The sequence below is a fragment of the Astatotilapia calliptera genome, chromosome 7, assembly GCF_900246225.1.
Source record: "Astatotilapia calliptera chromosome 7, fAstCal1.2, whole genome shotgun sequence".
Taxonomy (NCBI): domain Eukaryota; kingdom Metazoa; phylum Chordata; class Actinopteri; order Cichliformes; family Cichlidae; genus Astatotilapia; species Astatotilapia calliptera.
The window spans coordinates 36,844,106-36,908,201 of NC_039308.1; the positions used below are offsets into that span (position 1 = coordinate 36,844,106).

Here is a 64,096-nt window from a genome sequence, read left to right on the forward strand (position 1 = left end):
CATTCAGCCCACTATAACTGCAGCCCTTGAGTCATAATGTAATAAGCAGCAACACATACAACCGACTTTGAATTCATTCTCAACGATAACATAACATCTTCAAAACCCTGCTCGTCCTCGGGTCATTAAAACCCTCAAATTCACCAAAACAATACAGAGGCCATGGCCTCGGTCTCTTCAGCGGCGGCCCTGCTGCCCTGAAGATGTCTTTGCAGATCAGCTGCACTTATCTCTGGTGGGTCTTTAACATTTCACATTCCAACATCCAACATGACATTTCCCTGACTTGACGATGAAAGATAGATATATAGCCCACATTATCATACTCATGCCAAGGTTATTTATAAGTTCAGTGTCGTAGGCGTTTTACATGATACCAAACCATCCTGGATTAGGCTTGTTGTAATTATTGACCTTTCTTCATTGGAGAATTCTTTCAGTTACACGATGTTTTAGGGTTTTCTTCCAATCAAATCCCCCCTCAGTGGTTTAGTGGCCCGGTTTTGACCTCCAGGGCTGAAAAATGAGGTCAGTTCTTTTAATGTCCATTTGAGGCCCGCTCCAAACATGAGTCAATCCCCTAAGACTTCCATGGCATAATGTCCAACTTTACAGCAGAAATAAACATGTGCGTAGCCTAATAAAAAAATGTTTTTTTTGTTTGTTTGTTTGTTTTTTTTAGCTGACCTGTTTAAGGCGTCAGTCATGGCTCAGTGACCCTCTCATAACCAGCGGTGACTAGTAGGGTCGCTTTGGAAAACAGTGTATTCCATAACCGCTAGCAGGATGCCATGGTCGCCAGTGAAACTGTGTAAAACATCAAAAAGTACAATGAAAACCAGAAGCAAAGACGGTTTGCTTTCAAAATAAAAGTGGCACCTTTTGAAACGTGTTGGTTGCAGTGGTAAGGAGCAGCTTTTACTCCTTTTTTAGTCCCTTGAAAAGAGTAAACGGCAAGTGACAAGTTGGCGCCCTCCACGCAAACTACAGGTGACCTCAGTAATCTGAACATTTACAGGCTTAGTTTGACCTTCTCTGTGGGCGATTGTGGCTCAAGAGTTGGGAGTTCGCCTTGTAATCGGAAGGTTGCTGGTTCGAGCCCCGGCTTGGACAGTCTCGGTCGTTGTGTCCTTGGGCAAGATACTTCACCCATTGCCTACTGGTGGTGGTCAGAGGGCCCGGTGGCACCAGTGTCCGGCAGCCTCGCCTCTGTCAGTGCGCCCCAGGGTGACTGTGGCTACAATGTAGCTGCCATCACCAGTGTGTGAATGTGTGTGTGAATGGGTGGATAACTGAATGTGTAAAGTGCTTTGGGGTCTGTAGGGACTAGTAAAGCGCTATATAAATATAGGATATTTACCATTTCTCTGTTCCTCTTTCTCAAAGGCCTGGTCTTTGCCCGAGCACTCATCATCAAATATTTCTTTTTTCTGGCACAGTCTCCTATTTATTGTTGCTCAAGGTGCTGAATTTACTGGAGCAGCCAGTCTTAAATAAATAAATAAATTGGTAACCATGCTACATCACTTGTAGATGATTTCACATGAAGTGGAATGATTGATTTCAAGTGGTCTAAATATACTTTTATTAGCCCGTTACTTACTTACTTAGCACTGTTTGGCAGGTATCTCTGTCTGTGTGGTGCACTAATACAGTCTGTGCACGCAGCTTCATCACTCCTCTCATCCTCATTTGGTCACTTCTGACTCCAAGAAAACCAACATGGTGTTGACCAAAACATTGATGCTGAGGCTTCAAAACGAGTCCAAAACCGGTGGGTAACATCAGTGATGGTGATTTAGAACATGAGCACATGGCTTCACACTGAAAAAAGAAGCAATTTAACTCATAACTGGCAGCTCAGCCGAGTCTGACTGCTGGGTCTCTTTCAAATTTATGACATGCATCCAGACTTTGTTCAATTCCTCTTGGTTCAGTCTTGATATGGATATGATGGACCCATCAGGCAGTGAGAAATAGGGTGATTTTTGGCCACTTTAAAGCTCCTAAAGGGAAAACAATGAGTGGAAATTGTCAGCTGTGAACGACGCAGAGAAGGAAAAACGTAAACTTCAGAGTGGAATGGACTGCTTTTCAGAAAAAGCAGTGATGAATCCTCTCTTTGTCTTTTTCATGTAAGAGTATCAGTAACTGCTGTTTGTGTGCAGAGTACGTGTTTCCTGAGCAAACAGTATGTTGTACATACAAACATGTGTCATATCCTCACAGAGCATCCCAGTTTTCTCATGATTGTTTGATATGTGCTGTCCCTGCAGGTTTACTGAGGTTTGCTGTGTGTTCAGTGCAGGAATGAACAGCTCTTCAGCACTGAATCCTCAAACGATGACAAAAATGAACTCTCACTCTCGCTCTCTCTCTCTCTCCCTCTCTCTCTCTCTCTCTCTCCCTCTCTCTCTCTCTCTCTCTCTCTCTCTCTCTCTCTCGTTTTCTTTTGCACTGGAGCTCCTCTCACTGGTGACCGCAGGAACTGACTGTGTGTCGCTTGAAAGCAGCAGCGGAGTGGATGTGACTGAAACACGGGATTATTTTCACGACGGTTTTAAATATTTCAGAGAGGAAGCCTTTCTCTGGAGGTATAAAACAGAAATAATCAGTTATATTTTTAATGAGTGCACATGTGCAGGAATGTGGCTGGTTGTATCTGCGCAGTGTAAGCGCTGAGGACTGGATGCAGATGGAGACTGGCTCTGCAGACTGAACTTTCCAAATCATCACAGTGAAGTTCTCCCCACCTTTTCCTTTTTTCCCATTTAGCTCTATACTGTACTGCCCTCCTGTGGTTCAATGAAAACACTGCAGCTCCACCATGAAACTGCACCTCTTTGTAATGTAAGCAGCTGGGGTGGATTATTGTTTCTGATTTCTTTTCTCACACATCTTGTATGAAGAAGTGAAATAGTTAAGCATGGTCCTGTGCATGTAGTGAAGGACTGTTGTAATGATCGTTGGCTCTGCTGCAAAGATTGCCCAGCAAGCTCTGCTCTGAAGAAATTTAAACACTATATTGCTGAAACTGTCTGTTCACTTTCTAGCATGAGCTGTACTTCGTATACAAACTGAACTCGGGAAATGGGATTTAAGTAACCTGCTGCCCAAACAACAAATGTGAACTACAGTCTTTGATTTAAAGGAAGGTTATATTTATATTTCTGCAGTTTCATTTGTCACATCTATTATGTGATGTGTTGTGTTTGTATGCTTTGAAAGTGTATATATGCCTTTTGTACACGGGTCAGTCTGTAAAAAGAGATCTCACTTTATATGATAGGACTCTTACTCTAACTCCATCGGCTTACTGTGAGATTTATTCCTTTGCTGTTAAAATTCCACCTAAGCTTTAGAATTAGAAGGACAGTGGTGCTGTTTTTATGTTACAAAAATGAAACAACGAAAAAAGAAAAATGAGGATTTATCCATCCATCCATCCCCACCTCTTCCAGCTGTTCCAGAGAGAAAATAAGGTGTTTGCAGACCACTCATCTAGGAGGTGTCCAGGAAGAAGCCTGAACCACCTCAGCTGGTTTTGTTCAGTGTGGAGGAGGCTTTAATGACCACCTTATTAATGCCTCACCCCATCTCTAAGGCTGAGCTCAGACACCCTCTAGAAAAATTTCTTCAACCTTAATACAGTAATACTACTATTATTACTACTACTACTACTACATCTATTGCTACTACTACTACAGCGGAGTAGAGCTGCTGCTCATGCGTGTTGAAAAAAGATGAGGTTGTTCAGATATCTGGTTAGGACGCCACCTAAAGCAGACCCAGAACCCCCTGGATAAATTCCATATCTCGTCTGGCCTGGGAACACCTTTGGATTCCAAGGAGGAAGTGGAAAGTATAGTTGATGTGAAGAACATCTGGAATACAGACTTCAGGCAAATGCAAGATAATAATAATAATAATAATGATAATAATAATAATAATAATAATAATAATAATAATAATAATGAGTAGTAGTAGTAGCTTTATTATTTAATTTTTAACATGCAGAGATGACTGGAACCACTGAAAAGTGAACAGGGATTTTTAAGGTGAGGCAGATGGGTGTGGACCTTTTTGTTTTATACTCGGCTTTTTTTCTCCTTGTCCTGCCACAGTTCTTATAGAAAGTCATAATAAGTAACCCTGACAGGAAGCAGAGATGATCCTGAGCTGTGTTTTTTATGTTTCATCCTGGGTCTGAAATGACCTGGTCCAAAAGCACAGGTGAAAGAAGTGGGTCTACGAAGGGCAGCAGGGGGCGCTGTGGCCGCTTCTTCTCCCAGGAAACCAAAAGAGGAAGTAACGTACCGTGTGTGACGGTCCCAAATAGAAAAGTGAAGCACAGCAGACACCGGGAGTGGGTTCAACAGGGGCCGAGGAGGGAGTGGGACCAGGCGTTGACTCCAGACCAGGTCGGTGTGATCACGGAGAGTGAATCTATCGGGCTGATATCCGGCAGAGGCGGGTATTTAACAGCGGAAACAGCGTAACGACGGCGGCTAGGTGCAAGTTAGCACGTGCAGAGCGTCAGACGAAGGAGAGGGAGAGTACGTAAAAAGTGACAGAGAGCGACAGGTGGGAAGTTTCTGATTAAAAACGACAGAAACAGGCAGTTATTTGTTGTAGTGAGCAGGTGTGGGAGGCAGATATAGGTGCAGCTGTCACTTTAAGAGGACTTTGTAAACTTTATTAACTGCTCGGTTAAATCAGAAATCATAAACAGTCATTTACTTCCACTTATAACACAGTTACTCAGATTTGGGGAAAATATTGGCTGTAAAAAGCGAGTATTTCGTTCTGTAACTGTAAATCAGATACAAGAAGGAAAAATATAACAGAAAACTGTCCTAAAGCCTGGCAGTGATTACGTCCACAGCCCCAGTGTGAAGTATTATTAATAATGATAATAATAATAAATAGCAGGTTTATGGTTTCATGTAGCTGCTTCTTTCTGTAGTCAGGCTGTTCGTGTGTGAAACACACAAAACTCTGCACATTTAAACCATCCACTCTGTCCTGCTCACAAGACAGGCGCTGACAGCTGAACTGCAGCCACATGATGCCACATTTGGTGTGTGTGTGTGTGTGTGTACGCACGCGCGCGCGCGTTCCCCTTTCATGATGAACAGGTGATAGACCTCATGTCCCACTGTCCGGTGCCAGAGAGTGAGGTTTGTTGCTCAGAAACAGGACCTAGCCTGTTTATTTCTGCGCAGGTGTCTTTATTTATTTTTAGTGTGGCTCGGTCTTCTGTCCAGAATGGAGACAATAAAAAGCATTTTGCTGTCATCATAACAATAAAAGCAGCACAACTCTCAGGCTCCTTTAGGCAGGTATTTAAATTTTTCCCACAGGAATGTGAGTCAGTCTGACCATGAGCTGAAGCTCGAAACAGTTGCGTGACCTCATGGACGCCACAGCAGAAATCTTTCTGGATCTTTTTAGAGCCACTAAAGTGCAGACACCTCCAAACAAAAATCCAACTATTTCACCCACCAAAACTGGAGCTCAGACTTCTTGGATGGCCTGTTATACAATTAACCGCACAGCGGCCACATCATTGGTCAGATGATGGAATTATAAACACTAAAAAGACACCAACAGCACAGATGTGGTCCAGAAGTCCTGTCCATGGAGCACCACGCCGCTAATAATTCAGTCTTTCAGTGTAAACAAGCAGATATACTCTATATGGAAGAAGCAGCTGGTTAGCATCAACTGAACTTTCAAAATAAGAGTGGTCAGTGATATTGCAAATTTAACCTCCTTCAAAAATCATTGAATCTCTTTTGATGTTGACTGAAGCTTTTTTTTTTTTTTTCATGATTCAGCCATTGATTGATTTTCACATTTTTGTGCATTTTCCTTTCAGGATGGGGGACATAGTCGAGGACGAGGTGAGTTTCTACTCCAACGCTCAGGACTACTGGAAGGATATCCCACCCACGGTGGACGGCATGCTGGGAGGCTATGGCAGCATCTCCAGCATCGACATTAACGGGTCCAAGGCCTTCCTGCAGAAATTCCTTGGCGTAAGAACCTCTAAAAAGATTGTAGCATGTTTGAGTTAGCACTCTGTGTACAGGGAATTCATGGTTTTCAAACATTGTTTTCAGACATTGGTTGTTAAAATATAAAATTAATAATGAAATGAAAAACCGGAGAACAAGACCTTTCACGTGCCAAGCAGCCACTAATCCGACATGCTGATCTGACCCTTGTAGGGTTCTCCAGTGAATTATTATCATTATGCTTTGGATTATATGTAGGAAAAGCTTATTATTTTGTAATCTGTGGATAAAAATGGGTGATAACAGCTGTATGACCTTCAAAGGGAGCGAGTGCTGCTGTTTCCTTGTTTGTGATGCAGTTGAATTGTGCTTTACTTGGGTCTTTGTGTAAACCCTAGTCATCTTTTTTTCTCTTTCCTCTGCAGGATGGCGAGGGGAAGACTGGCTCAGGCTGCGCTCTGGACTGCGGCGCAGGCATCGGTAGGATCACAAAGCGCCTGCTGCTGCCGCTGTTCAAGACTGTTGACCTGGTGGACGTGACACAGGAGTTCCTGGACAAAGCCAAGACGTACCTGGGAGACGACAGCAAGAGGGTGGGCAACTATTTCTGCTGCGGCCTGCAGGACTTTGTGCCGGAGAGCGGGCGCTATGATGTCATCTGGATCCAGTGGGTCATTGGTGAGTCTGAGTCGGAAAGCAAATGAAAAATGGTGCGCGATTAGATGACCTAAACTTCCATCCATCCATCCATTTTCTTCCGCTTATCCGGGGCCGGGTCGCGGGGGCAGCCGCCCAAGCAGAGAAGTCCAGACCTCCCTCTCCCCAGCCACCTCCACCAGCTTGTCCAGGGGAACACAGCGTGCGCATCGCTGCAGCCGCTGCACCGATCCGTCTGTCGATCTCCGGCTCCCTTCTCCCGTCACTCGCGAACAAGACCCCGAGATACTTAAACTCCTCCACTTGGGGCAGGAACTCATCCCTGACCCGGAGTGGGACCTAAACTTTCCTCATTCTAATTCATTTTTTTGTTCTTTCCACCCTTAGGTCACCTGACAGACGACCACCTAATAGACTTCCTGCGCCGCTGTCAGAAGGCGCTGCGGCCCAACGGTCTCATTGTCATCAAGGACAACGTGTCATACGAGGGCGTGATCCCTGATGAGGAGGACAGCAGCGTGTGCCGCGATCTGAACATAGTGTGCAGCCTGGTTAGCAAAGCCGGCCTCCGCATCGTCCATCAGGAGCAACAAAAGAATTTCCCGAAGGAGCTCTACCAGGTCCACACGCTGGCCATCAGATAGAGGACAAGCGGCGAAGGGGGTGGGGCTTTTTAATAGTCTGTTTTCTATCATGGGTCGCTCTCTAACTGTGGGCTTTGTCTATTCTGGGGTCACTGCAGCGTGGGGTAATGATCAAAATGTTTCTGCATCATCCACAAACGCCACTTCCTGTGCTGGACTTTCTCAGGATGTCCGCCAGATGCAGCTGTGTCGCTGTCTCCTGAACAGTTATCTAACGGACGGTTTCTCTGTGAGGATTTGCTGCTTTTATATCGCCTAGTATTTTTAAAAAGCTCACTTTAAGGAAAATGTGACAGAGATTTTTGTTACTTCTGGACATTTTATAGGAAAAATACACCAAACTGCAGATTAACGATCAATAAAAATGATGTATTTATTGCAGCAGTCGATTTTTGATCTGTGAGGCTGGACGTTCTCCTTAAGGTGTTTTTATACGTGTGAACGGTTAGCTAACTGAGTGGTTGTATCCGGGTTACCAGGTTTGTACTACAATTCCTGAAAGCCTGCCTAATGATGCACGGGAGAAAAGAGCACCACATGCATCTGGTGGACGGTGACACCGCATTGGATGCTGGGAGTTGTAGTGTAGTGGGATTGTATGAAGGGGCGGAGTCAGTGCTGAGAGTCATTTACCTCAGGGAAGCTGGAAGATAAAAATAAGGAAATGGAGTCAGTGTCGTGTTTCTTTGCTCTCTGTTCACAGCACACAACCAAGCATCTTTATTTACTTTTAGAAACCTGTGGAGCTGTGTTACAATTGGCTGTGCAGTTTCACATCAAAATGAACCGATGCAATGCCCACATCAGGTGTTCAAGCACTACATGAACAAGAATTCTCTTAATGTGGGATTTATACATTAGATCCAGTCACAAACCCTAATGAAAGCCTTCACCTTAATCTGCCGTGCGCCTCCTTATAAACAACTGCATGTCGTGTTTTCACGGCTGATGATGACTGTGATTGGCCTGTTCAGTTCCATTGTTTCTTGTTACAGATGTCAAACCCACCGTCAGCCAGCTGTGGGGGCTACAGCGTAGACTTGTCTTTGCTTGGCATGTCGGCATAGTAACAGCGAATAACCCCGGAGCTTTAAAATTTAGGTTGAGCTAGCCGCTCGTTGCTTTGGCTGATTACTCACAATGATCAACGTCTGCTGTTTTCATAACATTGAGTGGTCAGCAGCAGTGCTGTGGCGTTTGCATGATTTGATTGGCTCATTCCTGTAATGATCAGTAGCTTAGTCACTGGAGTGTTCATAGTCGGCTAATTTCAGATGCAGCCTGATGGTGGATGTATCTTGTATGAATTATTAATTTTCAGGAAGAAACCAGAAACAAAAACACTCTGGAGGAGTTTTCAGATCCAGATAGTTTATTGTGACGTATTTTACTGAATGCTTATAGCTTCATTTAAGAGTTTAGGACCTCACTGACGTACTTTAAGGCAACACTGTTTACTTGGTTTTACTTTCTGGTCAACACACTTAATAAAGCTCAAGAAAGGCAATAAATACTTCACAGATTACCATTATAACTCCTGTTCAGGAGGAATGAACATGCCCTTTATCTGCAGTGCATACAGTTCTCAAAGGGTTTATCTGACTAAAAGTTCACGCCAAATGATTTCATACAGGTTAGATGCAATCAGGCAAACTGATGTGATGAAATATTGTGATCACCACCTGCTGAGATTCTCCTGATGTCACAGACGATCAGAAATGGAGGCAGGAAGGAGGAGAAGAGCGACTTGTTCCTTAAACTGTTTCTGTAACTTGATTCCAGTTGTGAGATGCAATCCTCTCTGTCCCTGTTATTGGGTAATATTCAGTGATGCTGTACACCAGAGACTGTGTGGTGACTACAGTACTCTTCCACAGAAAAAGCTAAAAACTATTGGGTACGTCGTTCACGGATCAGGGTTTAGATCTTCTACTGCTTGACTTTAAAATGATTCATATGTTGGGGGATCAGTGAGGTTTTTCATCATGACCTCCAGAGACTTCTCATGAATGAAAGTGTAGGAAGCACCAGATTTGGTTTGGGTTTCCACAGCAGGCCAACGCAGTAGAAAGAATTAAGGAAACTGGTCCAATGATCTACTGCAGCACATCTCTGCGGCTGCGTCACAATAACAGTCGACTTAGCTCAAAGCAAAGCAGCCTGTTCAGGTTTTTAAAGTAGTGTGTAGAAAATATGCAGATGAAGCTAAAGCCCAACCCTAAAAGCATCCAAACCCACAAACAGAGCCAAAGTGTGAACTTTCTGTGGGGTGAAATGATCTCGTTCTATGAAGAGAGCGTCAAACAGAGACTTTTGGTTATTCTTTCATTTGTTGGAATAAGTTGATTCTGACAGCTGGACGGATCCCAGTGTAGTCAAAAGGTTGTTGGGGCCGAGCGATCACGACCAGGTCTCGCTCTGAAACCGACCCGTCTTCTCCATGGTCGCCAGCATCTGCTCGGCTTCTTCAGCGGACACACCTCCCGCCTGCTGGAACGCCTCTTTGAGGGCGTCGCACACACTGGCTGGCATCTGTTTAGCGTTGCTGCACGGAAACACAAAGAAGACCTGAAGTTTAGTTAAAGAAGAATCAAAACTAGCTTCCAGATGTGATCCTTAGACAATAAAAGACCAGGGTTTTTGTTTTGTCCCAGAATTGTATTTTAAACTCTACAACCTGAGTTTCAGTGGGGGAGGTTATCAGCGGCAGCTTCGAGGCCTCAGACTCACCCAGCGATGTAAAAACAGGCGTTTTTATTGGCGATCAGGTCCCACAGGAGCTCACCATTGTCCCTCACACGGTGCTGCACATACACCTTTGCCTCCTGAACAAACACAATAATGCTTGAAGGTCAAAACCTACCGAACTCCTGGACACTGGAAGTTTGATCATCTCCCATTTGCTGTTGTTCATATTGGTGATTATTTACAGGGTTAACAGGAGCGTGTTTCTGACCTGGTCTCGAGAGAAGGCCGTGAAGAGGGTGAGGAATCCAGCCTCCATCATCTCCTCCCACTCTGTCCTGAAGTAGAAGTCTTTGGACTTGGAGCGGCAGCCGAAGAAGAGGACGTTAGCTGCCGTGCAGGAAGAGGATGAAGAGGCGTGTCGTCACGTGAGCTCTGAGAGACTGTGGAGCGACTGGGAAATGTAATCAGATATCTCACCAGTTCTCCCCTCAGCGGTCCTCTCCTGTAACACCGATCTGAAGGGGGCCACTCCTGTTCCAGGTCCCACCATGATCACCGGGGTCTCCTTGTCTGAGGGGAACTTCAGACTTCCCTTCTTCACCCACAAAGGCACATACACATCGCCTGGGACACAGATTAGGAAAACATTTAAATTCTTTAATTAGACTGACTTATTAATCCGATCTAATTATTTAAAGTTCTTCAGGATTTCAGCTGAACTTTATTTAATGAAGACTATCCTATACCACAAGTAGTTTCAGGGTTACATTGCATGAGGTTTGTTCAAAATTAGAGCTTTGTATCCAAAATGAATTTTAAAAAGAGTCGTCATTTGATGCCAGTTCACTGCTGGAATTTGATTAATCAGCCCTAATCTAATCATCAGTGTATGTAGGTGGCTGCTAACAGTTACGGTGAGCATATGCTACAGATAAGGTGGAGTACCTTGTGCAGGATCCAGAGAGGCTAACCAGGAGGAGCAGAGGCCTTTTCGAGGTTTATACAGTTTGGTTTTGTAGCAAACAACAGCAACCAGGACCTGAATCCTGTTTGGGTGGGCCTGCAGGCAGACCACATCTTTACAGTGACGGCTATAACGCTAAAATATAAATACTTTTTAAATCTAATAAAGAAGGATGATCTACCCGCAGAGAGGAGGCGATGGAGAAGGAGCGAGGCTGGATCTCAGGGAAAAGGTCCAGGAGATAGTCCACTTTGAGTTCTGCTGTGGTGTGAGGGAAATCTGCCAGGACCTGCAGCAACAAGGAGCAGATCGGAGGTAAAACGCAGATGAAAACAGATTTATTTATTACACAGGTCTGAATCCTGTTTGGGTTTAATAATTGCAAAATTGCTTCTAAGCTCCACCTCTTCGACCGTTACCTCCAGCATGGTGCGTCGGGGTCGGTTGCAGTAGTTATGCAGCTCATCCTGGCCCGCCGCTGAGCTGAACTCGGCCAGCTTCTCCTGCTCCAGCTCGTTGGTGGCGAAGGTGGACAGCAGCTCGAAGAAGGAGCGGCGAGGCACAGCGGCGATATCCAGGTAACTCTCCACCAGGTGGCGCACCGTGCAGGGCTGAGGAAGCCTGGCTGGGACTGAAAGATAGACTCAGACTGATCAGTGATTGTCTTAAAATTATTTCCAAGCTGCTTTTAAATGAAAACAGTGAGGTCACTGTAGCTACCTCGATCTTTTATATACAGATTATAGATCTGACTAAGAGTCATTAAAACATTCAGAGGTCAGATTTATTCAAAGGAAAGGAAGTGCATTGATAGGAAGGGATATTTATGAAACAGGGACTGACCTGCAGTGTTGTCTGTGGGGCTGAGAGTGAACCGGGTCTCTGGGTCCAATTTCAGCAGCTGGCAGAACTGCTGCACATCCTCAGGGGCGTTACATGGGCGCATCATCACCACGTCACCGGCAGCAAACCTGGAGGACAGCAACACAGCTGGAGATGGCGGCAGACCAACGAGGCTTACTGCTTTTACTTAAATACTGAAACTCAGGGTCGTATTCAGAGCAGATTCTGCTCCAAACAAGGCGTTTCAGGACAAAAAAACCATGCAGGTTTGAAAAGTAATCTTCAGGGGATCAAGGTTACGTACTCAATGTTGGACCCAGTGACGTCTAACTCAATGTGCCTGACGTCCTGGAAGTGCGACGGCTCCGTCACCCTCCTGTTGAACACCATTCTGGCAGGAAATGGGTGAGACTGGGAGGGGACAGTTTGATCCATGGGAATCCTCAGCTGGACCTCCTCCTTCTCTTGCATGTCGTCCAGGAAGTGGAACGTGTAGGTTGGAGGAAGTCTGTCGCAAAAAAGACAGAACAAACCTATAAATTAAACGTACGCTTTCTGAGAGAGGGACACGTGGAGCAGATACTCACGGCTCGTCTTCCCTCAGCGGCATCATGCCGGACAGAGTCGGGTAAAGAGTTGACACTTTCCCCCAAAACGAAGCAAACCAGGGGTCGATCACAGCGTCCGCTCTGCGTCAAACACACCGTCAGCTCAGCACACGCGCAACAAACCCTCCGCCATGTTCATGTTTACACTTGTCTCTTACCCGAGGTCATGCTGGTCATCAGCCAGCCCCACGGGCAGCAGCACGCAGGCACCGAGCTGCAGGAGGCGCTTATGAAGCTTCTTGGCCACAAAGTTGAACCTGCGGTGCACACAACGTGCACAGGCTTTAACAAAAACCAGACGAGTCACTGTAGGCTAATGGTGAGAACAGCGAGCATAAATCCTGGACTGACTTTGGATACGAGGAGTCTCCCAGGCCCAGGATGGCGCAGTCGAGCTGACTCAGAGAGCCGGCAGGTAAAGACTTCTTAAAGAGGAACCGCCAGAAATTCTTAAAACAAAGAACACATGGACGTCTCAGACACAGGTAAAGGTTTTCAAAATATAATTGGCTGTGCATGAAATCTTTTATCATTCTTCAGAAAAACCACAGAGGTTCTCACTGACCCTCAGAATTAGCTTCTTTCTTTAATATAACTTCACTACATTTAATGAAGCCATACAACACTTTACCTTCATATTGATAAGTCCAGGAGAAATCCACCTGTTATGTCCGACGCTACTGACGCTACTGATAGTGTACAACAGTTTTAAAAAAGCTTTAATGTCTCTCTCAGCCGAGAATGTGTTTCATGTGTTTCGCGTGAATCTGATCTGATTTTAATCTGAGGATTCGAATCTAATTCACTCTGAAGCTTTGACCATGACTGACTGACTCAAAAACCTTATGGACAGACCTCAAAGATCCTTACATTTAGCAGGACGAAGAGGGGAAACACTCTAAACTTTGAAAAGGAAAACTCTTGGTTAATTTCAAACTGGAAAGACTTGAAGTAAAAAGGTAATTGTGCTTAAAAATAATATTTCCTTTTTGGAAGGTCACCTTTCACTCTTCCAGTTTTCATTTTTCTTACCTTCATGTTGTCGGGAGGATCTCCCTGACCAGTAGTGGAGCAAACAAAGACGACCAGAGACTCGGTGATCAGGTTGGCCTGTTTGATGGGAGGAAAAAGGCACGCTGTGAGGTTGAGGAGGAGTACTCAGGAGCAGCTCTGGGACTAAAGTTGGGTATAAACATGTGAAACACCGACTGTGACCCCACAGTTATTCCACATTTATCGAGTCACAGCTCTGAAAACTTTAACACCCCCCCCTTATTTTTGAATAAGGTCTTACGCACCACATTGTAGTCGTCCAGCGGCATCACTCGGACCCGCAGCCGCCGTCTCTGTGCCTGCCGGGCAAGCCTCTGTGCCGTGTCCTGAGCTGTCCCGGTCTGACTCCCGTACAGTACGAGCAGGGCAGGATTTGACATGACTGCTGACAGAAACACAAGAACAGAAACTCATCATGTTTTGGATACAAAAAAGCCTCAGGGACTAAATTAAACATGGAGCAAAGAGTTTGATTCTCTCTGAGCCACTCAGCATGCAGTCCCACAGCAGGAGTTAGGACACGTGTGGCTCATTCAGGCTAAGACCCTGGTAAACTCGCTCCTGGCTCATGTGACACAGCCACTTATTTTCCTCTTAACTGGCCCCAGATGGGGACTCAGGTTCAGTTTTCCTTGGGTGACCCAGGCAGTGGCGAAGTTCCCAGATGTGACAGTGATAGAGTTTCACTGTCATGGTTAATAACCCAGAGTTTATTGGACAGGAAGCTGCATTTGTTCAGCTGCCTGCTGTGTACATGTAAACAGATGAAGTTCTGAATGAATGTTTTGGTGAAACAAAGATGATGCTCGACTCTGGCGCAGAATAAAGTTTTATCTATTCTATAATAGATACTAGACGAAAACAGTGCCCATAAACAGAAGACTCGAAACCAATAAACGTAAAGCAGAGCTCTGCTGTTAGTTTTCAGTAAAAACAATCAATTAAACAATACAAACCATAACGTGACTTTAATTCTAATCATCTGACTTTCATCCTTATAAGCATGAGACTGTCTTCGCACATGTACACATGTCTGTGTGATAAATACATGCTGACTCGTCAAACAGGAAACGTTGGCTCTGAACACATTGATTAGCAATACTTTCATTTTTCACTCAGAAATATATGTTCCGCATTTCTTTATTTGGGCCACAACAAACCATTTTCCGTGACCAGCAGGTATCTCGGTTACTTTTTACAGTAGATATAATGAAATGAATAATATATAACAGTTAAACAGTTAAATTAGCAGATGTTCACCTTCACTCAGGACTACATAACTGAGCTGCATGCTAACGTGCTAGAATACTAGCTAACCGACTGATAAAAATCTGATCCGCTATTTTACTTATTTATTTTTTTTCGTCTATAATTCACATTTATGACCACAAGCAAACAAATCCACTCACCGTCGCTGTCTTCGTCGACAATTACCTAGAAACTTATACAAATGAACAAAATTAACTGGTCATGATGACCCTCAACGCCACACTTTACGGCAGGCACGCTGTGATTAGCTCACAGGCCGATGCTGCGTTCAGAGCCCCGGAGGAAAATCAGAAATAACAAAGTTTACGTAAAAAATTCTTTCACAAGCAACTTCTGCTGTTTATTCTTTATTCTTTCATTTTTGTTAACATTATACTTGATGAAGACATAATTTTCGTTTAAGTATTAATTAATAACAGCTACAAAGTGACTTATTTTTATTGATTTGTCTTAAATTTGAGCCTAAAACATCTTAAAAAAACATATTTTTTTAATTTAATTTCCTGATTCATCCACTATGTAGCTTCATTATGTCTCATTTAAAAATTATATTAGCCTACAGTGCTTAATGTTGTCTTATGTCAAATATCAAACAGTGACTGCTCTGTGTTTGTCTCCACCTCGTGGTCAAGTAAATTTCCTGCAAACCTCCTCACTCCTTCACCTTGAACCACAACAGATGAATGTTCTGGAAAAAGTCAGAGACTTTCTTTTTCTTTTTTAAAAATTTCTTTATAGATTATTAATCATTTGATACAGTCTCTGGTATTATGATAAATGGACTGGTTAAAGCACTTCATATGCTGTCACAGGGACTGTCATCTATGGAATAAGAGCACTTTTGTGATTGATCTGATGGTCACTAAACCACTGAAGAAATACAAAATACTCTTTCATAGTCCGAGAAGCAGATTTTGTGCCGAGTTACAGGAAACAAGATTCACACTGAACAAACTGTGAGAACTTTAGATTTTTAATTTCAGTGTCACTCTGTGGAAGAGCCTAGCACACTATGTCCAACATATTATAATCATTTCAATGTATAGTATAGTGAATAAGTTTAGAAAAGGTGCTGTCACTGAGTGAAAATCCAGAATATTTCAAGGCTGGGCTTAGATCCAGGTAACATCTCTGATCACACTGCTCCAGCCTTCCAACTTCATCAATAGCTCGATAAAATGGAACTCAGGATTTAATCAAATCCAAATGTTATACCCTCAAATCGACGTTAAAGGTCACAGTAAAGGTAGAAAAAGCTCAGAAATGAGTGTGTAGTTGTTTTATAGCTCATGTTTATATACATACACTGTGTTGAGATATCTGCCTGTGTAGTTATAATCAATAAAAAAAACACCCACTCTGACCACAGGAAATAACACGTATGGATTTTATATTCATACAGTCTGACGATATCATCACATTGACACTGAGGTGGAATCTCTGACACTGAACAAACTCATGTGGAGTTTTTAAAGGAGAGACTTTACTGAAGCATGCGAGAGGTTAAGAGCACTTGGTAAAATACACCAGCATTAGTGATGCTACACACAGACAGGTGACATTTGTTACATGGTACAGGTGAAACAGATGGACGAAAGGAAAAGCAGCAGTAAGAGGCCGAATCAGAGATGGAAACGATGAGCAATGAGGACAGAAATCTTTAAGGATCACCAGATTATACTGAGTTATTTAAACGTTAAGCTTTGGTTACTACACTAGAATTTTAAAAAAAAATAAAAAAATAAGTCATAGAAAAAGGCACGCATCAGTCATGAAGGCAGTGAACAGTCAGTGAGTGGTGTCATCCACTCGGCTCTTTATATATCACATAAAATAAAAATTACACAACTTAAACAGAACAGACACAAATAAATCCACCAGAGACGACTGGAAACACGTTAAAAAGATCTGAGAATGTCCTTCACAGAATACAGTTTGGTGATTACAGGAAAAGTGGCTCAGCGCTTTAAAAACCCACTAAAAGCTTCTCGACACGACACAGCAGCAGCTTCATCGTCATGCATAAATAGCTGAAAGTGACAGTTGTGAGGGAAGAGGGTCTAGTTGTGGTAGAGGCGTATGCGCTGGGATATGTTGGCCCGGCACAGAGGGCAGTTCTGCAGGGCATCGCTACACACCTGACAGCAGCACACATGACCACACGGCAGGAAGATCACCTGAGACTGCAGAGACAGGAGAGACAGTGAGTAATCTGAACTTTGAAGCCATCTTTCAGGCTGTCCTGGTTCTCACCATCTTGAATGAGCCATCAGCACTTCCTGTTTCCTCTGCACCCATGCAGGTGGAGACTGTTATTACCAAAATACTTAACAGTGGAAAAAACGTAAAAACTAACACCTCTCATGCCAAAAACTGCAGTTCCTCTAGTGGCCACACAAGGCTCCAAAAGCGTGTCAGTCCCATTGGATCTTATCTGAAGAACAGTTTGCATTAATAGGGGCGTGGCCTCTTTGACAGACAGGTGGATGGCCACACAGGCAGTGTAGCTGCTTGGCTTCACCTCAGCTAACTGGAGTCCCTGAACTGGACCTCAGGACCATGTTTGTGCTGTTGGAGCCTTTTCAGTGCAGTTAGCCAATAATAGGGCTGCTGTGAGGATGCTGTACCAACAGACTGACCGAGAAGCCTGAGCTCCAGTTTTGGTGAATAAAACTTGTTAAGTTTTACTGCCATTTAAGATCAGATCAGAAATGAGGGGAAAAAAAATCAGAAAATCCAGGTTTCAGAGCACAATGGTTCAGCGTTCATCCTGATAACACCTCCTCCTCATTTCTAATGCATTAATGCTCCCAGCAGCAACACTTGTACTAAACCTCAGTAAATCATGTTTGTATAACTGAGATCATGCCTGTCAGTCAAACTTGTCACTTTGCCCCTTTATTAAAACCCCAAACAGTTTTTTATGCTAAAAACGTGTTTTCTGCTCTCAAATCTGACATCTGATCTTATAATCTCATTGAGACTAAACTCATGACCATTTTAGCATTTCTTACCCCGGTCTCCATGCAGACCACACAGTCTGAGCTTCCCGGCCCTTCCACAGGGCTAGGTGCTGACGGGGTGACGGGGGTCCCCGGGGTCCCCGGGGTGAGTGGTGGGCTGGGCATTTGGATGTTTGAGGTGCTGGGAAAGAACGGAGGCGGGGAAGGAGATGGCGCAGAGGGGGTGACTTCCACTTCCGCCTCCTGCTTGGTGACTTTACAAGGTCCTGTAGAGGAGGAAACGGATCACGTCACTTTCCACATGCTAAACACTGAAAATCTAACATCTCTGTCCCATTAAACAGTTGCAGTGTGTCAGTGTTACAATGTGACTAACGCTCAGCTGTGGTGTGATGTGTGGACTGTACCTTGAGGCTGGCGTTCCCGGGCCCAGTTCAGAAGAGCTTTCTGGATTCCTGCTTCACTGATGCCCAACTGAAAACAAAGAATTCCATAAAGCTGATGATTTCATAAACCTGGATGTGACATGGCACCATGGATCCAAAAAAACAAAGCTTTAAAAGTTACACTGAGATGATCTTTAAATGCAACATGATCCAGTTGGAGAATAGAAACCTGCAGATGGCTATGTCAGCTACTCAGTGACGAAGGTGAATCAAGACACCATTCACCTTCAGAGTAGAGACCATCAAAACAGCACCTCCCTGTTTTTCTAATTTTACCCGATTTATGAAAATAACAACATCAAATGTATAGTTTAGTCTGATCTGTCAAAAGTAAGAATCTGTCCAAAACACTGCTGGATCCAGAGCCAGGCTGAGCCCTGTCTCTGGTAACAATCTCATCTTTAATATTCAATAAGGCAGAAGTAGTAACTAAATAATGGAGTGAAATAAACCAATGTTCTGTTTCATTACGCTGGAGATTGATTATTTGATGTTGATGTTCATACAGATGCTGGTGCAGAAACTAGACCTGGGCCAATCAAATGGCTTCCAGTTAATATGACAGATAATCAAGATAAACATTTTAAAAAATAAAAACAAAAAACAAATCGAGCAGCCCAGACAGAAACTTGCGCTGCAGACGCACCTTCTTGAGGTCGGAGGAGCTCATGTGGTGAAGCGCCTCGGTCGTCACTCGATGATGAGCCAGGATGGGCAGGTAGTGCTGAGCGGACAGTTTGCACAGCAAGTTCACCAGCTCCTTCTCCACACCCGCTTCCTGCAGAGAGATTACAGCTTTAGGTGGGATGCCACACTCTGTTTCCAGATGTTGCAGATGTTCATCTGTGCTATGTAACCTGCATGCGGAGTGACAGCGGCTTAGCGTCCAGCAGCCTCTGGTACTGGATCATCCAGTAGTTCTGCTGGTTGGACTCAGACTTCAGCTCCATCTCAGCCTGAAAAACACAACATGGGTTTTTGTTTATCCTCAGAACAGGAAACACAAACTCTACAAACAGGTATAAAGTTTATTTATAAAGTAGTTTTCATAGACATCTGGTCACAAAGCCATCATAACAACAAAAGGAATAAAAACATTAAAATATAATAGAAAATTAAAATGCATTTAATTGCAATACAAAATGTAAAAGTTAAAACTGAATAAAAGAAAAGAAACCAGAAATGTATTTGAAAGAAACAGGATTGTGAAACTGATTTTTCATGAGAGTTGAAGCTCGAAGAAGAATCAAATATAATGAAAAGATCACGAACGCTGGACTTGTGAGAAGGTAGAAAGAGTTTGACTGACATTTATATAGTTCAGGAGGATCAATAATCACACAATACCCAATCAAGATCATTGATGGAGAGATAGTGCGAGATAAACGGTTATCTGTTCATCCGCTAAGGCTTAAAAGACGCACACAGCAGAATGTCATCAGTATAGAAATGATTAAAAAAAATGTCAGAAAATGACTGAATGACACCACATAAAGGAAGGATGTACAAAGCAAATTCTATTGGATTCAGCACTGAGAGTTGTGGAACTTCTTCATCTTATACTGGGACTTGCAAGACCTGCAGCCTTCATCATCTCTCTGAAACAACCTGTTTGAGCTCCTCCCCCTTTAGGCCAACTTTCTTCTGACTGGCTGCCTCTCACAAACAGAGGGTACAAGTTGACTATGCTGAGCCCATTCTGTTTCAGGTCACTATATGAAACGGAGTACTAAGAGTAGACCAAAGCCTTGCTGTATGGAAGCTGACCTCATTATTTGAACCTTAATGTTTAATATGAACACCCACCACAGGAAGTGGAGAAACATGACAGGAAATTAGGAGAAGAAGAACAAAACCGCCACGAGATAATTCCTCACCAGAACCTGCAGCAGCTCCTGCTCTCGCTGGTCTCTCTGCTTCAGCAGCTGCTGCAACATGTCGCTGAGCGCCGTGCGCTGCTCCACCAGAACTTCCTGCACACAAACACACACAAATGGAGTGACGTTACACACACATCATTATCAGCTGTGGGCAGTCAATGTTTGTTAGTACTAAGGTTTATTTATTCAACATTACAAAAACTTAAATTTAAATATTACACAAAAAAAATTGGATATCAAATTCAAAAGGCCATGCAGGACTCGAGTGCAATGTTATAATAAAATACCATAGAAAAAATGCAGTGTGACTCCATCGTTAAAAATAAGTAAATAAAAAAGAACTAATATGAATGAGTTAATATGAATCTTTTCCTCCGCACCAAAGCAGACAGCAGTACAACCAACAGCAGTCGCATAAAGTAGCAGCACACACGTGACTATACACAGCAAAAATACACAACATGAAACAGTTTCATCAGTTTACTTTTGTCAGCATAAATCACACCGTTTGAGCTGTACTGTATTAAAAGCTGTCTGCTGCTGACAGAGAGGTGGTCCTGAGGAGGTGCAGAGCAGTTCATCACCATGTCATCAGCATAAAATCCAAGTTTGTACTTGTCTTATATGACTGAAATTATTTACATATAAAATAAATAGCAGTGGTCCCAGAACTGAACCTTGGGGAACACCTTTTTAGTCTTGCGTTTGTTTGTTTTTTGATAACCCTGCATTGACAGTTCTTTGCATTTTTATTGATCGCAGCTCGATCAGTTAAAAGGACTGTCTAATGTTGGCTGCCGTTTTGCTTTTAAGCTTTCTTCCTGAAACCTCACTGGTAGCCAGTTAAAACCTTAACAGTTTGTTTACTGTAGTTGCCTCTGTCACTCGTTTTAAGTCGCACATTTAAAGCTGCTGATCGTTTTCTTGAAATTTTGAACTGCTGCCATGAAGCGATGACATGGAAGTGAAAATAAACATGGGAGGGCAAACAAAGAAGGCGGTGACACCCACCTGCAGGTTCTCAGCATCCAGATTGCGTCTTTTAATCTCCAGTTTAGTCAGCTGCATTAACTCACCCTCTATGAGATGGATCTGAGGGACAGTGGAGAAGCAGACATGAGGCAAGCAAGGAGAGGGGACATGCTGCCGAGGCTATAATAATCTATGAGAAGCAACTTAAACTGGACATCTTCATTACTGTTAGGATGAGTAAGATGAATCTGATTATGAGCAGATTGTGGGAAAAAGTAAAATGACGTTAATGCCCAGTGTCTTTTCATTTTCAGCTATTTTTTTTTCCTTAGACTTGAATTAACTGAGTTTTTTGGACCTCTGGCAGAAACGAGCTGTAAAAACAAAACAAAGCAAAATAAAAAAACAAATAAAAAAACAATGATGCATCGTCACCGACCTGGTTACGGATGTACCCATGAACGGCGTCTTTTTGGAGCTGCAGCGCCTGGAATGCTGCCTTCTGCATCTCCTCCTGCAAAGACAACCATTCAAGGCAGGTCACCGAGGTGGGTTACCGAGTCCAGCAGCTTTAAACAGAGTGGGGGTTTGATTTCTACTCATCCTACCTCCTGTAAGATCTGGGCGATAGCTTTGGACTTGTCCAGAACTTGGAGGCACAGCATCTTGTCAAACTTCCTGTCTAAATTCTCTAAACTGTTACATAAGGAGAAGAGATTACAACATCTTTCCAAAAGCTGTCACAGGTCTCCCTGTTTATGGTTTGTGTATATGTGTGTTTCTGACCTCCTGCAGGCCTCAGTGACCAGGCTCTGTCTGCGGTAGTCACTGGCCTCCTGGAGGAGGCTCATGGCGCAGCTGTCAGACAGCATCTTCTGCATGGCCGCTAAAAACAGAGAGCAAGGAGAGGGGAAGAAAACACCACATGAGGAGCATGCTAGCTACGTTTTTGTCTTTTCCAGCTCTATGTTTTCATTCTTAGAGTAGCTTTGCATGATTCAGACTTCAAAATAATCCTTCTTTATCTCACACTTTAAGTATCAACTTTCCATACCTGAGATGACCATATTAGGGAGATCCCCTCTCTATGATATCATACAGAGCCAGAGTAGAAAAAACTGAGTAAAATTATGTGTTTTAATGCCTGAATGAGACAAGCTCTATACCTGCCACCTCCTTCTTCCTCAGTGAGTTAGCTTCTTCCTGCGTGATGGTGGTCAGATGTTCCATACGGATCCTGAGGGGAAAACATTTTGTTTCAGCATTTCACTGCAGACTTACAGGAACTTTCTATAACTTCCTGTGTTTAAAACGGCTAAGTCCTAAACAGGATGTGAAGAAACAATCACTGTGACTTTATCAACAAAACATCTTTGTAATGTGTTGACAAGATATCAACTGAAGTCCAACTAGGACCACGCTGTACCCTCATGAAATATCTCACACAACTACCAGCACCTCCATCACAATACAGCATCGCCACTGGCTTTGATGGAGTCAGATTCCAGACAGGAGCAACGCAGCAACTCACGATCTGTATTCCATTAAGATCAGAATATGAAAATCAAGCCCTCCAAACTGGTTTGTAAAGTGTTCTTTTGTCCTGCTGTTTTTTTTTTTTTACCCTCCCATCCCTGAAAGCACTTTATGCATCTCCTTCACAAAGTGCTCCAGAAATAGACAGCTAAGTGGGAAACAATTGGATGAGTGCTGCTGTGTTGTAGAGTCTTATTTCTCTTCCCTGTGTGTTATGGATCATTGGTCAGAACACTCACCGATCCTCCTCCATGGCTTGGAGGAACTCTGCACTCTTTTTCTGCCTGCAAGGATGCAGATGAACACACTGCAGTTAGCACAGACTCATCAGTGGAGACGCCATATTTAAAGTATCCGCAGAAACCCCTCCTTCAGACCTGTTGTTGTCCATCAGCAGGCTGCTGATGCGACTGCTGATGTTGTCTTCAGCTTGTCTGACTTTCTCCAGCACCAGTTGCCTCTCAGCCTCCTGAGCTCTCTGCTGCTTGCTGACGCCCTGCTCCACCCTCTCCTGCTCCTAAAAGGCACACAGAGCATATAAAACAGGCAATTTTAGGAATTACACACAGAATCATCATCATCAGGGATGATTCGGTGTTAACAGAAAGAAGGAGCTGACAATTAAACCTATCAAGAAGACTTCTGGGCGGTTGTTATTACCTGTCGGACTGAGTTGAGGATGTTCTCCTTGTTGGAGTTTTTCATCATTACAAGCTGGGTATGCTCCCTTTGCTTCTCCTCCAGGTGCTTCTCGAAGGCCAACTTCTCCTGCTGCTTCTGCTCCTGCAGGACATACAAACCAGTCAGAAAACTTTCAAACTTCAGCTGCTCAAACACAGGTTTCACTTTATTCAGCTCATGTAAAAATAATGCAACACCTCTGAACAGAAAGCCTTATCTGCAGATTCTCAGCCCTCTAAATAATAACTACTGCTACAGTCTGCAGCCAGTTTCCACAATAATAAGCTAAAAAAAATAAATAAATTCTGTGGGGACAGAACAAGAAATTGTAATAAGAACAAATAAAATAAGAATATTTAATTTCACTGAAACAATTAAAACACAAAAAAGCAGCAAAGGAACTACAAAACTTATCAGAGTCTAGAAATGGAAATTAAACTGGGACCTAAAATCGAACCTTGTGGTGCACCACAGTAACGCTTCAGTTGAGAAGTTGGTGGTCAAAAAAGTTATTTTCAGAAGACAGCAGGAAATCAGATACGTGTACTGTCCTTTATGGCACCTCGTGTTTGAAACTGACCGAAAAAAATTACATCAAAACTGCTCTCTGCTAGGAGAAGGGCTTTTGTTCTCTTTGTGTAATGTACTCAAAAGTTCGGTAAAAGCTAGTAGTTGTGTTGAAAGATGTGCTATAACTTTGTTCTTCACCCTGGTGTTGCAGAAAAACGACACAGGAAATATTAAAGAAAACTTGTATGCCTGAAAGAAGTAGAAAAGGTACTAGATAAAACTAAGATATTAAAAGATGTTGAAGAAAAATGAGGAATGTCTTGTCACCAACCTTTCTCTTCTCATAGTCACTAAATTTGTTCTGCAACAGAAAAAGAGGAAACACTGAAAGACACTTGTAGTATCTCACACAGAAATCCATAAACGTATCAAAGAAGCTGGTGTTCGTGTCCTCTACACACTCCACAAGAGAAAGCTGTACCTGCCAGGCCTCATCCAACCCATCCAGGCAGTCGGAGCTCTGCCTGCCGCCGTCGCTCTCCAGCACCGGCAGGAGGTACTGAGAGGGTGGGCAGTACTCCTCTCCCAGCTCTGGAAAGCAAACCAACCAACCAGTCAATTCACCTTCATGCTGCCCAAACCACAACAATCATACAGCACATTTTTAGTTTACACCGTGATGTGACACAGAGAAGCCTAGATATTAAAACTTCTAACTTGTGCCAAAACAACAGTTTTGGTCTCTATAGATGGGTTCCACCTTAATAACTGCTGTTCATTAACCAGGAGGGCATATGCAGGTCTTTTGAGTTCATAAGCCTCCTGATGCTACGGTCAGCAAAGTGTACAATGCTGTTAAAGTGGTGGAGCTGCAGGCTGGACCAGGAATTCTCACGGCCTGATTAAAACAACATGAGGTAATGCCAAGATGAAAGTCGCTGCCTCAGCAGAAGTAACCGCACACATACGAGAGAGGGAGAAGTGAAACAGTAAAAATACACATGCATGTTCTGATTTCAGATTCAGTGTCTGTGTTCGTGTCAAATCTGTGAATTTTACTGAACTCTTTGTAGAATTTATTGCCGTTTGTTTAGAGTAACTCTGTTGTGGAAGACCTGAAGCTTTTTTTTTTTGCCTTTTTTTGCCTTTTTCAGCTTTATTGACAGGAAAGCGGAAGGAGAAAGAGAGGGGATGACATGCGGCTAAGAGCCACGGGTTGGTTTCGAACCTGGGCCGGCCACTCTCAGCCATATCTCTCGTATGGCATGTGACCGCCCGCTCAACGCACTGAGCTAAACCGGTGTCCCGGACCTTAAGCTCATCTGATGTTTTTCTACAACATTTCTTTTATATGCAATATATTGTAAGCATCTGAAATCTTTAAACTAATTATTCACGTTCCATTCATGTACAACACCATCAGTTCAAAGACAAAGTCATAGCTTTGTCTCTTTTTCTGTGACAGGAAGTTAAAAACATGCAGACCGGGCACCCAAAGCCAACCGATATGATCGAGGTGTAAACCACATTCACACAGACGTGCTGACGCTAACTAGCGAAGGAAGAAGTCTACTGCTGCCAGAGCTGCTAACATTAGCCACACTCGGCTCATATCACGTTTACATGAACGTGCTGTTACACCAAAGGCTGCACAGTTCCTGCACTATTTAAAAATATCAAAGTTTTTCCTTTTAAGACCTTTTTTAAGACGTAGTAAATAAGAACTAACACAGAGTCGTGTGGAAAAAAAATGTTGTATTTTTAACCCTTTTTTAAATCCTTTTTTTTTAAACCAGTTTTTTTCTTTATACTGGAAATTAGAAACAAACTCCCTGCTATCTTTCCTTTTTTTCTGTGCACTTCTGCATTTTGAACCGAACAACAAATCAGCATCATCATCTGCTTACCTCATCTGTGACGCGGCACGGGAAAACACAGAAAGACCAACATTTTCATTTCTTGTTTCCTCAAATTTAAAATTTCAAGATTAATGTGTAAAAACAGATTTATTTATTTATCATTATTTATTTTCTATGAATTCTGAACAGACTGTGCCTTTTTTATTATTATTGTATCACTGATGCAAATAGATAAATACTCACTTGAAGCATGTTTAGAAAAGATTAAACTTCTGATAAAAACTTCACTGTTGTTACAAGAAACCATCAATCGATTACAATTTAGTCTGCGTCATCGCCACAGGCTCATTATTTCCAACACAGCAAAGAAGCATCAGCATCTGCGCCCTATGTGGTAAATCTAAGGAGCTACTACATCTCAGTGAGCCAGTAGGAAAGGCAGCAATCAACAGAATTCTCACCTACAGTTTGAGGAAATAAGACATTTTAAGATTAATTTTCTTGACTGTGATCTCAGACAGGAACCCTGTAGGTTTACGTTTTTCTGCCGTTAATCAACAAATAAATGAGTGACCACGAGCGGCAAATCCTACCCGTGCACAGGAAGCGTTGGATGCTCTCTGTTCCCTCTGTGCACACAGACGAAGGTGGGAAGGACATCATGGCAGCATCAAGGCTAAAACTCTGTCACAGAAACACACACACACTTATAAAACACCAGTTTGTTTTCAGCCTTCCTGTAGGTCTGAATCAGTGGACACCTCACCTCTAAGGTGCGGATGTAGGCCAGCGCTTTGGGAAGCGTCACAATGTTGTTGTCACTCACATCGAGTGTCCGCAGGCTGCTCAGAGAACCAGCAGAGGACGGCAGCTCAGTGAGGCAGTTTCCTGTTAGAGAAAAAGAAAATACACAACTAGCTTCTTGTGACTCATCTCGCTTCAGAGCAAGCAAGCAGGAAGCATCGTACCCTTTAAATTAAGAGTCTGCAGGAGGCACAGGTTCCCGATGGAATCTGGCAGGGCCTTCAAACGGTTCTTCTCCACATTCAGGATCTGACAGAAGAAGAAAGACCGCAGGTGGATGCTGACGACATTTATTCACACTTACTTCCCGTATAACTGGAGAGCAGGCTTTACCTGCAGCGCCGTCAGTTTCCCGATGTCCTCTGGCAGAGAGGTGAGTTTGTTCTCATGCAGGTCTAAAACCTTCGGAGGGTCACAGGAGGGTTTTCTCAGAAAATAAATCCAGCACTAACATCTGCATGCTAACTCTAACAAACTCTAAGGTAACACAGAGTTAAAAACGATGATGAGCTATGAGCCTCAAGCTGAGGTACACATTCGAAATGCAGTACGTTTAAAAACAAAAAACGAGAGAAACACCATCACCTATGAAGAGGATATGATGATGTCACAGGGTCCCAGGGCTTACCTTTAATGTAATGAGGGTGCTGATGTCAATGCCTTTGGGCAACAGATGCCGCAGCTCGTTGTTGTGGAGGATAAGTACCTGAATGAAAGAAACAGAGGTAACATTTTCATTGCTCTATCTGCTGTTAGTCTGTGAGGGTTGGCCAGTCAGAAGAGAGATAGCTAAAAAGAGGAGGAGCTAAAGCACTAGTTGAAGCTCTAAGTTCTGGAGTCTGAGGAATATTGTGTGTGAGATTTTTTGCAGAAACTCTTCACTGAGTAAATAAATATCAAACCACTTAAAAGCTCTGCAACTCTGTCTCACCTTCTTATGAAGCACTTTGCTGATGGAAAAGGCACTCGAGGGGGCCTGTGATGTAACACACGAAAACATTAGCTGTAGCCAGCACAATTTAATCACATCTTAGTCAATCTCAGGAAAAAAAATGGGATAAAAGACTCAAAGAAAAGAATGAAAGAAAAATGCTGTTCTGTTGATGGTGGCACAGCTGGAAGTAATCTCTCAGCAAAAATAGCAATAATAAAAACACAGTTTAGCTCCAACTTGGCTTTTTTTTTTTTAATAGAAGTCGAAAACTGCTAACTAATCGATTCACATTGTGACTCATTAGTGCTCCCACTAATGACTCCCTGCTCTCTTCCATTTCTCTTCTGTTTGCAGAGTTTTTCCTTTGTTTAGGATAGATTAGGACTTTTTTGTCATAACACATGTATAAATATATAAAATATATATGCAGGGTAACGAAATACAATTTGCTTCTAATCAGAAGTGCAAGAGCAGTAAGTGCAATAAGAGCAGATTATATACAGATATGGGTAGTATAAAAGGTGGGAATATTGATGAACAGATTATCCACAAATAGGTTAAGTAAACAGATGTTCATATAGCTATACAGAGAGCAAAAATACTAGTAGTTTAGAAGTATTAGTAGTTTGCTAACATAACAGAAAAAGAGAAATAAAGGCTACTGTTACTCATCAGGTTAATGTGTAAACCACAACACGATGGCTGTCAGGGATCAGTGCAGCTTTCCTCTCACCTCTGACAGCCCACAGGCTGAGATGTCCAGGATGTCATCAGCACCAGCTTCCTTAGACTGAGGAGGATAACTAAGAGTAAGCGGGTGGATTTGTGATAGATACGTTAACACTAGCACCAGCAGCTTCTTCTTCTTACCCGGCACAGCTGATACTCGAGTCTCTTCTGGCAGTCCTCGCTGGGCTTCCTCTTCCTGAAGAATAGAGGCATCCTGACCCCGGGTGTTTTCCTTCCTGTTCCCTCCCCCTCCACTCAAACAAGAGTCACACGGAGGTCTGACGGACAGGTTGGACAACCCTGACCACACCACCTGCACTCTAGGAGAAGCAGAGACATGAAAGACTAATCAGATAAATATGAATTTAACTTGTATCACAGAAACACAATAAGCTGTAGTGTGATTACTGAATGATTTAAAGGGAATGATTCCACTCATTTACAGCACTACATTTTTATCCCGGGACTAAACTATTTATGGTTTAGTTTAGGAGGTATATGAAGCCTTTCAGCTCACTCTCTGTCTGAGACAAGCTGTTTTACCCCTAAAGCCTTCACAAAGCTCTGTGTAGGTGTTAAAGGTGTTTCTGTAACTATGGATTACACTCCTCCTCATCCCACCAGTGTTCAGAGGTGAACAATCGTAGATTTCCAATGTATTCACACAAGTAACATTATTAATATGTCTATTACAATGCTCAGAGAAATTAGAACACTTAAATCACCCATCCATCCATCCATCCATCCATCCATCCATCCATCGATCTTCATCCGCTTTATCCGAGACCGGGTCGCGGGGGCAGCAGCCTAAGCAGAGAAGCCCAGACCTCCCTCTCCCCAGCCACCTCCTTCAGCTAGTGAAGGAGGTGGCTGGGGGGGGGGGGGGGGGGACACCCAGCTGGGGGGGACACCAAGGCGTTCCCAGGCCAGCCAAAAGATATAATCTCTCCAGCGTGTCATGGGTCTGCCCCGGGGCCTCCTCCCGGTGGGACATGCCTGGAACACCCCACTCAGGGGGCATCCTTGTCAGATGCCCGAACCACCTCAGCTGGCTCCTTTCGATGTGGAGCAGCAGCGGCTCTACTCTGAGCCCCTCCCGGATGGCCGAACTTCTCACCCTATCTCTAAGGGAGAGGCCAGCCACCCTTCAGAGGAAGCTCATTTCTGCCGCTTGTATCCGCGATCTCGTTCTTTCGGTCACTACCCACAGCTCATGGCCATAGGTGAGGGTAGGGACGTAGATCGACCGGTAAATTGAGAGCTTCGCTTTTACACTCAGCTCCCTCTTCACCATGACGGACCAGTGCAGCGGAGTGCAGCGGCCGCATCACTGCAGCCGCAGCCCCAATCCATCTGTCGATCTCCGGCTCCCTTCTCCCATCACTCGCGAACAAGACCCCGAGATACTTGAACTCCTCCACTTGGGGCAGGAACTCATCCCTCAGATTTGGAGGTGCTGATCCTCATTCCCGCTGCTTCACACTCGGCTGCGAACCGTTCCAGTGCGAGCTGGAGGCCCCCGCCCGATGAAGCCAACAGAACCACATCATCCGCAAAAAGCAGAGATGAGATTCTGAGACCACCATATATATATAGATTCTATGAAAAGTAAAATGCCTCAGTGTTTTCACAGACAGTTCAATGTGAATGCGAATGCAGCTGCAGTAAACAGCACGGCCCCTTGGGCTTACACTTACACATTGAAGCAAATGAATACAAATTCAAACTAAAATTACAAAATTATGTTTTACTTTTTAAATTCATAAACAGCTACACTGATTTACATTGTATATAATGGCATTATTTGGTTTATTTATTGACTTATTTGTTTATGAATAGACTTTAAAGACTTGGTTGCTCAGTTCATTCCTAGATGTTTCACAATGACATATGTGATCTGTATGATCGCAGTCACGGGGAGCTTGGTGTATGGATTTTCCCACAGCTGAAGGCCCTTGTGGGTGTGGCTTTGGGGAGGGGAACGGAGGATTACCGTAAACTGACATGACGTTAATCAGTAGAATTAGAAAAAGATAATAAACCTCAGTAGACTTTAAACCTGATGACAACCACCTTTAACCCACCTGTGCTCACCTTTTGACAGCCGACAAGTTCAGCTACACTAAACTGTGCTGACGGATAAGCTAACATGCTAAAAGATAACATTAAACTGTAGCCTGTTGGAGTGTGTCAACAGCAGGAAGTGGAGTCAGAGTAATGTCAGGTTTCAAACTCACCGTGTGATTATTACAGTCTCTCCTATTCTTCGCTGTTCTCAGGATAAAAATGTTTAAAGGAAGCTCCGATGTTCGCTAACATGTGAAGTAGCTGGTCCAGTTAGTCGATTTTAACTATTTAGATCTGAACTCCTCCCCACTTTACCCTCGTAGCTCATAAAAATGAAGCCATACGGTAATATTTCCACTCAGATCGAATGAGGCTGACTGCTGCTAACCTACACGAGCTGATTAATGCAATCAAAACAAACAGTTAACTGCATTTTTCTTCTTCTCCGCCCCGTTACCGGCTCCAGCGTGATAGCAGGAGCCTGTCGCCCCCTATAGTTCACACTGCGCATGTGCACATAAGTCATATCAGGTCGCACTGCCGCTGATATTTCAAAGAGTGGTGTAGACTTCTTGTTTTTGCTTTGCTCCCATCTTACTTACTTAATTATAATAACTGAAAAAGGTGTTTGATTATGCAGATTTTCAGTCATCCAGTTTAGGGCGGTCTTATGACTCCTATGAATTGCATACCTGGGACCCTCCACCTTTTGTCTTAAAAATGAAGACTCCTCTTGGAGGAGATGTGAAATATCTTTACTAACTTAAACAAGCCCAGGTCCTTTCCTATTTAAAGCTCCCACAAAAAAATTAGTCTGCGCCGAAGATTCAGGCTAAATTTGGCAAAAGGGCATTCAGATCTAAAAACATTTTTAAACAGCCCGAAGGCTGAAAATGCTGCGTCTGAATATTTGTTACCTCTGTTTTTTGGCCCGATAATTTAGAAAACACGCTCCTTTAAGGTAGTGCAGCTTCTTTGCACTTACCCCGCACGTGAGCACTTTGTCCAGCAGGGGTCGCGCTAGGCACGTTTATGCCACACCGAACGAAGCCCGGCTGTTTGCATGTGGCAGTAATTATAATCTCAGAGGTGTGCTCTTAAAGCATGATGTTTTTGATTGTGGTTTTAAGCCTCACCCTCTCTGCATGCTTTATAACTCCACTGACTAAACACACCTGGTCGGTTTAATAAAAATATTAACATAACCAGATAACCTGCAGACCTGAACCCGAGCAGTGTTTATCACAGCCCTCTGCAGGTGTGATGTATGACTCTGAACCCACAAGAGGCGCCCGCGCAGCTATAAATAACCACATAATTAAAGGTGTTGACAGGGAACTGACACTGTGGTTAGAGCTGCTCTCCCCGGAGCCCCCCTTTAGTTTAAAAAGCTTCACACACACTACAGATCCCCCCCTCCAACAACACTAGCGTCCTCAGAACAGGATCATGTGTGGGCTTATTACCAGAGGAGGTGTTACATGTGAGGCTTGTCATGGTCTTATTGTGCATATACTAATGAATCTTCAGTGAAGGAGGGGAGACTTTTAATCAACTTAAAGTCAGAAATTAATTCCAAAGGTTCATAATTACCCTCATCCATAGACTGTATATAAAAGACAGGTGAAACGAACTTAAAATAATAATAATAATTATAAATATAACAGACATGCAGTTTACTTCCTTACTAATTTATTTCACTTCTTCATTTCCTTCCCTCCTTCCTTCTTTTCACTTTCATCCTTAAATCCTTATTTCTCTTGCTCCTATACCGTCCTTCATACTTTTCTACTTTTTCTCCTTTTTCTCATTCCCCCTTCAAACTTTCCTTTCTTACCTTGTTCCCAACTTCCTTCCTTCCTTCCTTCCTTCCTTCCATATTCCTTACTTTTTGAGTCCGTCTGTCACCCTTTCTTCCTTCCTTCTTTTCTCTTTCTTCCTTATTTTCCATGTTCCTAATTTCCTTCCTTCATTCATTCATTACCTGTTGCTCTTTAATTTTTTCCTCCCCTGGTCCTTTCCATTTGAACTGTAATTTCCTTAATTTTTAACATCCTTTTATCCCTTCTTCCTAAATGCCTTCCTTTCTTCCCCTTAGCATCCTTCTCCATTCCTTCTTATACTTTCCTTCCTTCTTTGTTTCTTGGTCCTCTTGGACTCCTTTTATTTCAGGATTGGCTCTTCACATTCGAACAATAAATTAGAAACACGCCCATTAAACTACATAAATACATAAATAAAATTAGATTTAAATAAATATTATAAATAAATCTGGAGCAGAAAGCCTAACTCTTTAAGTTAAACTGATTTGAGTTATTTATTGATTCTGTTTTTATTTAGTAATAAATCCCTGTTGTTGTAAGAAGAATAATTTCTCTCTTGAAGCAAAGCGCCATGTGAATAAACGACTGTTTGCAGTCACAGTCAGGAGATAATTATGGCATATTTAGATTTTAGATCAGCAGTCATCCATCTTCCTGACCACAGGCAGGAACCACGCCCATTTCGTGACGCAGAGGAGGCGTGGCCTGGCTGGTTTAAATTGGGGAGGAGCGCTCCTCCGTGAACAGCTCAGTGCGCGAACAAAGCGCAGTAGGTGCAGGAGAGAGAAAAAGAAAGAGAGAGCGAGAGAGCGCTCAAACATCTGCAAGAAAAAAGCAGAAGACTGCATGGAAGAAGAGCGGAGAGGAGCTCCTTCACAGGAATACTGAGCCGAAAAGTTCCCAGCTGTTTGACCTTTGGCACAAACATTAGGTGGACGAACAGAGAGATTCAAGTTCAAAGCGCGGAGGTGAGTTCACGAACCTGAAAGGACTATTTTACTGTCAGCGGAATGAAATTAAACCAGACTGAAATATTTACCGCGATTTAAGCCTCAGATTTGATGTTTTTGTCTTTAATATTTACACTTTCTCAGACACATTTCTTTTCAGACAGCATTTTTAAAACTTCTGACTCTTCAGAAACAAGCAAACGCACAAACACAGTTTTATCTTTGCTCCAAACCGCATGATATTCTCAGAAAAGCATCAACACCGAGTCTTTATTTCACACTGCAGCATGACATTTACAACAGGCAGGGTCCAGGACATGAAGCCAAAGTCTTTCCAAGCTCATCCGCCCGTTTTTATTCTATGAAATGACAAAAATATGAAGTGAAAACAGGAATGTGCTGCTTCATTTATGTTCACAAAGTGATGAAGTGGAACCAGAGAATCTGCTTTGTCCTACCTTACTCTTTGATATAAGAAGTGTTTACATCATATCTCATCAGACTTGTAGGAACACACGTTCATTTTTGGTTATTTAAAAAGGACTGTGCACATGGATTTAAGTTTAGATGCTATAACACTGCTGTCCTCACTAACTTAATATATTCACCCACTTTTAAAACCAATCTCAGATCTCATTTAACCTTTTTTGTTAAACACAACTGCAGATTCAAACTAAAAACAAATAAAAAATGTTCATCCTGAGAGGCCAAGAGATAGTTGATATGATAGACTGTATATAAAAGATGGCAGTAGCCACTGTGACATCACTCATGGGTTAGTTGCTATAATCATTTTGGTGAAATCAAGTCGTTAGCCTATGAGCATCCTCTGTTTTATCGTCCTTTTTTCTTTAATTGCATCATAATTTATTAAAAATCATTTATTTATCATTTTTGGTAAATTTATTTATTGATTGATTTAATAATTTGGACAAAGTGTTGTTGGGTCGGAGATCGCAGGAGAAGCAGGTCGCCCCCTGCTGGTCATTATAAAGAGTGCAGGTTTAAGGTTCATAACTTCAGGTTTCAGATGTTTTACCCGGCCTGTGGTTTGTTTCTGGAGTTTCTGCTTCACATTGTGACTTTTATGGAACAAAACAGCCCGAGTAGGTTGGAACGACTCGGGCGTCATGTCCTGAAGTCTGTGTTTTTCATTTTCATGCCGCAGCGTGTAATAAATGCTCGGCACTGGTAATATTTTGGCTGGCTTTGTTTATGTGTCTGGTATGAAACATTTTGTGACTTTGAGCAAACACTCAGTTTTGTAAATGTAGTTTAAAAAATGTTTTGTGTTTTGTTTTTTTTTTGTTTGTTGTTGTTTTTTTCAAAAGAAATTGGAAAACTTGTAGAAAAATGTGTTAGCAGATGTGGGCGAGTGTACTCTAACTCAGCACTACACACACTCTATTTAGAGCTCTTAATCGTTATCATCCCGATAACGATTTAAATCACAAAAATGTAACATTTTCTGTAAATTCTGTGAATCTCGGGCAGCTCGACTTGCGGGAAGTGTTTCCAGCGTTTCCACGTCATGTAGCTGGAGTCGAGTGTTTTAACCGACGCATGAAACTATACATTTTTAGACATAAGTTGTAACGGCCGCCGTTTTCTTTGTGAGTATTTATTACACGGCGTGCTGCGGGGAAAAGGCTGTTCTAACGTTTGAGTCTAAGGTTTATTTTTTAGCACCCGGCGGCTCTTTTTTACTTCTCATCTGTAAATAATCTGCTCTTTCACGTGATTCAGTTTATTTTGAAAAGTCTCAACAGGATCTTGAGCTTTATTGTGAAAGGTTTATGTGGAACATAAACAAGCGGACACGCGATGGTGTTACCATCGTTGTTGCTAACCACAACGCATAAAAACAGGCGCTTGTCCGTCCGTAGTGTGGTTATATAAAATATAAGAGAAAGAGAGAACTTTAAGAAATTAATATAGCCGCTACAGTGACCATCAAAATAATGAAAAATATTTCCGTAAACAGTTTATTTTGCGACACCACGAAACAAACGATAGCGTAAAATGAAACGACAGACGTTTTTATATCGTCATCTGATATATATCGTTATATCCAACAGCCCTAACTGCCTGATGATTATACTGTTTTATAAATGAGTTTAAACAGAGAATACCCAAAAGCACATTTTCAAAAAGCTGTTTCACGACCTCTGCTGTAAGTGAATGACTTTTAATTCTGTGTAATGAATCATTCAGAGAGGAAAATTACGCTCAAGTAAAATATCCGCTGACTTGTTCATTCAAACTTATGCTTTAATTCAGTTATTATAGCTAAATATTTTTATTCTGACTTCACAAAAATAACAAACACAAGCTTATGAATAAGAATCAAAATCAAATGATCAGAAAAGCTCCTAAAAATAAATAACTAAAAATCAAGAGTTGCAATAAATGTAAAAAACTATTGGCATGTATGCTTCATCCATCACTGTTGGTGTCAACGATGCTCTTTATAAAAAAGACATTATTGAAAAGTGAAGCCGCTTAAACCTGTTTTTTCTAATGACCAGCAGGGGGCGACTGCTCTGATTAAACAGTCTGTGCGAAAATGACGCAGTGTCTCTCAAGATCCTCATGATGAACTTATGATCTTGGTTTTAGGTCATATTAAAAACCGTGTTGTTAATTATAGGTCCCATTAAGAGCCAAAAAAGGCGGGAAAATACTCAGAACAGGACTTCACTAACGAGGGACATCACAGTGGCCATGTCCCTCTTTCATATACAGTAAACCTGCTGCATGCAGTGAACTTTCATCACGTCGTTACAGGCGTGTGTGTGTCGGTGTGTTTAAGTGATCTGAGCTGTACTTGTTCAGCTCTCAGCACCACAGGAAAGTCTCTGTGGGAGAATCTGCAGGTTGTCTCTGAAACTGTTTTCCTAAACGAGCGACTGACTGAATAAATTTGACCAAATTTTTATTAAAAAGGATATTTCTATCAGCTCTTGCTTCTGCGGCAGAGCTGCGTCTTTTTAATTTGACTGAAACTGCGAGCAGGATCGCTGCTGCCACACGAACCCGTGCCCTCGGTGTTAATTAAAAAGAGGCCTGTTTTAATGAAACGGCACGTCTCTCTGTGAGAGTCTCAGGAGAAGAAACTGGATCTGTGTGACCGGCGCGCCCTCGCTCGGGCTCGTTTAGTCACTTTTACCCCCTCAGACTGAAAGCAGCTTATTTGTTAATTACACCTCTGAAGAGTGTGGAGGAGGCTTCACTGAGCTGCTTTGAAAAAAGAAGGAAGGAAGCACTTCATAATTTCAGAATAAAACAACTCGTGCACAGTTCGTCCTGTCAGCATCCAGCAGCCGCTAAAATGGCTGCAAACCATTCAGGGCATCCGTCCTTCGTTCCGTTTCTTTCTTTCATTTCTTCCTCCTATCCTGTCTTTTACTCTTACCCTTCCTTTTACCCTCCTTCTTTCTTCCTTCCTTTTCATCTTCTACTCTTATTCCCCTAGCTTTTCTTCTTACTTTCTTTACTTTACCTTCCTGTTTTCTTCTTTCTTTACTTTCTTCTCTTTCACTTCATTCCTTTTTTGTCCTTTCTGTCAATCATTATTTTCTTCTCTATTGTGCTTCCTTACCTATCTTCCTTGCATTTCCATTCACTCCTCCCTCCTTGCTTAGTTGTTTTGCTTTTCTTCCATTTATCAAGCCTTCATTCTCGCCTTTATTTCCCCTTTCTTTCTTCTATCCTTCCTTCCTTGTTTTCCTTTCTTTTTGAATACCCCATTTTCCTTCCTTTCTCTTCATTCATTTGTTTCTTTGTTCCTTGCTTCCCTGTCCTTATTTTTCCCCATCCTGCATTTTTACCTTTCTTCCTTACCTATCCCTTCCTCACTTTGCCCTTATTGTCTTACTTACTTGCCTCTATCCTTGTTATCTATCCTTTTTTCTTAGCTTGTGTCCTTGTTTTCCCCTTTCTTCTTTCTTTAGGTTCTCTCCTTTCTTCTACTGGAATTTCCTTTCTTTGCTCCTTTCTCCCCCCCAAATCTTTCCTTACATCTCACCACTGTCTTCTCTAAACCAAATAAGAAGCCAGTGGTGAGATGTCAGGACTGGGGTGATGCTGGAACCAGTAAAAAGCTGAAATACAGTCCTGATGGTCACAAGCTTAAATGGCAAATAACTATTAAGTGCTTAAATAAAAAATAAAAAATCAGGCAAACACAATTTAAATGGAATAAGAAACACTGAGTGAAAGAAATGATTAAAAAGATTGATTAAAAGGGAATATAAGCCACTCAAACTGGGAGTCCTGTGGACTGTGATGAATTACTAGATGACATATCAGCCATAACCTGATACGCCCTGTGACACATTATACTCTTAAACCCTTTCCTTTTAGACTAATTGAGGTCCTCCAATCTGCACAGAACGAAGATTTTTCTTAATATGAGGAACATCCGTCAACTGCCAGGAAAAAAAAAAAAGAGCTGTTGTCAACCCAATCAGCCTGAAACTGGATCTGATTCACCAGTTTGTGTCTCTTCATTAGCCCCTGTGTTTATTCACTGCTCCATCACACGCAGCTATTCCTTTACCGGCGATTCTTTAGGATTAAAGAGCTGCTAATAAAGAAAGAAAAAGCAAAGGTGGGAACAGTTCAGTTTGCTGGATGTGATCATAATGTTTGTGTGACGCTCAGCTTCACCGAGAAGTCACACAGATGTTCTGGCCAGCTTTCAGTCAGATTCCACTAACTACAGTCTGACACCAGAGCCAAACATCCGACCAAAAAGACTCGAAGATGAAGACTCGTTTGAAGAGCCAAGCTTCAGCGAGTGTTGTGGTGGTTCAGCGGCCATGCAGCAGAGCTCACCGGCAGCGGTTTGAAAGCACGTAGTGTTTGCTGCTGACACCCCGAGGGGAAGCTCAGAAAGTAAAGCCCACACAGGTGAGTGTGGAGCTGGAAATGACATGGTCAGACCTGCGTGTGCAGGAAGGAAGAATCGGAAGTCTGTGCAGCGTTTTATCAGGCTTTAGAGGAAACTAAGAAGTAGACGGGAAAGCTTTCAGCAGGAAACGACAAAATGACATTTCCGGCAAACAAAATGGGAAAATAAAAACCACCTGACTGCACCAAGGCAAAAATCTGTAAAACACTCCTTCTTCTTTACGAAATCACAATGCCATTCCAGAAGAAGTTCCACTTCAGGAAACACATTCAGGAAACCACATGTCCTGTACATGTTACACAGCAGCAAAACCAGAAATATGTTTCAGAAATCACATTTCTGCAAAAAGGAACATTAAAAAAAGTAATTAATATTAGGAAAATATGAAAATAACAACAACACAGAAACCTAACGAGAGAATTGTTCAGGAAACACGACATTCCAGAACTTTTATGAGAATACAAAAACACAACAGCAAAGCATGACAAATGTTTCAGAACTGCAATGTTTCCAGAAAACCTTTCAAATAACTTGCAAACAAAAAAACATCACGCCCAGATTACACAACAAAGCAGATTTTCCATAAAGCATCCAGAAATTATAAAATAAAGCTTCTGGTAACATTCCAGAAGATGATAAAACATTCATGAAAACACAATGACTGAACCCAAAATGTGACAAACGTCCTGGTAAATATGGCAACATAATTACACTTTACACAGAAGCAGCTTTTGTTTAGACAAAGATATTTACTTTCTGCAAATATATCGTACGACCTGCTGGGTATAAATCTGAGTATCTGTAGCCTGAAACGTCCCCGTCTCAGCAGTGAGACACGCTGAGGCTTTGTGTGCTGCAGGAGATGATTAAAAGCAGGATTTGCATTTTAATTGGATAAGAATTGTATCATAGAGGTTTTTGGCAGCTGTCTCGAATCTTCTCGAATTAACACAGGTGTTAGTGTGATGATTGCATTGGCCGCTGCTCCACAGTTTTGTTTTGGGAACGTTTGGACATTTTTCAGGTTAAAGAGCTGTGTGTGTGTGTGTGTGTGTGTGTGTGTGTGTGTGTGTGTGTGTGTGTGTGTGTGTGTGTGTGTGTGTGTGTGTGTGTGTTCTTTTAAAGGTTTCAGACTCATTAACTGAGGTTTCTTATCCTTTTTAGTCTGCATATGAGCCGGTCAGGTCTGATTCACCACCTGAATGATATCCAGAGGACAGGGTTGTGTTTTGGATGCCACTGTAGAGACAAACTCATGACGATGTACAGGTTTTCACTTTATTTCACAGGGGTGGGAGGGGAGCTGTTATGCTTTGCAGACTCGGGCCGCTAATTGATTTCACGGCTGGTGATGTGCCACCCAGAGGAATCTGGCACCAAAGACAGGAGACAGAAGGAGGAGAAAGAGATGTTTAGGCACACGGTCACATTAAAAACACCAAGTGGGAACAGATCCAGAATTATTGACCTTGTGATAACCTTTTGGATTTATGCTAACGGGAGAGTGAGGTCAGAGGTTGAACTTCAGGATAGGTTTAGTAATGAGTTGGTCAGCTATAAATGCTTTTGATCCTGGTTGGATGAAAAAGCCCACTGAGGCGGAAATGGCTCAGTTTCCATCAGTTTGTAGCTAATAACAGTTGGCGCTACATTATGACAATGATCAGTATACTTCACACTTATTGGACGTCACTTTAATTGCCTCCAAGTTGAGATTACTTTTACTTTCTTCTGATTGGGTGCCACTTGTAAACACATGTGGGTGTAGCTTCTGTCTCTCTGAGATGACCACATCAGGCACGTCCCTGTCTTTTGCTTTTACACCCCTGATAACTGGCTAAGAAGGAGAAAAATAGCTATCGAGACCAAAGCAGGGCAGCGCGGTGGTTAGCACTGTTGCCGCACAGCAAGAAGGTCCTGAGTTCAATTCCATCATCAGGCCGGGGTCTTTCTGTGTGGAGTTTGCATGTTCTCCCCGTGTTTGCATGGGTTCCCTCCGGGTACTCCGGCTTCCTCCCATCGTCCAAAGACATGCAGCTTGTGGGGATAGGTTAATTGGATAATCCAAATTGCCACTAGGAGTGAATGTGAGCGCGAATGGTTGTCTGTCCCTGTGTGTTGGCCTGGCGACCTGTCCAGGGTGTACCCCGCCTCTCGCCCTACGACAGCTGGGATAGGCTCCAGCGCCCCCCGCAACCCTGAAAAGGATAAGCGGAAGCGAATGGATGGATGGAGACCAAAGCAGTTTATTTCTGCTGTTGAATTTGAACATGGGAGTCTATGGGGATTGACTCACAGGAACCTCAAGTGGGCATTTGAAGAACTGCAGCCCATGTAGCCCCAAATATCAGGGCAATGTACTGATTATATACAAAGTGAATTTAAAGTATACCAGTGATGCAGGTTTATGTAATCATTCTTGTCTTTCATTGTCAGCAGACACATGAAGAAGGACCCGTCGGTTCATTTCCAGCTTCTTTAATTCTATTTTTGGACTCTAATAAAGCAGCTTTGCATGATTCACAGTTCAAAATAACCCTATCTTATACTGGGCCTTCAGTTCATCTTGTCTAAAACAAGCTATTCTGCATCCTCCCCCTTTAAGCAAGCTTTCTTCTGATTGGCTGCCCCTCATAAACCCATATGTGTAAGGTCTGACATCAAACAGAGCCAAGAGTAGAAAAAACAGTGACAAATGAGTGTTCCGCTCACAGGGATTACTTGTAGAAACACTGAGCTCATTATTTGAAATTTTGGACGTGTTTAATGTGAAAATCCAGCTTTGGAACAGGAGATTCATGGCAGGAAGTAGAGAGGGAAGCACAGAGCCCAGGTCCACAGATTTGAATGCAAACCCCCGACTGTGCACTGTTTAGTTTTATGTCTTTCTGGTAGAAAAAGTTGTCGGATTTAGTCACGCTTTGTGTCTGTGGTTTGTCCTGCTGTGCACTACAAGCTGTTTAAACACCTCGAGGAGAATTTAAGGCTAAAACGATGAGCTCGAGTTTTCACCCATTTCAAATGTAAAGGTTTCATTTGTGGATTAAATAAATGGCCTCACTTCTCATTCAGAGGATTGACTCATTCATGACTGAGCCGTCACTAATAAGAAGGTTTGGTCCCAGCGCGTGTGGCTGTTTGTGGTTTGAACGTAGCCTTGGGCTTCTTAACATGGTGTTCCTGTGGTTGATTAGAGCCAGGTGTCTACTCTAGAAAATGAGGGTATTGAGGGCAGCCCGCCTCGCCGCAGAGGACCAGCTGCTGCTTGCTGCAATCTCAAATGATCTTGTGGGAAGGCTAGTCGTAAAGCTAAACATGCCCTTGCTGAAATTAGACGCTCTGGAGGACAAATTGTGCTGCTGTTGCTCATTTGGAAAATGAAATCTAGCCCTGCAATTATTTTATGTTGTTGTTGGCCCTAATTATAAATCATGGAAGCGGCTGAAGAGGCAGTGTTGCTGACTCATTGCTGAGCGGCACACACACTGCTGTGGTTGTACTCAAAAGCAATATTATTCCCAGCTGTGCATGAAATCAGCTCAGTTCTGTAATGGAAAAACGAGAGTGAGGAGGAATATGCTGAATGCTGCCCGACGGTACATGTGTTTCCATAATGTTTAAAAAGAGATGATGAAGGAAAGAATTAAATCAAGGCCCAGATCCTGCACAGATTCCCTGCTCACGGGGCTCGTTTATCAGGTTCAGAAGAGTGTGTGTGGTTTTGTTTTACCATCTTTGAGCTTGTTTGGGGATCGTTCTTATGTTTGTGTATTACATTCATATTCAAGGATATGCTCCTGCCTCATGCACTGTTTTATGAGCCTTTAATTATTCAGGTAAAAGTCTCACTCCATAAGTGGGCCCAGACCTCCCTTCAACCTGTCAAGCTCCTCTCAAACTGAGGGTAGACCCTGGGTCTACCCCAGCATCTCCTTCCATGCATTTCTTTTTGGTCTTGAGGAGCAGCGTCTGTACTCTGAGCTCCCACCCTCCTCTCTAATAGATATCCAATAGATAGATACCAGATACCCAACTTAGTCTCCAAACTAAGTACAAACACTAAAAACTGTGGCTACAGAAAAATATTCAACTTAGCGTTGTTTGGAGGAGAAGAAATATGTCATTAGTTGACAGTTGGTGTGTCAGAGGGCTTCTGGTGGTTATACAACAAGAGGCAGCTGTGGCACAGGAGGTAGAGCAGGTCATCTACCAATCAGAAGGTCGGTATTTCGATCAAGTATCCTTGGGAAAGAAACCAAACCCAGAGTTGGTCCTGATTCGCTCATTGGAGTGTGAATGCGTGTGAATGCTGGATGGAAAGCACTTGTGTGTAGAGAAAAGTGCTTGCGTGTGTGGGTGAATGAGACATGTTGTATAATGTGCTCTAAGTGCTCGAGTAGAAAAGAAGCATTTACAGCTAGTTTAGAAAAATATCATGGTCCAGTCCAATCCTGGTTTTCTCACCCTGCCATGCTGTCCCACACTGATCATCAGTTAGGTGGCAACAACTGAAAGTGAATCTGAAAGTAATTATTAATATTAGAAAGTGAGTCGCAGCCTCAGGTTTGGAGTTAACATCACTGACACGCTTTTATTTGGTCTCATCTTTGACACCTTTTTTATATCTAACCTCCAATGGTTCCTCTTTCCTTTTACCCTCCAGTGGCGATGGTGAACAGCAGGGTGGAGGCACCCACAGTAGCGGTGATGGGCAGCGGCGGCGGGACAGCGGGCAGGTCGTGTGCAGGATGCGGGGGTCGTATCGCGGACCGCTTCCTGCTCTTCTCGATGGAGCGGTACTGGCACACGCGCTGCCTCAAGTGCTCCTGCTGCCACGCTCAGCTGGGCGAGTACAGCAGTACCTGCTACAGCAAAGGCGGCATGATCCTCTGCAAGAACGACTACATCAGGTGAGGCTTTTCAGAAACGTGAAACGTGTGTGTGTGTTAGTGTGTGTGAGGGAGGTGCAGGCAGGGGTTTTGTGGGCATCTCTAGGAAAAACTGAGGGCTGGATCTGGAAAGCTGCTGAGGAGGACCCTGAGACACAGCAGACTTTGTGCATCAGGCCAGTAATAATACAGCAGCCTCTCATGAAATAAATAAAGCTCTGACTGTACGGTCGGATTACGCCACAATCTGCAATAAGATACACTGAATAATCATGAGAGGTCTGCAGTGTGTTGGAGGAAATTCCACATTCGATCCAGCCGTAAAATGGGATGTTTATGCAGGTGCATATAAATGTCCCTGATTAGTATTCATGCGGTTTTTGCACTGGTGTGACTCCAAATTAGAAGCTGGACTCTCACAGGTTCCTATGCATTCATGACTGGCTCATGATTAAGCTCATTCAAACTCATCCAAACTGAAAAAGGCTTCACTGAAGGCAAAAATCTGCCTTTTACAAAACAGACTGGTCAGTCGAGTCACAATCAAACTATGATTCTAAACTAACAGGGAGCTCTTCAGTTGTTGAATGCTGCTTTTTTTTTTTTTTTTTTTTTTGACAGCTTCGGGAACGTGTGCCAAGTCGATACACCAGTTTGGTCTCAGGAAGCTCAGGTGCTGAGATGTGATGGCTTCTCATGTTAGAACCTGCAGTTCCTCTAGTGACCACTTGAGGCTGGCTCAGGCACTGAATCAGCCCCATAGACTCCTGTGTCAATGTGTCTAACTTTAGAGCAGAAATAAACATGTTTACAGCCTTCTACAAAAATACCTTTGGTTTCTATCACTATTCTCTCGTTTTTAGTAACTATACATGTTTTTGGAATGTGCCCGTTCAAGCTTCAAAATACAAAACCTCAAAGCAGTGCAAGCTAGCATGTTGGCAATGTCCATTTTTTATATACAGTCTATGATTCCTGGTCATTGTAGCACCCTCTAGTGGTCAAGACTTTACTGTGGTTCGTCCAAAATAAGATTAGTGATCCCATGAGCTACGTTTTGTTTTATGAATGCTGCTTTGTGATGTCACTTCTAGGGCTGGGCCATATCATACTGTTCACAGTAATACCGGTATAATGTCGGGCAAACGATAAGAAAATGAAATATTGTGATATAATATGGGTAAAACACACATGTGCAGTGCCTTTGTTTTCATATGCACATGGCGGAAAAAGCATGACGGCGACAGAGAATGAGAAGGGCGAAAGCGGATCGTTAAATGAAACAGATGAACCAAAATTGGTTTGTAAAAATGCTACAACTTCAGTGGTGTGGAACTGGTTTAGCTTTCGCCCGTCAGATACACAACAAAGCACTATTTTTGGTAGAGCATGCTAGCGGGCCGTCGTTATTACGTGTTGTTTGGAAAAGACGGCACACTTAAAATCAATCCTTTGATTTTTCTGAAAATCGACAGTGCCCCTTATAATCCTGTGTGCCTTATGTATGAATTCTGGTTGTGTTTACTGACCTCGAAACGATTTTATGTCGTACACGGCGCTCGAAAATCTGTCAAATGTTTCAGTACGACTTTGCTAAGCTACGAACCCGCACCGCTTGATGGACTGTCGGAGCATTGCGGCTATCGTAGGCAGGAGCCTCGCAGAGTGATACGTACTGTGCTTCAACATAATATTACCGTATTGTGTGTGTATAACCACTTTTTAAGTTTTGTGGATATTATACATGGTTATGCTGAGGATATGTCAGCCAGTTTCCACTGGAAATGCCTTTTGGTTAAACTGTCAGCAAGGATTTTGCATTTGCACTGTTAATTTTTTATATAACTTTAATGCACATAAAAAACAGCTGCTTGTTTAAGTGAAAATACATTGATGTTTTTGGGGTTTTTTGCACTAATAAAGTTGTGGAGTTGTAAAGCATTTTGTCTAGTGTCAATTATATCGTCAGTTTAGAGCTGGGCGATAGAACAATAACGATATGTATCGCGATATAACTTTTTCTCGATAGAAAAATTAAACTATCGCGATAGACCTCGCCGCTCATGTCCTCTTTTAAAAAAAAAAAAAAAAAAAAGGTCAGCCAATCCAAATTAAGTAGCGCAGAGCCGAACCAATCAACCAATCACAGCCGCAGCGTCACGTCACGTGACTTGATACGTACAGCACAAGTGCCAAGCCGCACATGTGTATTTGTTTGGGAAGCAGCCAGCCACCGTACCGCCCGGGTAATGGAGGAAATGAGTGTGCCGACTAGAGAAATCAACCGAGCGTGACCGAAGAGAAAACAGATGGTTCCAATGCCGGAGAGATTGTCGAACGGAAGAGCAATAGAAGTTCCGTAGTGTGAAGGTATTTCGGCTATTTCAAGTCTGACAAAAAACAGAGTAGCGTTCACTGTAAATTGTGCCGAAAGCAAGTCTGGACATACAATAAACTGGTGCATGCGCTACGTCCACACGTACCCGGGTATTTTTGAAAACGCAGATTTTTCTATGCGTTTGCACCTTTCGTCCACACGTAAACGGCGTTTTTGGTCACTGAAAACGAAGATTTTTAAAAACTCCGGCCAGGGTGGATATTTTCGAAAACTCAGTTTTTGCATTTACGTGTGGACTAGAAAAACGGAGAAAACGCAGCGTCAAAGGTGTGCGCATTTTTTGACGTCACACTGTGCACCACGTTATTGTTTCGGTGAAATGAATTTCTACAATACTGTTACTGTTAATTCTACTCTCTGCAGTGTTTAAATGCTTACATATACACACAGTTACTGTCCCTCCACACATACGACTCTGTTCTGCTTCTATGCCCCAGCTTTGTTTACTTTTTCCCACCGAGGCTTCTAGACTTCTGATTGGCCAACATTTCTGCACGGTTAGGAATCTAGCGCCACCTGCTGCTTTGGCATGTTCATAGCAGCGTTTTCCTTCATTTCTGCCTTTATGTGTGGACGGGATTATTTTTTAAAACGAACACGGAAAATCTCCGTTTTCAAAAATACCCGTGGACGTGTGGACGTAGCCTCAGTCTCTGACTGGAAGCGCTAATTCGTCATTCGGCTTTTGTCAGACTAAAGTAACTGTTAAAACTGTTTGAAAAGCTCAGCTATACAACAAGGAGAGATTGAGAATTTCCTTTTAGTTCTCAGTTTATTTGATATTGACAAAAGTTAGTCAATTTTGTCTGTTATTCTGTAAAACAAACTAAGATTTATTTTTAGAATTAATATTTTGTTTCTAAGTTGAATTGACAATTTAGTCTGTTTCATTTGTTCTATTTTGAAACGTAAACGCTTTAGCGGCTGCCTTTTGTGTAGTTTGAAATATTTGCCTTTATTTATCTGAAAAAGTCTCATGTTTCTTAAGTACATCTACCCTGTTGAACTTATTATGGGAAATAAATATTTAAATAAAAACAAGCTGCTGATTATTTCACATTTTACCTGTGAGCAACGGCACATTTAAATCTTACAAATATAGTTATTTGGCTTATATCGTGATAGATATCGTTATCGCCTGAAATGAAAAAACATATCGTGATATGAAAAAATCTTATATCGCCCAGCTCTACGTCAGTTATATCGTTATTGCAAATTTTCAAATGTATGTCATGATAAATATTTTTTGTCATATCGCCCTGGTCTAGTCACTTCCTATTTTGCCTTTTTTGATTGGCTGAATGCTTTTGAATAGATTTTTTTTTTTTTTTAATTCAGCTCATGGCTTTTGTTACTCTTGTGGAAATTGAAGTCATGTGTGCTTTTAACTCCACCAATACCTCTTATTTTTGGCCCAATCAGCAGTGATGGAGCACTTGAGAAGCAGTCCAGTCAGTGTGAAAGCTCTCCTGCTTTGATGGCTTTTGAGAACCAGCGTACATTTTGATTGGCTTGAAAGCCAAATGTTCACAGCATCATGTGGCCGTTTTGTACTGATGTTCAAGTGCTAGCTTTTTGGCACCTGACACCAGACCTAATTTTCACAAAAAAACAAACAAAAAAAACCCTGCGTGTGTTTCCAGCCGCAAACGAGCTGAAGAAACGTCGGATTTAAATCCACTCTGGACTTCCAGTGCCACTCCAGAATTACAGCCGCCTCAGATTTCTCGCTTGGCAGCCGTTTGTTCCGTTCTGTGGCAGGAGTGCAAATAAAGAGCTCAAAATATGTATAAATAGTCCTACAGTGGATTTCAGCTAATTTGTGTTTGAGTGGGGAGGACCTCCAACCGCCATCCATCCCATGAACTCAAAGCTACAGACACTGACCAACAGACAGGAAAGCCATGGCTAAATTATCCAAACCTTGAGCTGAGGTGGACTTACCTAAGGTCTGGTTTGGGGTCGAGTCCTTAGATTCGTCATGCTGCTAAAGAAAGATGAGCCTTAACTGAGACTCGGGAGGAGTGTGTGTGTGTGTGTGTCTGAGGGTTAATTAAGGAGGACAGGGATCCTCTCAGGCACACTCATTAAATGACTGTTTAGATTAAGATAAAAAATTCATTACTCTGTGGAGTCATTGAAAGGGGAAGACAAAGAAAGAGGGAGAAAGAGAGAGACGCCAAAGTGGTCAAGTGAGTATCGCGGGGTTTCACGTGTAGCTTTAATGATGACAGCAGCTTCCTTTAAAGGTTCAACACAGGCACTGACCTTCCTCCAGGTTCAGACTGATGAGGACTGGCTGCTGTGTGCCGCCACACTGAAACGACCCGGAGCCGATACCCTCTCATTGGACCTTTTATGGGTGCTAAATACAGACTATATATAACTGATGCATGAAGACTTAAAACCATTTACAGCTTTAATCACAAACTTTTGTTATTACCCTTCTGCCCAAGCTTCAGTGGTGCCAACATGCTGTGTTTATATAAGGCAGGGGTGTCAAACATAAGGGCTGGAAGCCAGAATCTGCCTCACAAAGACTCTAATCCGGCCTGCTGGACTGCTTTTGAAAATATGAAGGAGGTCATAGGTTATTCTACAGTAAAACCTTCAGTTTTATAATAACTATAGGAGTCTTTTCTGTAATTTTATACATTATTTCTTACACTTGAAGCCCAAAGACTCATCTGACAGATTTCTTTCCTTTACTACATCAGCATGTAGAAAAACTGACATTTACTGCTGTGATGGCAACTTTTTTTCTGGCATTAAGATATCTTGACGTATTTGGTGGCATTGAACTTATGTCTTAACATTTCAACATTTCACAGGTACCTGAAATAGTAGAGATGGGATTTGAGAACCCACGACATCTGCTTTATGGCTGTTGTGTTGATGCATGACTGTTTGGTTTCATGTGCAGGCTGTTTGGACACAGTGGAGCCTGCAGCGCTTGTGGACAGTCTATACCTGCCAGCGAGATGGTGATGCGAGCACAAGGCAGCGTTTACCACCTGAAGGTGAGCGTGATCTTCTACCAGTCCAGCGTTGTCAACCTTACATGTTTTCATCTTTTCAGACCGGTGAAACTTTTAATCCAATTTATTTGTTTTTCTTTAGTGTTTCACGTGTGCAACATGCAGGAACCGCCTGGTTCCCGGCGATCGCTTCCACTATGTCAACGGGACAATCTTCTGTGAGCACGACCGGCCGGGAGGAGGCCTGCTCGGCGGACACTCAACTCCACTGCAGGGCAACAACATCATGTCTGACCAGAAGGTGAGAGGCAGTTTCTGGACTAAGACTTTTTTGAACAGTGACATCATTTTCATTCAGGAAGATTTTCATGAAGCAAAAATGTGAGCTTAACTGCTGATGAATTGGCGAGTATTTTTTGCTCCATCCCCCTTTTTTCAGAGGCTTAAATAGAGGTTGATAGTTCAGTCAAAAGTTGCTTCATCAGCAGCTGAGAGTAATTTTCTCCGTGTTGGGGAGAAGATCTGGAGATGATTCAAAATGTGGTGTTTGCACCTGGAAGTAGTTTATGTGGACTAACAGCATGCAGATAAAAAAAGAGTTCTTAATGAAAATGAAACAGACCAATCCAGTGGATTGGAATTTTGTTTTGTTGTTTTCCAGTCAGTTTAACTTTAATGCAGACTCATGGATGTTTATCCAAGCTGGTGATTGGTTTGGTTTATAACCTCTTCTCTTTACCATCTACAGGTCTGCTGAGGAAGAGGATGGAAAACCAAATGTGTGCCTTCTCCCCCACCTTTTTCCTCTTCACCTTCTCCCCCTCGCTGTAAATCCCACCGCTGGTCAACCTCCCTCTGATCTCGTGGACCCTTGCCGCTGGTTCAGATTTTAACTTCCCAACAGACTCTGAAGATGACGAGGAGTAAAATCTGAAAGAGGTCTGTTGGGATTTCACTGATTAGCTGTGGCCTGGCTGAAAGAGGAAAAGTGGAACTGTCCCATTTGTGTGATTTTAATTTTCCCAGCCAGCCAGTTACTGTGGACATTGAATGAGGAGAAGACAATGAAAGCAATGTGACTCCTGCAGGAGGTGAACTATATTTGACCACATATTTGAGTAAAACTCGTTTGGGTCTGTTGTGTCGTCATTTTAGCTACTCGACGTTTCCTTCGACACGCTGAGAGACACCTGGACACCATAACATCTGTACTGACTTAAAGACGTGTACTTCTCTGTGAAATATTCACATTTTAGCGAGTTAGTGAAGAGAAATTGCTCCCTAGTGGCAGTGTGAATGTCACAGACAATGGGATTGATTTCTCCATGAATTTTAAGACTGTCTTTTCCCAGTTAAATCAGCTCGTTCTCCTCCACATGTCTCATATCAGTGACTCTGTATGACCTGTTTTAGTCTGTGCAAGCTGCTTTGCAACCCACCTCCACCTGAGCTTCTCTTTTTAATGCCGTTTCTGACTTTTTCAGTGTCATATCTGCTGACATTGATACCTGCTCTGTTCTATATGTGAAGGGAGATGTACTGCCATATATATATAAATGACTACAAATGGAAACCAAGAACAGTCGTCTTTTGACTGTAGTGTCAAAAACAAGGACGGACCCTTTATTTAACTTACTTTATTAAAGACTGGCTTTGATTTTTAATTCTTCCTGTTCTCAGGAAGAAGCTACTATCACTGAGTTTCTGTTGTGGAATAAAACATCAGCTTATGCATATGTGCAGTTCCTGGCTCCCAAGGTGAGTCAGTCCCTATACACTCCCATGTTATAATGTCCAACTTTGAAGCAGTTTTCTCCTAAATAACAGGTGTACGGTGGGGTTCATTTGTTTATAGCTGTTTGGATTTTATTGAGGCTTAAAATAACTGGCTTGCTCACTTTTAGCTGACAACGTGGCACAGCACCTTCTCCTCCAAATATGGTCACTTCCAGCTCCAGAAAACCAACATGGCGGAGGCCAAAGAATGATAAAGTTAAAGTTACAACAGTGGGTGACATGGCAGTGGCCAAGTCCAACTTTTCCTTCTACTAAGAAGAATTAAGAGTGTGAAGGTAATACTCTTTTAGCAAAACAATGTTTATGTTGTTGTTGTTGTACTGATGGCATTAGTGCTGTGGAAGCTTTACCATGTGAACCATTGTAGGATAAAGTTATAGTGCGCTAAAGTTGATTCCACCTGTCTCCGTGTGCTGATGGCGATTAATAAAACAGCTAAGACTGATTATTTGAATAAAGACTCATCTGACAGTCTGAGTTAACCACAATCTGTGCCACAGTTTCATTTTTTAATTTTGTTGCCTCATCTCCAGTAAACATGATAACAACAAAGTAAAAATGCTAACATTCTTTATTGATTTAGGAAACTGTATTTAAAGAAATATTAAAGCAGGCTTTGATATTTATCTCCTATCATGTTTGCCCTCGATGTTCATGTCATACAGAGTAGATGAACCCTGCCTAATTTTCGTTATGTGGCTCAGCCAATCAAAAGGAAATGGGAAGGGGGGGTAAAAATACAGTGTTTCACTGTTTTGTTTTTCTATTTCTGGCTCTGTGTGATGTCATGATGATGGAATGAGCCCTGCCCACTTCTCTTTACATGGTCCAGCCAATCAGAAAAAAGTTGAAAGGGTGGACTTGTTTGAGCGATGCTGCACTATGGACCAAAATAAGATAGTTTAGGCTTCAGGATGCTCTAAATACTCAGTTTCAGAGAGGTTTTACTGCTCTAGGATCTTTGCAATATCATAAAAATGGAATCAGTTCCGCCTACATCTGTTTACGTGGGACAACAGAAGGATGGGAGGAGCTAAAACAGCAGCTAAAACCGCTCAATACTCACTTTCAGACAGGTTTTTCTGCTCTTGGATCCGTGTGATGTCAGAGGGAGAATATCCCTAATATGGCCACCTCAGCCACAGAAGCTTCATCGCCCTGCAGTCTGGACCTTCTGTTTCTGAAGGGCAGTCCTTCAGAAGTGGTTGGGCAGTATGTTTGTTGGCATGATCACAAAGCAGCCTAACCAAGCTTCAGTTAGTTCTTTGTTTTTAATGTCAAACTGCACAAACAGTCATCCTCAAGCACTCTGTAGATATTTTTTATATGTTGTAGTTTGAAGTTAAATTTTTTCTCAGTACATAAGCGAAACAAGAAAGTCAAGATTCTAGAAACATAGTCATTTCTACACAGGTAAAAATTTCTCTTAGATCAACTAGGAGCACAGCTGCTACTGGGCGTAGCACGGCAGCACCCATGATGTACCTTTTTCCTAGGATGCTGTATGAAAGAAGTATCATCTGGAACATGTTTAAGCTTCATGCAGTAACCGTGTTTGGAAAGATTACTCAGCTGCAGTGACATATACTGTGTAGTTTAAATGTTTACTGCAGTACTGTTCACATTTTTACTCTTTATACTGACGTGTTTTCATTGTGCTGACATTCTCTCTGCTGCAGTACAAACCATCATTTCTCTGTTGATTCTTGAGTATTTGGAGTTCTTTCAGAAGAACTAATAATAATAATAATAATAATTCAGTCATTCGACTCACATGTGACAAGTGTGTGATTGGGCTAAAGAGCTAGCTCTGGCTGCCTGAGACTGAGGGGTAAGTAGGGGAGAAACGCTTGTGGTTCTCAGACAAACATGGCTGATTACCCACAGGAATGGGATTTCAAAGGCCTGAGCTGAGGCCATTACAGAAGCAATTAAAGTGGGATGCGCTGGAGGCCTACGCGGGCTTTAGCTGCACTCCAGTGTTGCAGCCTAATGAGGCCTAATCTGGTGAGCTGGTCTAATTAAAAGGGAGGGTTGTTTTTTCCTGTGGGCTCCAGGCAGCCAGCAGTTTGTGGTCTCCATAGTTGTCTGAAACAAAATAAAAAAATAAAATACAAGAGCGAAGACTTACATTGTTTTCAGCCATAAAAACGTTCGGATTCCTCTTTTGTGTGTCCCTTCAAATTAAAACTTTTTTTACATGCTCTCTGATCCGTCCAGGCTCTCGGCTCTGATTGCTTTCTGGCATGAAAAGTGCCTTTAAATTAGCCTTTTTAAATCTTTTTGGCATAGAAACTACAAGATCATCTCTTCCACGCTAATTTTGGGATCTCTCGTCCCCCTTTTTTTCCCCCTGTATTGTTTTATGCAGCTTTCTGTGGAGCTAAATTAAAGGCTGGAAGTGAGGCACACAGAACGGGCAGAGGCACACATGAGTAGCCAGCTGCGACTCCTCAAATTAACGGGGCCCGGAGAAGTCGGCAGCTCCCTCTCACAGGGTTAGTCCAATTAGCTTCACATTCACAGCAACAATGAGGCTTTTAATGGTGGTGATTCAGAGAGCTCTTTCATAATGATGGAGGGCGAGTGCATTCCTCTGGTTTTTCACTCATGACTCTGCTGTAAGCCCGGAGTCTCACCAGTTTCTCCCAATTCAACCTCAGTCCTGTTTAAGCTAGTCAGGCTGTAGCTTCTTATCACAAAAAATACAAAATACAGTCTGTGCGATTGTGGGGTTTTTTTCGCTCATATATATCCTTTTTCAGTTATGTATGTTCCCAATAAAGATGGCTAATGTTTCAAATAACAAGGTCAGTGTGTGAACAAATAATCCACTTGAGCCAAAAGCTCAGGCTTTAATTTAATAAACACAGTTTATTAGATTTTTTTCTCCTCTTGGATCTTAATGATGTCAGTGAGAGGAACACACAAGTCCCACCCACTTTCAATTACAAGGGAGGCTGGCTTTATGTGGAGGTGAAAAAGCTTATTTTGGACAGAGGCTCAAAAAAAGAGGTTGTAGAGGCGAAATAAAAGTTTCTAACAAGAGAAGCCTCTTTTTCTTATGTCAAAGCGGAATTTAAGATTTAGTGGTATCTTCATATTTTATCCAGACTCCAACCTTTCGGGCTGAAGATAAAGCTCCAGTTCCTCAAATGGCTACTTGAGGTTCAAAAGTGACTCGGTCCCCATAGACTATGATGTTAAAATGTTTAGCTTTAACTAGGAATAAACATGTTTACAGCCTACTATATATGGAGGATAAACATGTTTATAAGACACCTGTTTAAACAATACGAAGCATTAACATTTGCAAGTAACAGGGAGGGGATCTTTTTAATATGGTCCTCACAGGCAGAAAGAAGTCCCACCCACTTTTATGTTACAAGTGGTAGCCAATAAGAAGAAAGTTGGCTTAAAAGGAGAGGGGGGAGGGAGCTAAAACAGTAATGCAAAGTTGTTCTAGCACAGTAACGTGTGCGCCCAGTATTGTGTATATAGAGACAAGAGGAAAGAAAGCAGTTCATTAAGTTCACAGATGGGAACCAGCACTTTCAAGTCTGAGTCAGAAAACGGTGGAGTGCCCACTCCAGGTTAAAGTTAAGGACTTCAAGTATCTCACAGTGTTTTTCTCGAATGAGGGGAGCACTGAACGGGGGACTGACAGAAGGATTGGTGTGACATGGGGGCATGATTTCAGTGGTGAAGAGTGTAAAAGGGAATCTGTTTCATTACATTCCCGCTGCCAACATGAACATGAGCTTTGTGTCATTACCAGAAGAATGACATCACAATAAAAGCTACCAAAATGAGGCCTGGGAGGTCGGTCATTCAGGAGGCGTTTAGAGTAGAGCCCCTACAGCTCCACATTGAAACCAGGACCAGGTGAAGTGTTTCAGGGACTTCCAGCTGAGAGAATTCTCCAGGGCAGACCCAGAAGACAATAAGGAGATTACATCTCTCAGCTGGCCTGGAAACACCTTAGTGTCCTCCTAGAAGACATGGAGAGAGCGGATGGATGAATGGATGGTATTTATTATAAAAATTCATGTTAGTATTAAATCATTTATTGATTCAGCTTTGATTGTGTGACAGTGACTGGTGGAAAAGTGAATTATTTTGATACAAAGATATGCTGTATATCAAAGATGTCAGTTTCTTTAAACATGCATTATTTTCTGGAAAATAAAGACTCATACATCAGGGTACTTTTTGTTGGTTACACCTCCGTTCTCAATATTGTCATCCCACACAAACTCACTCACAAGCCGGCAACACTCGGCCCGCACCCCACCCTATGTGACTGGCTACAGGACTTTTTGACTGGCAGGCCCCAGTCCGCCAGGATCAGCAACAGGACTTCAGCCATCATTATTACAAACACTAGCGTCCCACAAGGTTGCGTCCTCAGCCCCATCCTCTACACCAGAGGTGTCAAACTCAAATACACAGTGGGCCAATTCAAAACTGGAACAAATTCGCGGGCTAACGTTAATATTTATTGAAATATATTTATATCTCCAGATATAAGAATGAATCTTTTCTTATGGACTCAAACATGTTTTGCTGAAAAACTGAATATGGAACAAACAAAGCTTAATACTAAACAATATATATATTAGCTGTATAATACCAGTAGGCCAGCTCTAATAGTGATTTGGTATGGCTTCGCGGGCCAAATCTAATTTTGAGTTTGACACCTATGCTTTACACCCTGTACACCCACAACTGTGTCGCCTCCAACAAAGACAACATCATTTTGAAGTTCGCGGACGACACTGTAGTGATCGGTCGCATTACTGGAGGGAACGAAGTGGCTTATAGGAGAGAGGTGGCTGGTCTGGTGTCATGGTGTGAGGACAACAACCTCACCCTCAACACTGACAAGACAAAGGAGATGATAGTGGACACAAGGAAGAAGAGGAGGCCTCACCCACTGCTGTCTATCCAGGGCCTTGAAGTGGAGAGGCTGAGCAGCTTTAGGTACCTGGGCATCTACATCACGGAGGACCTCACCTGGTCACTGAACACCACACAGCTGGTCAAGAAGGCCCAGCAGCGGCTGTATTTCCTGAGGAGGCTGAGGAAATTTGGTATGTCGGCCAAGATCCTCGGCAGCTTCTACAGCTGCATTGTAGAGAGCACACTGACCAGCTGCATCACTGCATGGTACGGCAGCACTACTGCTATGGACCACAAACACCTGCTGAGAGTGATAACAACTGCGGAGAAGATCATCAGAACTCCGCTGGCCTCTCTGCAGAGCATCTACCATCGCAGAGTCCAGAGGAGAGCTGCCTCCATCCTCAAAGACCCCACGCACCCCCAACACGGACTGTTCACACTTCTGCCCTCGAGACGAAGGCTCAGAAGTGTGAAATCCAGAACGTCCAGACTCACTAACTCCTTCTTCCCCATCAGACTCTTGAACAGCTGACCCATTTTGAACAGTAATAATAATTTTTTTTTTTGCACATCTGGTCATCTTACATATTAAGCCAGCATATTAAGCTCATAGCTCTTTTGCACACATCAGTTTCAAATCTCCATATTTTGTCTCCTTTTCTGTCTTCAGCTATTTATTTGTATTATTTATATTTATATGTTCCATTTCTATTGTATATATTAATCGGCATCTGTGAGTGGACAGCAAAGAAAGAATTTCATTGCACAAAGAAATGCCTTTTCTCTTGTGATACATGACAATAAACACTTTCAATCTTTTGAATCTTGAATCTTTCAGTGGCCAGCAGGGAGCAACTCCCTTGAAGGCTGTGCAAAAATGACCCTCCTCCTCTCTTGATCTATGACTTCAGTGAACACTGATGTGTCCATGATCTCAGTTGTTAGTTTCAATAATCCGTGATGAACCAGGATATGTTCAAGGGCTGGTTTCAGAACACCAAGATGGCGACAAAGAAGCCTGCAGATTGAAGCTTCTCAGAAGGACTTCACTGTGTTGTGGTGGCTTCGTTCATCCTTTATATGCAGTCTGTGAGAAGATTCCAAGAATAAAAACAGGAGAGGTGGATGCAGAGCAGGTTCCTTTTAATTCCTCCAAATCCCACTCTCCAGCATGCTTCTAGTGTTATTCAGCAGCACATTTTTCTTACTGGGGCTAATCTGGGTGGTGGGCAGAAGTAGGCGTAGCACTGATTACTGCGGTGCCTCACTGGTAATCCTGTATCTGTGGACAAAGATCCCATTGTTTCTCCATTTTCCCCAAGAAATCTGCCCAGGAGATACATGAAACGTGGCCATATGTTGAGAATAGAAACATTTAACTTTAAAATAAAGTTAAAATGTAAACTAAAACACGTCCTGATCAAATCTAATTCTGCTCGGTGCAAAGAAATCTCCAAAAGTTTGTGTTTTGTTTAATCAACAAAACAAAAAAAAAACACAATTTCTGCCAAAGCCTTTGGTGATTTGTGCCCATAATATGATGAAGTGTCTGTTCCCTAAAGTGTAACAGAAGCATAAGGAGAGGAGGATTAAAGAAACATAAAATCGCTTCACAGTACTGGAACATGCTTCGTTCTTCATGTGTGGTGTAATATGAGGACAAATGTAAGTCATACCCTCTGAAAACTTTCATTCTCCTCGTCTCACATCTTTGCAGTGCTGTTAATTGGTTCTTGAATTCGTCTGGCTAATTAGCGAGATGCAGATGAGGCTTGATTGGCTCGAGGCCGGCATGGAACTCGCACTATGGAGGGAGGTTGGGAGACCCCCCTCTTTCCTTATCAAGATATGGAGATAATTGCAATTAAACTCATTTGCATGCATTAATGAATTTGTCTTATGCTTTTCAAGATCACAGACGTGGAGTAAATAATTGATTTCCTATCAGCACGGACAGGCTGAGCACGTCAGGCTGCCTTCATCACAACCGTGTGAAGTCACCAAACTGAAAGCTGCCCGTGCTGTTACACGACTCTCCTCCTAGGCTTTATATTCACCCACACGGAGTTTATTCATATTCACTATAAACACAGAAATATGAAAAGGAGACATATCAAAAGGCTGGATTAACATAAATACATGAAATCGGTGTCCAGTCCTGTGGTGTAACAAACCTATCGTATAGCTCAGTGAGCCACTTCAAGATGAAATATTAGAGAAACTTGTTGAATAATTTCATAAGTTGTAGGATGAATTTCCACAGCAGGAACTTTTTCTGTGGAAAAGAAACTGTTTGAAGGACTCAAGGTCTCAATAAAGTGATGGTAGCTGTTTGAAGGAGAACTGAAGTCAAAATTAGGACCTACTCATCTGGCACCGTAATCTAAACATTTTTATATCTTCTTCTATCATAAACAGTCTTGGTCTCTGCCAGCTCTTCTCTTTTAATATTGTTAACACTTAAGGTTTTCATTATTAGGGGTGTGGCCTCTTTGACTGACAGGTGGATGGTGCTGTTGCCTTTCCACAGCACCTGTTGTCACTTTGATTTCCACCAAAGGTGACAATGATCTTCTGGATGATGGATATCATTGAAATTTAACTGACTTTGTATTGTACCCATGATGATGATAATTAATATTATTTTTAGCAGTGTAGAATAACAACCTGCCAAACTTTACTCCAACAAAGAGAGACATTAAAGAAAGTCACCCTAGAGACTTTGAAGTTATCACAGCATACATGTTTACTCACACACTGAAATACTCAATCTTTTTTTATTGGCAATAAAACTAATACTGGACTGTAAAATAAAACTGGAATATTGTCAGATTGACCCTTTAAGACCTGATCAGTAATGGGAGATAATGTGAACAATGATTATGTTGAAATGAGGGCTCATGTCAAAGTCTGGAATCCATTAAAGTCAGTCGCACAAGGAAGAAAAGGTTCAAAGACACAAGTGTCTTTGACAAGGTCCTATAATTACAACCAGAAGACTGCAGCTCCAAACTTAAATGGCACTTCGTCTTGCTAAGGTCAGTGTCCCATTTTGAAGATTTAAAGATAATGGATTTAAAGGTTCCTTCTTTGCTCACCTTTTCACAGAGTTTGGCAGTTTTTGGTAAATCTGGCTGATGAATAAACAAACAGTGTTGACAATAATCTCACAGTGAGCTCCAGAAGTTAACTCACAACCCGTTGAGCTGTCTGAATCATCCGCTGAGAGTCCATTCAAGCACCAACAAGCAAGCAATGATGGTTAATAAATAAGGAAATGAAGATAATTTGATGTTTGAACATTCAATTTAGAGCATGAACACCTGCTCTAAACTGAATCAGGTGAGTGCTGACAGACTGTAACAGAAGTGAAGAGCATCAGTGTTTTGGTGCCATATGCGGAACTTCCTGCATCAGTGAGAAGTGCCACCCTCAGGAGGTTTCCACACATATTGTACACAGAGTTTAGAGCCATGTGATGAGTACACCAAACATGGACTCAGCAGTAGGTCTCCACTGATGCCACATCCACTCAAGCTAATTGTATCTTTGCCACTAAAGCAGAGTGACACTGTGGATTCGCTGGTTAGTCAGTCAGAAATGTCTCAAGGAAACTGAACGGATCACCGTGAAGTTCAATGCTGCTTAAGCTCTTAGCATCCACCAGGTCAACAGCGACTCACCTAGGGTGTGTGGTCAGATTAAAATCTATCCCTCTTTTGTAGACTTTTAATGTATTTGAAACAACCAAAAACAAAACTTAACATAAAATCTGAAAGCAACTAAACACTGAGGTACCACTGATGGTTAAAACATGAAATCCACACCTTCCTGTCTCGTGTTTCTCTACCGAGGAGGAATGGTTCAATCCCTGCTACCTGGAGTTCATTGAGGATGCAAAGCAGAACAAGGAGTGTCAGTTGATGCCAAAATGTTGGAGTTGTATCTAAAATAGTGTGGGTGCTCCGGTTTTACAGCTTTTGTCAATGTTTTTTTGAAAGTACTTTAATGTGTAATGGCGAACAAAGTGATGCTAAAACAATTATGAAAGGATGCAAAACAACCACAAAAAGATATGTTGGCTACAGAAGACGATAAATGACCACTAAGGGGTGCAAAACATCTTCAACAGAGTTATAAAAAAACACTACAAAGGGATGCAAAATGAGCACACACAAATAACTAGAGCAGGAAAGAGAGACATAATGCAACCACAAAATCAAAGAGATGTGCTGTAAACAAAAGATACTGACTGTGAAGGGATACAAAACACCCACAAAAAACACAAACTAAGCACAAAGGAAGGAAAGCAAAAATCAGGAGACACAACAGAAGTAGAATTGGATGGAAACTACATAGGGACTCAAAATGAGGGTTAAAATGTTCTCAGGAAAAGTTGATGCTGAGGGTCCTCTATGGGCAGAGGCAGACATCTAAGATAATCCAACCACATCGTGAGGTTAGTCATTAATGCGTTGCACATGGTTTGGATTACTCGATATGGATATTTGGTGTTCAGGATACCGTGAGTCCATGAACTTGTGAGTTTTTAAAGACTTGAAGACATCCTGCACTTGAATCATGATGATAAATTTACAGCCACAGCTCTAACAGTTGGTATGATATGAAATGGATATGATGTGAATTTGAGTCTGAAGCAGACATGTTTTGGTAGGTGACAGAGGGAGGGGGGATGGGACCGTAATTCCATCCAATCAGAGTACTTTGAATAATTAAACTGATCAACTTAATTAGCTCAATTAAGTTGATTTGACCACAGAACATTGCCATATGGTGCAAGGAAACAAAAGAGGGGGGAACTAATTAAAAGTAAAATAATGAGGATTTTAATTAACTGGTTCCCCAGACGTCAGCAAGCAGGGATGTGGAGTTGTAATTAAAAAGTCCTGTAGTGCTGGCAACATCCTCTCCCTCCCTGTTTTAATAACGGCAAGGGCTCCATCCATCTAATTAAATCTGTAAATGAATTAGTAACATTGAGGGTCCCTGCTTGAGTTTTACACCCAACCTCCCAGAGCAAACCTTCCAGATACTTCTCATAATAAAAAGGAAGGAAATGAGGATAAATAGAGGCTTCCCCTGGACAAAAAAAGGAAAGAGAAGCAAGTTCAAACATTATACTTAAGTATAATGTGTGCGCATGGCTTCTTCTGACTTAAACCCAAACACATAAAGCTTGGAGTGCAGATGGAGTGAGGCAGCGGGCTCAGGTGACCTTGTGTAAAGGAGATATTGATAGCTAAACACCATATGCAGATTACGATCAAGAGCCTGATAACATAGAAAAATATACGGCTGTACCATCTGCTGCAGCCACGTCGTATAGGTACTCTTTAAAATGTGACCTTCAGGCAGATCTCCAACTTAAAGAAACACTTGAAAAGAGAAAGAAGCCTTACTGAAATGTAAAGTAAACCAGAAATTATTAGAAGTGATAGGAATGAGTGACGACTTCTCTTCTCGGGAGGAGACAATATATCACCCTACCTTCCTCTGAAGAAAGTCCTAACACCTTATGTGCAAATACGAACAGGTTAGATTTAGCTGAGAGAAGTGCTTCATTACATAGAATCATCATGGACAGCATGGATGGTTTACTGAACAGGAATAAGGAGAGAAAACATCGCGGTCCAAGAGGTCATGAGGCCAGAGTGTCTCACAGAAGTAACTGTTAAAATACAAAGGGGCGATAAACATCCACAATGTAATTCAAAATAACTACATATGGATGCAAAACAACCATAACTGGTTTCAAAATTATTGCCAAGGGATGCAAAAGGACAAAATAAAGATTAAAATAAATCAAAAAGTCCCCAAACTGACCTCAAAGAGATGCAAAACAACCACAGGGAGATATCGGATATGTACAAAAAGATCACATTGACAACGAAAAGACTCAAAATGACTACAAAGAGATGCAAAATGATTCTGAAGGGATGCAAAACAAATGCAAAGCAATCTACAAAAGACTACGATTGGAAGAAAAGCTTAAATAAACAAAACATAACAACAACAAAACAAACAAGCACAATACAACTTCAACAGGACAAGAGGCAATAATAAAGGGACACAGCATTACCTCAAAGAGATTCAACAAATTCAAATGGAAGCAAAATTACACCAGACAGCTGTACTGCAAACCCAGATTAAACTCAGACTTACTGATGTATGTCAAGCTTAAAACCCGAGTTTTCAGTCACAAAAGTCAGCCTTTTCATACCTGGCTAAACCACCATGGTAACTTATGCTGGGGCATCTCCTGGTTGGGAGCAGGTAATGTTCCAAATTCAGTTTGAAATCAGCTGGAAGTGCCATCATCATCATCTGATAACATCTCTGATTGGAGTAGATGGTGTTCATAGGGATGGTCCTGTGTGAAAACAGAGTAACCACAAAAGGGCACAAAATGACTACAAAGAGTCTCAAAATAACCACGAAAATACTTAAAATCCAAAGAACTTCAAAAGTTATAACATTTCATAAAATAAAGTGACACAAAAATGTGTTACATGTGATGGAAAGCAAAAGAAAACGTCCACAAAACAAACCACAAAACAAAGAAATTTAAAAATAAAGCACAAAATGATGAAAAAATGAGAACAAACAAGCACAAAATACCTTCAAAAACGCACAGAACACAAAAATATGCACAAAGAAAATGATAAAAGATGCAAAACAAGAATAAAAGTTTTAAAAAAAGAGACAAAACCCACATAATAAGAGAAAAAGCCCAAAGAAAGATGACAAAACAACCACAAAACAGGGTTTCCTGTTTCACATCATTCTGTTTTCAATCAAACCAAAAGTTGTCAACGTCGGCTCTAACGTTGATGAATAGGTTTGAAAAGCTTTAAACTAGTTTAGCAGCTTGAGTTATGGCTGCTGTCAGCTGCAGTCAGAACACTAATCTAATCTGGACTTATTATAGAGATCTGCCGGAGATGACGAAGACGAGCTACACAGCGACAACCAGAGGAGGACGGCATCTGTCCTTCAACAATCAGCCCGTCACATTTGCGTCTTCATCAGTCTTCGGCACCCACTGTATGTTCTTCGCTTTGTTTACGACTGCATGTGCCGTCAGTTGCTTGCCTCCTTGGAGGGGCGGAGGCGAGGTGCCAAGCCGGTCCTCAGTAGGCCCACCAGGAGTACAGGCTTTCATTAGCACTCTGTAATTAGGAACAGATGCAATTTGCAGCACGGCACTCGGCTCTCACAGTGACTCAGAAACCTGCACACATGGAGGCAAACTTAGAGGTAACGTACCTCCTCCACTTACACAGACCTGTGCCCTGTTTCACCTCCAGCAAACTCACAGGTCAAAGTGTGCAGATGACCTGCAGGAGGACATCGTCCCATCTGTTTGAAGTCTGTTTCTTTATAAAACACAGTTATTTAAACCTACAATAACCCATGTTTTACAGTTTTTCTGAGCCCTTTAGTGTCTTCAGCTCAGTGTTTTGGACTTTTTGGCTCATTTATGGCTTGGCTCAATTTCATCACCCTCATCAACACAGATGTCATTAAAGAACAATGGAAAAATAAAACAGGTCAAAAAGGAGAGCATAAACTGGTCACAAAGTATAAAAGACAGGAGCAGCCTCAGTTGAAACATATTGAAACCTCAGCATTCTCATTTTGGGGTTTATTGTCAGCCAGATGTGACCACATTTGGACAAGAGACGATTGCTGCTTGCTGCACAACTAAGGATTTTACATTGCCACATTGCATCACGCTCCATTACCTCCAACCCTCAACTAAATCTAGTGACCATTTGTAGTGAGCGGTAAAAGGATCACAGAGACCAGAAGCATTATTTGTAACAGTTACAAACATGTAACATGGGAACAGGTTCTCTTTATTTCTTGATGATGACTTAAAACTCTGGTAACAGTTTCAATGTTCAAACATTGCCGCAAATGTCAATGTGCGAAAAAAGGAAAATTGACTAACAGACCATTTATCAAAGAAAACATATACTGAGAAGTATATTTGATATATGAAGCTAAAATTTCTTTTTTTTACAACCGGAAATGTAAAGATTGGTGGATTTGAGATAGAATGATCCTAATACAGTTTAATCTGATCCATGTTTAAGCCCCTCGTGAATGTTTCCTTACCACCTAGTAGCCAGAAAAATGGCTAATGTACCGTAGCTTGAATATATGCAGCTATTCACAGTATAGATATACATGAAAAAACATGAATATCAAAAAATATCAATATCAGACATTGGTGAAGATTATTAGCTTATTAAAATAGTATATTAAATGATTTTAAAGTTTTAAAAAATGAGGCCAGTGCATGTACATGTGATCCCTGTCAGATAGAGGTTCAGCATACTGCTCTAAACAGTCAGTTTATGTCATTTTTTTTAAATCCCCGGGACCATATGATGTCAGCAAGAGGGGGATGTTCCTAATAAGCCCCACCCACTTCTGAAGCCATTCAGAAGCAAGTTGGCTTAAATGGTAGGATGCATTTTGACCTGTGAAAGATTAATTTGAACAGTGAGTTATGCAAAGCTACTGAAATAGAGTCCATGAATAAAAATATGTATCTAGAAATGAACACAAGAGCTCCCGTTTAAGATGGCAGAAGCTCTTTGTTATAGCCTGTTCATTACATACTGTTATGAAGCACTTAAAAGTAAAAAGGTCAAATCAGAAGTCCCTGTGAACCATTTAAAGCCTGAGATTTGCAGTAGCGACTGTACTTTGCACATAATTATCCACAGAAGCTCCATGAACCAGTGTTTCCCTCTTAAACTTTTCTTTAATTAACTTTTTCTTCTTTTTCCAGTGGGTCATTGCTGGAGCCTGCACCAACACGCCTGCAACTCTACACCTCTGTCCTCCCACTGCCCCCACAGCCTGCACTACACTTCCCAGTTCCCCTCAAATCTCTGGTCCAGATACAATATCTCTAATATCCCTAATTGCCTCATTAAACTGACACACAAGCCAGGACCACGGCTGAGGCAAGGACCCTAATTAGACACCTAAACACGAAGCCAAGGGCGTTTTAACGGAGGGGCACTTTGGGGAATGTTTTAATGAGGACACGGTGCTGAGAATAGCTTTAGAGTCATTTGTTGACGCAGGAGCTGCACCCGGTGGCTGGCACTCCCTAACCTTGTTCACACACACTTACACGCACACATCGACGATAAAGACAAAATAGACCAGGCTAGAACCCCGCTGGTGCCCCCTGTAGGTGGCACTGCTTCTTACACATGAAAACATCAAAGGGCTTTTTCTCTTTTTTTGGTTTTTAGTGGGTGTGAAGTCTT

General features: G+C 42.2%; 4 protein-coding genes across 7 annotated transcripts; 2 read left to right on the top strand and 2 right to left on the bottom strand.

The window, feature by feature from the left end:
- Positions 1 to 4,244: 4,244 nt before the first annotated feature.
- On the top strand, positions 4,245 to 7,990 carry ntmt1 (N-terminal Xaa-Pro-Lys N-methyltransferase 1). Of its 3 annotated transcripts, none has more exons than XM_026174571.1 (4): positions 4,245 to 4,421; positions 5,882 to 6,041; positions 6,446 to 6,698; positions 7,065 to 7,990. In XM_026174571.1, exons 2-4 carry the CDS (start codon positions 5,883 to 5,885, stop codon positions 7,319 to 7,321), a joined length of 669 nt encoding a protein of 222 aa, XP_026030356.1. In that variant the 5' UTR covers positions 4,245 to 4,421; position 5,882; the 3' UTR covers positions 7,322 to 7,990. The 3 variants fall into 3 exon arrangements, with proteins under 3 accessions (XP_026030356.1, XP_026030357.1, XP_026030358.1); XM_026174572.1 differs by lacking the exon at positions 4,245 to 4,421 and adding an exon at positions 4,449 to 4,584; XM_026174573.1 differs by lacking the exon at positions 4,245 to 4,421 and adding an exon at positions 4,620 to 5,749.
- Positions 7,991 to 8,672: 682 nt separating this feature from the next.
- Positions 8,673 to 15,024, bottom strand: ndor1 (NADPH dependent diflavin oxidoreductase 1). Of its 2 annotated transcripts, none has more exons than XM_026174569.1 (15): positions 14,887 to 15,024; positions 13,723 to 13,859; positions 13,457 to 13,534; positions 12,776 to 12,873; positions 12,583 to 12,681; positions 12,404 to 12,505; positions 12,121 to 12,324; positions 11,817 to 11,944; positions 11,393 to 11,604; positions 11,155 to 11,262; positions 10,955 to 11,069; positions 10,487 to 10,633; positions 10,278 to 10,396; positions 10,052 to 10,146; positions 8,673 to 9,866 (listed from the first exon to the last, which is right to left on the bottom strand). In XM_026174569.1, the coding sequence occupies exons 2-15, from the start codon at positions 13,855 to 13,857 to the stop codon at positions 9,722 to 9,724; spliced, it is 1,785 nt and encodes a 594-aa protein (XP_026030354.1). In that variant the 5' UTR covers positions 13,858 to 13,859; positions 14,887 to 15,024; the 3' UTR covers positions 8,673 to 9,721. The 2 variants fall into 2 exon arrangements, with proteins under 2 accessions (XP_026030354.1, XP_026030353.1); XM_026174568.1 differs by having other exon boundaries at positions 13,723 to 13,862.
- Positions 15,025 to 15,703: 679 nt separating this feature from the next.
- lrsam1 (leucine rich repeat and sterile alpha motif containing 1) lies at positions 15,704 to 30,632 on the bottom strand. Its single transcript, XM_026174574.1, has 25 exons — positions 30,298 to 30,632; positions 28,202 to 28,380; positions 28,065 to 28,121; positions 27,329 to 27,373; positions 27,026 to 27,103; positions 26,731 to 26,799; positions 26,562 to 26,646; positions 26,360 to 26,481; positions 26,187 to 26,277; positions 24,216 to 24,325; positions 24,066 to 24,095; positions 23,204 to 23,326; positions 22,921 to 23,060; positions 22,783 to 22,827; positions 22,174 to 22,244; positions 21,794 to 21,893; positions 21,616 to 21,703; positions 21,447 to 21,521; positions 21,047 to 21,127; positions 20,033 to 20,128; positions 19,013 to 19,111; positions 18,802 to 18,933; positions 18,117 to 18,183; positions 17,761 to 17,975; positions 15,704 to 16,929 (listed from the first exon to the last, which is right to left on the bottom strand). The coding sequence occupies exons 2-25, from the start codon at positions 28,271 to 28,273 to the stop codon at positions 16,807 to 16,809; spliced, it is 2,214 nt and encodes a 737-aa protein (XP_026030359.1). The 5' UTR covers positions 28,274 to 28,380; positions 30,298 to 30,632; the 3' UTR covers positions 15,704 to 16,806.
- Positions 30,633 to 32,709: 2,077 nt separating this feature from the next.
- Positions 32,710 to 50,365, top strand: LOC113026121 (LIM domain transcription factor LMO4.1-like). Its single transcript, XM_026174575.1, has 5 exons — positions 32,710 to 32,918; positions 42,479 to 42,725; positions 48,026 to 48,122; positions 48,223 to 48,381; positions 48,829 to 50,365. The coding sequence occupies exons 2-5, from the start codon at positions 42,484 to 42,486 to the stop codon at positions 48,835 to 48,837; spliced, it is 507 nt and encodes a 168-aa protein (XP_026030360.1). The 5' UTR covers positions 32,710 to 32,918; positions 42,479 to 42,483; the 3' UTR covers positions 48,838 to 50,365.
- The last annotated feature ends 13,731 nt before the right edge of the window (positions 50,366 to 64,096 follow it).

What these genes read in the sequence shown, in the direction of transcription:
- ndor1 (XM_026174569.1), bottom strand. Translation starts at nt 13,857, where the DNA reads ATGTCAAATCCTGCCCTGCTCGTACTGTACGGGAGTCAGACCGGGACA. An exon ending in CCCGACGCACCATGCTGGAG is followed by an intron (nt 11,263 to 11,392) that starts GTAACGGTCGAA and finishes TTGTTGCTGCAG; the next exon opens with GTCCTGGCAGATTTCCCTCA. An exon ending in CTCTCTGGATCCTGCACAAG is followed by an intron (nt 10,634 to 10,954) that starts GTACTCCACCTT and finishes TCTGTGTCCCAG; the next exon opens with GCGATGTGTATGTGCCTTTG.
- lrsam1 (XM_026174574.1), bottom strand. Translation starts at nt 28,273, where the DNA reads ATGCCTCTATTCTTCAGGAAGAGGAAGCCCAGCGAGGACTGCCAGAAG. An exon ending in GCACCCTCATTACATTAAAG is followed by an intron (nt 26,800 to 27,025) that starts GTAAGCCCTGGG and finishes GACCCTCCGAAG; the next exon opens with GTTTTAGACCTGCATGAGAA. An exon ending in CAAGCCATGGAGGAGGATCG is followed by an intron (nt 22,245 to 22,782) that starts GTGAGTGTTCTG and finishes TTTTCCCCTCAG; the next exon opens with GATCCGTATGGAACATCTGA.
- ntmt1 (XM_026174571.1), top strand. Translation starts at nt 5,883, where the DNA reads ATGGGGGACATAGTCGAGGACGAGGTGAGTTTCTACTCCAACGCTCAG. An exon ending in TCCTGCAGAAATTCCTTGGC is followed by an intron (nt 6,042 to 6,445) that starts GTAAGAACCTCT and finishes TTTCCTCTGCAG; the next exon opens with GATGGCGAGGGGAAGACTGG. An exon ending in CTGGATCCAGTGGGTCATTG is followed by an intron (nt 6,699 to 7,064) that starts GTGAGTCTGAGT and finishes TTCCACCCTTAG; the next exon opens with GTCACCTGACAGACGACCAC.
- LOC113026121 (XM_026174575.1), top strand. Translation starts at nt 42,484, where the DNA reads ATGGTGAACAGCAGGGTGGAGGCACCCACAGTAGCGGTGATGGGCAGC. An exon ending in TGCAAGAACGACTACATCAG is followed by an intron (nt 42,726 to 48,025) that starts GTGAGGCTTTTC and finishes TTTCATGTGCAG; the next exon opens with GCTGTTTGGACACAGTGGAG. An exon ending in GCAGCGTTTACCACCTGAAG is followed by an intron (nt 48,123 to 48,222) that starts GTGAGCGTGATC and finishes GTTTTTCTTTAG; the next exon opens with TGTTTCACGTGTGCAACATG.